The sequence below is a fragment of the Glossina fuscipes genome, unplaced genomic scaffold, assembly GCF_014805625.2.
Source record: "Glossina fuscipes isolate IAEA_lab_2018 unplaced genomic scaffold, Yale_Gfus_2 287, whole genome shotgun sequence".
NCBI lineage: Eukaryota > Metazoa > Arthropoda > Insecta > Diptera > Glossinidae > Glossina > Glossina fuscipes.
In genome coordinates this window covers 166,548-238,636 of record NW_023998630.1, presented here as the reverse complement: position 1 = coordinate 238,636, position 72,089 = coordinate 166,548, and the positions used below count along the sequence as shown (strand labels likewise).

Below are 72,089 nucleotides of genomic sequence, written 5' to 3'. Positions count from 1 at the left end.
TTCAAGAAACTATTCTTGCTTCTGAATTCAAAGATTTTTTCACAAGGTTGACCTAGAAAACATGCAAACTAACGACTAGCTATCTTAGCTTTTTTTCTTGCTTGCAAAAACGAATCGGTAATAAAGTCTTCTTCACTTCACAAGAAAACAGAGCGGTTACCGTAACGCCTTCGATAACTAAGGTTTACTTAATTTATTTTACTGCAGGATGCCCGACTTTTACTTAATGGTTTTATTGCTGTTGTGCTTTAGACTGTTAAGAATGAATGCAAGCCTCATAAAGATATTAAGCCAGGAAAACAACTCTTTCTTTAAGTGGCGTTGTGTTTTTTGCATTGATGCAAAATTTAAAAACGGAAAACATTTGCGGCTTAGTATGAATTTTATCGGAACGCCGTAACTTCACAACAACTTTCTGCTGCAAATTCTTTAATATGTTTTAAATTTGTACGCTCCGGCCCTTGTAAGCATGTCTGGTGCCTGTCGTATTACATGTCGGTTGGTGGTTATGGGTTCGAATTCGTAATGAAATATATCGTATTTTGATTAAGGAAATGATTCTTTGGGAGATATGTTGACGCCTCGTCTGATGAGCAAAAGTTGCAGAAAAAAATCTCACGTATGATCGACTTCTTAGCCAATGTTCATGTTTTAACTATCAATGATTTGTCGTATTCCACTGATTTATACCACTATACTAACTTGACGATCCAAGGATAACATTATACGAACATGGAGGCCATGCTGTCGTAGACAGCAAGGCTTTCATTTTGTAAGAGAAGAAAACTCTTCACTTTGTCCTCGTAAGACAGCATGAGGGTTAAAAAAGTGTAACATACGGTCAAAGTTAAAGACAACGAGTTGTTACTGTAGAATATAATGATTTCTATTCTGTCTACATTTTTCTCCGTGTATTACTGTTATATTATATATAATATTTATATCTATGAACAGCGTCGCCGGTAATGAAAGGAAAACGTTCATTTTAAAGTGCATATTTGTTAACAAGAATTTTAAAGGGAATGATGCCGTCCACGTGATTTTTTGAATATTTAAAATTTTTGTAGCAACCGAACACGCATCTCGTCTTTTATCGAGCATTTTTCTACACAGCTGTCAAAATAATTGATATTGATTGAGAGACATCGTTGATAAAGGTAACCGCAGGAAGATATATGCAATAAAAACTAATGCAATAGCATCGACCATTCAAAAATCGAACTAAACAAGAATGGCTGAAAGAAAAACATATATGGTATGATTTTCCAAATGACGACGATCGTGTCACTGTTGAGAAAGTTGCTGCCCAGGAAGCACTAAGCTAGAAAAGGCAGTCACACCCGATATTCGACAGACGTTGTGTCTTTTCGATCAGTCTTCTGCCTGCCCCCATTTTGAAAATATCGACAATTATTCAATTCTTATGTAGTCTTAAAAGCCGATCTTGTACAACGAAAACATCATCAGTGGAATATTTGATATTTTAGCTGATAAGTTGAGAACATGGATGCCACATGAGCGGCATATTACAAGCATTTGCACGGTTTACAAGATAATACCGCTGAATTTATATTAGGCGTGGCCTACTAACTTTTTTCCGCTGAAATTGGTTGTTTCATAAACGTAGGACCCGGCCAATTTTTACGGAATTCGCATTAAGTTATTAAACAGTTAGAAAGTTGCTTTACGAGATTTCGGGCAAAAATTTTTAGCTCCAAAATGATGAAATTCGTATACGCCCGCCCGTCTCCAGCAAAAGAAGCCCAGAAACTGGTCTTCAACTTGCTCTGCGAATATTCACCGATGGTGGCATATTCTTTAAACCTGTGCTTCTTTTTTATTGGAACTGGTTTCATTCGATGCAGTTCAATTTAGTAGATCAGCAACTTTGCACAGTTGAAGATGTGTGCAAATGATTTCAGCTCGGACGCCTCAGGGCGTCCGCGTGCTACTCGATATGAAACTTTACAGAAATTATACGGGTGCCTGCCCATCTGACGTCTGTCCATGTAATTGAAATTGAAAATTTGTTAATTTCTTGTTGTTCAATTCGACATAAAAATTAAACGAACCAAATTTGAACCATATGGTTCTATTTCTTGGACCCCACCGCTTATAAGAATAGTAAGCCAGTTTACCAGCTATTCTAAAGTTTTCATACCAATTTCGAATGGCGAAATAGTGCTATTTAGCCACTTAGTCGACAAATTTTGAAAACTACATTTTATTTCCATATAACGACTTTTCGGAATATGGCCTTATATGGGGAGTGATTGAAAAAGTAAACCGATCCGAACGATTTTCAATCGCGTTCGTCTTTGGGCGAAAACACGTCACTTTCACACCATTTCATCGAAATGTCTCAAAAATTGCGACCAGCAGCTTGAACACAATTTTACATTGACAGACATCAGACGGTTTTCTATCACCGAAACTAGCATACAACAAAATTTTGAGGAAGTAAAAGCATGTTATGTAACGTTTTGGGCATCCTTAAATTGAAAGCTTTCATGAAAAATATGCTTTTGCACGAAAATAATGTGTATTATATAATGTGTATTATTTAATAAAATGTGTGAATAACGAGTGAAGTGGTGTAGGACATCTAATACTCGGCCAATAGCAAAAAAGGAATGGTCCGGAAAGCTCCTTAAATTAAGTATGTCTCGCAAGAATGTCTGCGAGGTGTTGCATCTTTCAATGCGATTATTATTATTCTATAATGTTATTTCTCCTTCCATCCCAAGAATAAAATGTCAAAAATACGTTATTTTTCAAGCTGTTACAATGGTCATTTTTCCCATAACATGTTTGAAACACAATAGAAAAGGTTTGAATGAACGCTTTCTTGAAATTTCACTAGAAATTTGAACTTTTAATTACAGTAAATTCAATGAATTATGTTAAGCATTTTCAAGCGAAAAACAACTACAATTGGAATTTATCGGAATTTCATTACGCGACTATAGCACTGGTGTTAAATATTTTTATTATGAACACAAAATTTTGAAAAATTAAGCTAGAAAAATAACTATTAAATATTAGCATTTAAAAGGAAAAAACCTCTCGTTATTTTATATTTGATTTTAAAGATTTTTATTTTATTATCACATGATACGCGTATCTAGTACCTCTAAACATATTTCGATTCTCAGTATATATATTAAAATTTCCACGTATAAATAGATGTATATATATATAATAGTAAATAAATAAATTTTATTTCCAATTTATTTTTCATTTGAAATGTGAAATGAATTTTATTGTATGTTATCCATTCGTACGTTTACCGCCCGTTTGCCGGTCCATTCAAGTATTAAATATCTATGTTAAAAATTTTTGTGAGGATATTCACCGGAAACCGGACATAAACGAATTACCACATATGCTTCTCTACCTATTTTAAATATGTACGCTTGCATTATAGTGCTCATGAATGCATAACGTGAACATTTTACGGAAACTAGTAAATTATATATTCATGAATTTGATATGTTTGCATACAAAAACATAAGGGACAGAAATTTTGCTCAAAAAAAAAAAATAAATAAATAAAAAGTTATGTAATATATTTGTTTTTTCAAGAATCGCTTAAATGTTCTCTTTTATATGTAGTCGTAAAAGTTAATAACAGGTTTCAATTACTACCAACAGCCAAAGCCGTTCACATTTGAAAAGGTTATAAAACCACGTCTAAAACCTTTCTTTTTATTAAGCAAAATTGTTCATGTAGAAGAAATATTGTAGAAAAACATTATTCAGAGTATTTTGAAGCTTATAACAAAGTTAAGAACATTGTCCCCTCTATAATGAAATGTACAAACAAAATCAAAGTAGCTTTGGTTATGTTGAAGAGGCCATAAACAGCCGTTTCTCAAAAAAGGCCCGTGACGGTGTGTTGTAATCGAGTATTCAATGAATTTTCGGAACAATAATGTCGAATATTTGCTTAGAAAGAAGCAAGCACCAGTTACTTCAAACCTACAATCTAATAAACAGAACAATGAACAGGAAGAGAAAAACCAAAATCAAAAAAGACGAAGACAGTACAATGTGCGGTCAAGCTCAGGCCATCAGATATTCTGGATCCGATCTGATTAAATATTATGCGAACTATTACTAATGCAAACTTCGTTTCTGACGTGCTCGCTTTCAAGTCGAACTATTCTTTCATTTGCTGTCTCCTCTATCTATAATCCTTAACGAGCATTAGCTTGCCTGTATATTTATATATTAGAAAAGCAATATGCCCGTGAAATAAAACAAAATGCATCTAATGCATCTAAATGCAACGCACTTAATAACAGACAATAAGGTGCTGTTCCACCAACATCATGTGTCCGCTCAGTCTAACATTGCTCGACTTACTTGCTCATGCATAACATTCGCCTTTACAAGCGGTCTTCTGTTTCTGAACTTGAAAAAATAACCTAAGCTAAAACTTTTGATGACAATAGAGATGTAAATTGAGCGGTTGATGCCCATTTTGCGTGGCTTAACTGCGCTCAACATATACATGCACCCAAGTTATTGAAAATCGCCGGAAAAAGCGGAAAGGACCTAAAAGGACACTATATTGAAAAATAAAAGTACTTTCTTCCAACATAGTCAACCTCAGTTCACAGAATGGGGCCAATGACACCTTGTGATTTTATGTAACAATGGTCTGCTTTGTGTGGTCATCTCATTCCAAAGTTGAACATTTCAATATTTAGAAAAATTATGGTAGACTGGTTCTGTACAAATGTACGTACATAATAGGAATAATGCGCTCTAAGGATGAATTATAAAGAAATGTAAAAAGATGTATTCTTTTGTTTAATTTTGAAGATATAACTTTAAAAATTTTAAACAATATTTATGAAAATAGTCAAAAATTGTTGCATATAATTTTAGTACATTTCTATCCTTGCCTTTTTTTTGAGATAGTTTTCCCTTTATTTTCCTTACCTTTTACTTGCTATTATGTGTACTAATTAGTCTCTGTTATTTGTGCGTTTGTTTGTGTCGTTTGTGAATTGTGTTCACCGTATAAAATGAAAACATAAGTCTGAAGCATAAAAATATGCAACAATAGAGCTCTCGCACACCAACAATTACGAAGGGTTACAAATTAGTAGTCCCCACGGAAGATGCTGACAATTACATACGCTTCTTGCCTGTCAGAACATTGTAAATGTATAGATGTTTATGTGCATGCATGAAAGTACTTAGATATGTGTTACCAGTTTTTGTTGTGGTTCTTTACAAAAACAAGTTTAAAACCAAAGGTTAAAATGGTTCGGACTTTTTATAAGGGAGTAGTAAGCAAAAGCGTGTTGAAATTTTCTTGCCAATTATCCTGTGCACACGTAAGTTCCAATTTACAAAGAATCAGTGCATACGTTGTGAATACAAACTTGTAAATTATTTATACATATACGAAAAATTCTCTACAAAATTTTGAAACTTTAAAAATCTTAAAAGTTCTAGCATTATAAATATTGTACGCCTCAGAAATTGTCACTTTTACAAATTTTACTATCGGTATTATAATATTAAATCTTTTCCGATTTTGTTTTAAATAAAAGAAAATTGCTTCGCACAAAGAGAAATAACTAAGGAAGTAATGTAAGCGCATATTGACTGACTAATATCGATTTTCATATTACAAAAGTTTAGTCGAATTTTTTTTATAATTTGAAATTTGCCGCTCATTTCAAACATTTACACTAATCTTCAGATTTGTAACAAAATTTGAAATATTTCTATCCAACGTTTATTATACTTAATAAGCTATTTAATGTAATAGTTAAAGTATTTTTATTTTTGTGGCGATGATGATTTTGGGCAAATGATAATCTCTTGCGAATTTATTATCATCTCAAATATCAAAAATAACCCAACCAAAATTTTCATTGAAAAACATACGCTGAACAAAATGAATGTACGCACGAACGGAAGGAGGAACTTAGAAACGAACCGCTAGACGGATGGACCAGGGGAATTGAGGAACGATGGAAGGAGGGAGTAACGAACTAACGGGCAAATGAACGATTGGACAGGCCGAGGTGGAGAGGGGCGGGCCGATAAGCGAATTGGCCCATCGATGGATGGACAGACAATCCTGCATACAGGTCGATAAAACGATGGAATAGTGGACGTTTGTCCACTCGTGGCTGCATAAGGACGCACGAACCAAAGGTGCACTTATCGCGTCGACAACGCAATCAATTTACGGGCAAAGGTATGATATCAATAAATCGACATAGAATTGATGCTTACTTTTCGCCGTATGTCTTGCTACTAAAATATGCATTTAAATATCTTTTATATAAAAAGTGTAACAATGAATGTAAAAATGCGAATGTAACTACTAAGGCGAAACTTTATAAAGGTTCTAACTTCTAACTAAAGACAAATTCTTTTTATAGAGTAAAGGAAATCGGTTCAATAATATGTTTGTACGTTTAAAATAAATAAATACATGATGCGTAAGTTATGTGAGAGTAAACGTTTTTTCATAATAACAAGTGTTTAGGGATACGGTAAATATCATATATTTGTTTTTTTCATATTTTTCTATTTAGAGGCCATTGGGTTACGAGGTTATTGCAGTTTGCTCTTTCACTTGAAATTTTCTCGATAGAAAACCAGAATCATTATAAACAATTTGTAACCTAATTTAGAATTTCGGACAAAATTAAATTGCTTCTTATTTGTGAGATAGATTTAAAAAGAAATTTATAAAATATAAAAGATATGTAAGAAAATTCTTTGAAGGCCATTAAGAGTAGAATTTAATAAATTCAGTAGAATTCGAAAACTCTTCACAAGAAGAAATTAAAAATGAATTTTTAAAACAGACTATGAAATATAAAAATGAAATAATATATAAGGCAAATGTGCCATGTTCGAAGCTTACAAGCAAGTATATAAAAAAGTCACATTAGGCTTCCCATGATTCTATTTTATCCACTACGTTAGCTGGATATCAAGTGTGGTCGACACTTCATCACTTTTGGGTATTTTTTACTTTAATAATAAATATTAACAGTCGATGCAGCTCATTGCTATGACAACAGTTTTGTCCCACATGTTTCCGGTAACGATACATTATGTTTGCATGATTGTATATTCATGCAAAATCCGGGAGAACTTGAGAGTAACCCAAGTTTCTTATGCAAATCGACTCAGACTTAGTTTCTAAAACGATTTAAACAAGTCTATATATGTTGATGTCCGTCACCTTTTTGTGCGCTCTCTACAGACAATAAGTTTATTATTATATCGTTAAAATATAAAAAAATAAAAACATTAGGATGCTAAACGAATGTGAAACATTTCGATGAGCGCAGAGATGAAGCTCTGTATGGCAAGATGACCCAACTTTTACTATTTTATGATGAAAATGACATATAAATTTATTATGCTTAGTTTTAGTTTAGATCGCTTGGGTCCATCCTTTGTATTTCTTTTCATACTACATATGGGTTCTCATGAAAAGTAAACTTTTACAAGTGACAAAAATATCTAACAATTAAAATAAGAGAAGAACAGCAAATTTTCACGCAAGCAACTGAACTTCATTAGATTTGGATTGTGCCGATTCCGGTGAGAATTTGGCTTATAAGATGTTTCACTAAAATGACCCTTTGTGTGGCGACAAGGCAAGGTTTTTGTTATTTTATGACGAAAATAGGTAAAGAATTCTATCAGGTAAAGTGGTGTAGGGAATAGGCCTTACCCTTCTATAATGACTTGACTTTTTTGTAACACAATCTCTCATTCCATTTTCTTCGTATGGCAGATTAGTAACGGAGACATGGATATTGAAAATTGGTGTTGTAATATTTTGGATTAATATCTAAATTTATATAGACGAAGCGACGGCACCAGCACACCCGTGCGATCAGTGAACAAACAAGAGAGCAGAGTAAAGCAAGAGTTCATTATTTTAGCGTTGCCCTCACTTTCGTCTTTACGAGGTTACCATCTTACTTATGAAAATAATTGAAAGTCTTAACAGAGGAGATGCTAATTTAAGAGTGTATAGGCAAATAAACGTATTCAGAAGTTATTTCGAAAAAGTGAAAATCGAACATTCGAAATTGTTCTTACCTAGTATCAAAACATAGCATTTCGCGAATAAACAAGACATCTAATAATATAAGAGAGAGAGACAGAGAGAGATAGAGAGAGAGAGAGAGAGAGAGAGAGAGAGACGTTATTTATAATTTTTAAAGTTTAAAATAGTATATATTATTTCAGGCGACGAAATTTTAAGAAAAGTGAATTAAAATAAGATGACTAGTCGTGACACAGGGCAGAGAAAAATAATAGAGGGCAATAGCAAATTCATTTTTCGTTTAAAATTTTTTCTCTTTTCTTCTTCCCATCTTTATTTCTTCAATTATGACATCGTTTTCTTAATTCAATGTCATAGGCAGGTATTCGACGGCAAGTATAATTCTATAGCATGTATTTATGAATTGATTGAAAATAAAAGCAAGAAGAAAATATAAAAAGTAGATCTTAAAAATTTCTATCAATAATGAAACACATTACCTAAATAAATTAAACCTAATATATTAGAAAGAAATGGCATTCTCAAATATAGACTGCAACTTGTGTAAACATTATTATTGAGGAAAATGATAAATTCCCAAAAAGTTTTATGTAAAAAATTACAAATGCAATAATGCCATTCGCCGTAAATTTAATATTAAGGTGTTACGTTATTTGTTTTATTTATCTTACTCAACAAAATATTGTCCAAAAATTCTTTATATTTCTCTTTGGCTAGAAGATAAAATCAATACTTGACAATATATATACATATAAAGTCATTTAAGCATTTTAATATTACCTGTAAATTGCTATTTCCATTTAATTTAATCTCTTCAGATAAGATAACGGCAGCAACAAGAACAAATTTAACTGGCTTACCGTTAGCAAAATAGCAGCTGTGTCCTCTCAGAGAAACGAAGCACGTATTTTAAACATCGATAGGTATACTTTTATTAAATTGTTTATATAAAATTTCTAGTTTTTAAGTAATACATTCTATTCTGTCTATCCCCATATCCCTTTTTTTTTTTAAATTTTTATTCCAGAAAGGAGATTCTAAAGAACTGTTTCAATATTATGAACGTTTAATATTTACTTTATCTATCTATCAATATTTCAATATTGTGTTTTGAATTGTTCGATTTTTATTGGCAACTATTTTAAACGGAGGATAACTTTCAACTTTTAGATGTTGATTAAAATTTACTAGTGATTTAATAAATTTTTCGAAAAGTTGCCATCTCTTAATATAAGATTGTTATATAAAGTAATAAAAAGTGTAGACACAATCGTGCGATATCCTATATTTCAATATATTGCTATCAAAGGTTATAAAATTGCAAGATAGCAAATTAAACGCTTTTATTATTCTTATTCTTCCTTGCTTTTGATTCTTTAATACCATCATCGCATCTCTTTAAAATTTCGATTCTTCTTAGTAAAAATCTGAAACGAATTTACTTAATTACACGCCACCAAACTTTTTTACTCATGGAGTTCTAGCTCAAAATTGTCTGATAGTTGCAATTATACGTTAAGTTCTGATAAAGACGAACAAATTGTTTTCGATTTGCGAATTATGGCAATTGCATTTTGATTTCATGCCATATTTCATGCCATATTAATAATGATTTGCCATATTAATAGTGATTTGATTAATTCCTTGAAAGCAACTCAAAATTAACCACATTTTTGTAGGGTCGGAAGTGTAACGCGTGTTGCGAGTTGTCATAATATTTTTGAAATGATCCCACTGGAAATGGTTAATTAATGTTTGTGCAAGGACACTTCTTCTATCTCAAATATGAAATTAATCCCGTTAATCTAAAGCTATAAAAGCTGTAAGCAAAAATCGAATTCAAAAACTCTTAGTTGCCATTTCGCTAATCTAGCGGACCAAACCTTCTACCTTCCTAAATTCAGTGAGTACGGAGTTTTCCTGTCTGGTCTTCACTGAAACCTGGCTGAAGCCAGTTCTACATTCGTCGGAACTTTTCCATAATTCGTTTCAAGTTTTCAGAAACGATCGTTTGTATCGCAATGGTGGTGGTGTTTTAATTGCTATTTCTACGGCACTCCCCACCTATTCGTTTGAATTTCCAACTACTCCCGATGTTGAATTTATTGCCATTCGAGTGAAATTTCCTAACTAACACTTATATGTGACCTGCTCCGATATTCCCCCAAATTCGGATATCTCTGTATATAAGAAACAGGCCGCCCTCATTTGTGAAGTGGCCAAGCAATCTAAATCTACCGATATAGTCCTTGCGTTGGGTGACTTCAACTTGCCTCAAGTCAATTGGTTTTACAGTGATAGTTCTGGCTGTTTGATTCCTTCCTCAACGTCTGATAAAGCCGTTGTGTTCTTCAATGAATTATTTGATAATAATTTAGTTCAATACAATGGTACCCCTAATTGTAATGGGAGATTTCTTGATCTCTGCTTTGCAAATTTTCCTGAGGTTTGCGTTAATCGTTGTCTTCCGTTTAGTTTACCTGAGGATCCATATCATCCAGCATTGGGTGTTTCCTTTCATTACAAGTATGTTGGTTCGTTGAACCTCTATAACGTTCCAAATTCAAATTTTTCATATCAACGTTATGATTTCCATAAAATCAATGTTTCCATACTAAAATCACATCTTTCTCATTTTGTGCTCGATTTCTCTGAGGGAAGAATTGATAGCTTACTGTCGTCGTTCTACAATGTATTAAATCAAGCTATTTCTGCATCCGTTCCGATCAAGCAGTCCCGTCCTCGAAGTAAGGATCCCCCGTGGTTTAATAAGACAATTAAATACTACAAGAATAGGAAAACCAAGTTGTTCAAAAAATTTTCGAAAAGTGGTTCTTCTTTCGACTATTTCGCTTACTCTGTTGCAAGGCATAAATTTAATTCCCTCAACCACCAATACTACTGCAGATACCTTCAGTTTGTTAAATCCTTACGTTTCAATTTGCATATTGAGTCCTCGTTAAGCAAAGCTAGGTCCGCTCTTGGTTTTATAAAGAGGTGGTCCAAAGAGCTCGATGATCCTTATATTACTAAAAGGCTTTACACGTGTTTGGTTAGACCTATTCTTGAGTATGCCTCTGTTGTGTGGTCTCCTTCATATAGATGCTACGTTGGTTCAATTGAATCTATACAAAAGCAATTCTTGCTGTTTGCACTTAGGAATTTGGGTTGGGACCCGATTTCCCCTCTTCCACCCTATGAAAATAGGTTGCTTCTGTTATCCTTACCGTCACTCGAGAAACGTAGATTTGTTCTTGGGGTTTCTTTCCTAATCAAATTAATAAATGGTGCAATTGATTCGCCCGCATTACTTCGTGAGATTTGCTTTAATGTCCCTAACCGCTTCTCTAGGTACTTTATGTTGATAAAGCTTAGTCAATGCAAATATAACTTTGAACTGTTTAACCCGCTCAGAGTTGTTTGCAAGAACCTAAATGATGTCTATCATCTATTCTCATTAACGGACTCTTTAAAGTCCATTAAAGCAATATTGCTCAACAAGCGCGATTTACCTATGTCGTTCTTAAACTGATTTAACCTTAGATTTTGTCATTATGAGTCGAAAATTAATTTGTTGTTAACAATTATCGGTTGCCAAGCTTATGCATGTTTGCGATGGCTTAGGGGTTCACTTGCAATTTGGTCCTGTATCGGTTGTGGGCGTGGCTCTATGCTAATTGTGTACATGCTTTTTTTTTTTTTTCTTTTTCTCCTTATTTGTTTTATTGTACTTATACTAAGTTTTATTATTAAATAATTTTAAGATTTACTTAAGAGTCAATTGAACTCGACTGCCATTTTGTTTTAGTTAAATAAATAAATAATAGTTAAATAAATAAATAAATAAAATAGACCGGCGATGTTCATTTTTCTCACGGTACATCATTTTTAATTCCAATTAAAGACATGCACATGCACACACATAAAAGTAAATAAAATTACGCACAATTTGTTAATCTAATAAGACAGCAAAAAACAAAAGGAAAAAATCATAGCAATAAAGTCCTGTAAAACATTCAGACGCTAGATACATATATTGTTACTTGTCCCGATAGCAGTGGTTGTATATAGAGCCGATGCATTTACGTATAAAAATATAATGCAAGAATGTGCACATATAGACGAACATATATAATACTAAAGAAGAAAAACAAAGGACGTTAATGTTTGTATAATGTGTGCGTACTGATAAATAATAATAAATACAAAAAACAATATTCAAACAATATTCATATTTAATTTATGTATTTATATGGGTGCGTTCTCAATATCAAAAATATATTCTTGTAAAGCCAATATGTTTTATCAAAATTAGTGAATTCTTTGGAGATGCTACAAAGCCCAAAGTAACCGTTGAAATAAACGCCATTTAATGTATCGGGCGCACGCTGAAATATTCCAACTATATACATAAACTATTGGTTACCACATACAAGAGAGATACGTACATACGCTTGACTTTTTAATGTAACGTAATATACTAGAAGAGCAGATCTAATAAATTAATGGTAAGATTGTTATACCAAGAATTCTGAGCGATAGATACACGACTAAAAAATTTTGTAATTAACGTTAACCTTATTATTCTATATTCTCGATAACATTAAATTTACGTTGACAAGGGTGAAGAGGAAGACATTAATATTTAATAACAGCGCTAGGTAATATTGCAGATTATGATAATACAAAGAGCTGCAAATCCAAACTGAAGGGAAAGTTATTTCAAAATATTAACAATTTTTCTATACGAAAATTGGACGAAAAAACAAATTGGGCCCTGTGGTGGTTGCAAGCAAAGACACTTCAAAATTCCTAGTGAAGGGATTATCGCGAATATCGAGCCCATCAGTCTGTTGAATTCACTCTTTCCCACAACTGTGACTGGAAGAAAAAATTTTATAGGTAATGCTATACAAACGCTTTGTTTTTTTTTATATTCATCACCGAAGAATGACGTGAAATTTTTTTTGTCAAATCGTTTTCGATACGAATTTAAGTACGCGCGCTTATCCATCTATGTAATACTTGTGGCAACTGCTCTCCTGACCGCAAAGTTAAGACATCGCCTTTAAGTTTAACAGAAACCTTGCAAGTTCTTAAAGGCAGGATTTATGTACGTAGGAAATTTAGCCTCCGATGGCTCAGTAGATGTGCAGGCTGCCTTTAAGAGAATTTACTGTTATTCTGGGTCACCTGTGAATTCTTTGTACAAAAGAGAGAATTGTGGTTATATAAAAAAAGATTTGATTTTAAAAGTAAAGATGTTTAAGTTAACCCATTTCACGCATCATTACATTTGCGTCGTTTCGCAGAATAATCCGCAAGCAATGGCTTCTTACTAGCGGCGAAATGTTCTACACAGTATAATCGTTCTTATCATGTTCTCAGTAACCGTGGAAAATTATGTACGTTAAATAAACAATGAAAATTGTAATTCTTTGAACGGAGAAGCGTAAGAGATATTTGAACCACATTGTGCACACATTTGCAATATTTTCGAGTCGAAATTCTAGTAAGATTCAAATGCAAACTACTGACCTTCAAATAGCAGATGAAATCGTTGAGATTGAATTACCGTAAAGAATTCTCTTCCCCGTTGGGCGGAAATTCCAAGTTGTGTTCCAATTGCAATTCTGCATTTGGGAGTGGAATTAGAATTGTACTTTAAATTGAAGTTACGATTGATTTTAATAAGAACAGGATTATAATCATTGCAGAGATGACGCAGTGTTCTTGTTGAAAGAATAGTAGCCAAATTGTTTCTAACACGGACTTGTTTTCATAAGTGAAACGAATACGAATCCTATGTTTGCTCTAGACAGATTTCCATCCGCTCGCGACAAGTATGCTAACTAGAAGTCTGGACTCAACCAGAATTCAAAGTTGTACGTTAAATAGATGCCAAATACCATACTGGATTTCTGGGGCTATTTGCTTGTAGCGGTCGTGTATTCTGCGTATATAATGTGACATTTCGTGGACGAACAAACAAACAGCCAGATCGAAGGCTTCTTTCACATAACCGCAAAGTGCAAGAATTTGCAGAGCCTGGTTTTCACGGTTTTCCGCACCACCCTTGGGGTACCGTGATATGCGCGTTGCCAATTGTTTTAAATGGCTGGCTGCCCACTAGGCCTGCGCCATTATAGAGTTAATTCAAGCCTCTGAATTTCGTAACATCTGAGAGTAAGCGTATAAAAATTGCCAACATCTGAGAGTAAGCGTATATGATTGTTTACTATTGTTTATTATTGTTCGCATGCGAGTAGTGGTGTAAAAACCAAACACTCTCTTCTATGTTAACGTTAACATTTTTGTTTACAGATATGACGCACGCATTTGACAAAACGATTTGCTTTATTCACCGAAAGGAAGCAAAAATCTCTATATATCTGTGGCCGTATATTGAGCAGAATTTTTTTATATAAACATGAAGACGTGAATGGTATAATTTGTCCTAACTCTTAACTGACACTAGTAAAGAACAAAGATCAAGTTTAGTATGTCTGATAAATTTATATGAATGTGCCGAGTTGCATATTTTGTTTGCATTTCTATCTTCACGTTACTTTTCTCTAATTAATACAAAGCATATTTGAATGTTTTAAACATGTAAACTGAAGGCAGAGATCAGTCGCAGTGACTGCACAATAGAGCAGATATACCAAAATACGGCGATCAGAACGAAAATGATGTTCGTCACGATTTTATGAACTTCCCGTTTCTGGCTCGAAGATCCGAAATAAATCAAACAAAATGTTCAGCTAGTCGGATATATTATCTAAGTTTTAAACGATATCGTATAGCTTTAGTGACGATAGCAAATGAACTTAAGTTTTTAAAAATGTACTGAGTAAGTGTAGTAATGAAACCTCACCACTACCGAACTAACAGAAAAACAAAACTTTCATGGCAACGTCAATCACCTGTTGACTGGGGAGACTTGTACGCAGAAAGAGAAATGAAAAAATCACATCTCATCTCTTATTTTATGATTTCTCTTATTTCGCTCTGCTTACTATATTATGGCCAGTGGTATGAAATATCTGGTAGAAGTGAAATTTCACCACTTATTTTAACAAGAGAGGGGGTAAACTACAAACTGATTTTAACTATAGTTTACCATAACTTTAAAAGACATACTAGACATGAAAAACCAAACTTTTACTTCTTTTAGTTGATAAATTGCAGCAAAGACAGGCAAACGTTAGTGAAGAAAAAATTAAAGAAAATAACGGCAAAAATATTATAAGAAGTATTATAAAATTAAATTAAATTCAAATACAAGAAAAATTAAAAAAAAAAAAACAGAATTGTTTAGAGCGAAATAGAAAAGAAAATAAATAAAAATTACGCACCATAAATGAAAATAAAAAAAATCCATAATAATAATAATAAATAAACAAACAAAAATAAATTGAACAACGAACTGTTTTGAGTTGTTAAACATGATATTAAGTATTTAATTAAGAAAACAGGCATTTTCTCTAATTAAAGAAAGAAAAGAAAAAAGCATTCCAAAAGTCCAAAATTTATAAATAAGCGAAGTTTAAAATGTTTCAAAAATGGTTAAAAATCAAATAACCAAGAAAACATTGCAGATGCCTTGGATAATCACCAGCTAGTGTTGAACATATATTGTGCATTCTTCTATCTACAGAATATATATTTACTTTTTTTATGAACATCATTGCGTATGAATAATATGTGAACAAATGAATATGACTGAGGTCTTTGTTAATTAAAAGCGTAACCTTCTCTAAAGGGGAAAAGCTTTGCTTTTTACTTATATACGCATACGACAGTTTATACACACGCATATACACACACATATACTGAACAACAATAAATGAAGATCTAAGTGGAAATGTGAGCTTCAAAACGACAACTGGAAGTCTTTTTATGTGTTTTCAAATAGTTTTTTTTAAGAAAAATTGTATAACAATTTATTGTTGTTGTAGAAGAAATGCAAAACTTTAATATGCCGGAAAATACTTTGTAATTAAAAATATAAATACGCACATATATATGTTGCTAGAATCTCTTAAAGGTAGGACCTATGATTATTCCATTTATTCCACGTACTCTAAAAAATGTTGAGCCACAAGAAATCTAAGAAAAGACGCAAATTTTTTTCTTATTCATTCACTTCGAAATCATAAACAACCACCTATCAAGGCGGTATATCAGAGTTCAATTGCTTGCAATAGACCATAATCTATTGCGACTGTTGTGCGGTAAACGCTATTTCCTCAAGCTTCGACCGCGCTCTATTTCTGTCTCTTCACTTAATTCCCCTTATCAAAAAGGTTCATTCAGATTATATTCGATGTCAAACGCTGGTCATGGTAAACCAACATGAACATGAACATGAAAGAACATGACGCGTTAGAGCGAAGACCACCTTATGGTCCAGAATTCCTTCTTTTCTTATGCCATTTTTTTCTCAAACCCCGCATATATTTCTTCTCTGAATATATGTTCAAAATTCCCCCAAATGTCACCATAAAAATCATCTTTCATCCAATCCGAATGTTTTGTATACATTGGAGTGAAAAAGGAAATGCTGACAACGTGTACTGGAATTTGTCTTCAGAATATTGCATTAAGTAAACACTTCATCGCCAACCCAACGAATAATTACAAGCTTGATTGCACAGTTCTTTGCAGCTCTCAAAATAATCGTAAAGGAATTTTATGTTTATGTTTTCTCTTGAATTGCTTTTTTAATACCTTCACATTTGGCAACAAAAAAAGTGGAAAACAAATTTTTAATAAAAACTAGGTAGATTTGATGTGCATAGTGTAGTATAAAAAGTATTTACGCACCGAGAGCCAAAACAATTGGAAAAAAAGTCATTTTTGGAAATTAGTCATAGATGTTAAAGGAACTTGTTAGTAGCATCTCTAGGCCAACAGTTTACATATAGTTATAAAATCTATTTTACATGCGTATAGTATACAGTACACATATGCAAACCCCAAAGGTACATTGACCATGTGGGTTTTAAGTAGACAAATGAGTAAAGCTTTATGCGCATCGTTTCCTAAAAAGATATTTGGAATATGGAAGACACTACCGTATGAATTTTTGGGCGCTCTAAATAACAGTATTTAAATATTATATTAAAAGATAAGTCTAAACGGAGTTGCCGCAATGCATTTTTTTGTCTTCAAATGTGGTATTCCTTTTTTTGTCGATTTCTGAACGGCCAACAGCAAATGAATAAAAATTAAAATATCAAACTGAGACGCTTACTGCCACGAGCATTCAAAGACAACTACTGCGTGTAAAGTTAGCAAAAACCAAAGTTGCTACGCCAGGAATCCAGAAAACACCAGTCGAGTTTTGAATGTTAACGTGCTTCGAAGACTTTGTATTCATTTCGTATTGATCATTAGTTATGGCAAATATTTTCCCATCGGAATGCTACAATGGGCTTAGCAATCTGGTTGCCTGTCTTTCTTGCCCTCAGTTTCTATTCCCTAACATTCTAAATATTGAATGAAAATCTGAATACTAACAAGCAACTGTACATTTTTGTATCTTTCACTTTATTTGTAGTACTCTCGCAGCTTCTAGCGAAAATACATTACGTGATCGAAAAAAAAGTTAAAAAATTAATTTAATTAAATCACTTTAAAAAATTTCCATTCAAATTGAAAAAGGACTAATAAAAGCATGAAGAGCATTTGATTATGGATTAACACAACGTAATTTAATGCACGTAAGTAATGTTAGATTCAAAGATTATTTAATTAACTTTATATTGAAATTATCTTATTCAGGTGTATTGCTTACTCTTTTTTTATTTTGTTCTTATAAATCCTTTTCCAAATGGTTGTTAATGAAATTTAGGTAAAGTTATTAATGAATTCTCAAGAGGCAATGCAGTTTGAAACATTATATATCTTCTACAGCAGATGTACATTTGGTATCTTTTCGCGAATAAAAGCGTTCTCCTGCAGGAACATATTTCTAAAAACCACTTTTCTAGTACATTCACGTAGAGACAAACACCTACAGACAAGGAAAAAAAGAACTTTTCATAAAAGTTAAACACAAACTAACATAAAACTTCTGCATTGGTATGGCGTTTATATATTTCATGTTATACTAAAACGCTTGAAAAAATGCGGTAGACTTTTTTTTTCAATAATAAACTCGAAAGGTAGTATGGCAGGGTATTTTATCGCTTACTACTTTACCCGTAGCCTGCATTAAGACTAACAAAATGAACGGCAAGATGATAGCATAAATTTTTTTACTCATTTTTTTAGTAAGAAATTGTATTTGTTCCATCATTTGTCGGGGAGTTTTACTTTGATTAAAAAAAAAAAGGAAAACACGGAACAATTTCTACTTTTTAAATAATTAATGAGAAAGAACAACAATTTCGAAAGTTATTAATTATTCAGATATGGCTGGTAATAGGCAGTAAAACACAAAGCAAAAGAAAGTAAGTAAGAAAGAAATCTACCTGCTATGAACTGGAATTGTATGGCTTACTTTGAATAAATATTATAGAGTAAGAAATAAATCGATATATGTTTTGAATTTTTATGTTAAGACGAAACCAATGACGGTAGACCGAGCAAGCAGGAAACTTTTTGACATTAAGCAGTTGCAGCTCTAGTTATTACCAGATAAGGCCAGGTATACCGTACCGTTATGTGAAGAAGGAACACTTTATACGACAAGACGTCTGGTCACCTAAAAATATTTCGTTACTTATTAGCAATTTTATATATGTGCTAGAAATGGTAGACCTTTACGTCATAAATTTATTATTGAAGATGAATTTGGTTGGCTAGCTAATGCCGTTATGCCAATCTTACTCTGTATTGAATATTATATATCCAAAAGCTTTCCCATCACTTTGACCAACCTAATCTGACCGATATAGTGCGGTCTTAATACATACTTTGCGACTTAAATCGAGCGAACATCATTGATCAACAAATAATAATTTCCATAAAACTGTGCTCTATTGGTCATGTTTCCGAATCAAATATGATAAAAAAGTATTAAATACTTTGCCGAATGCCGACAAGTGTTAATAAGCCAACACTGGTAATTGTCTGTTACAGTTGTGCAGATGAACAGACGAAGATGTTCAGGTGCATTTCAAATTGAAATTGCCCAAGCATTTATGCAGTTTATGGGGTTTTTGAAGCTTGTTTCTGCGATATTGGAAAATAAATTAAACTTTGATACGTTATAATATTAAGTATGCGATATAAATTGTGCCGATTTTTTTACAAGTATTATAGCATCGCCTATAGAGTATGCGCTCATATTATTATAGATTTATCTGGAGTAGTTTATGAGTAATGAAAAAAAAAAACAAATTTTTCATTCCTTTTGGAAAACAGAGGTGTTCTCAGTTTCTGTGGTACAGTGAGCGTGCCGTTCGATCGATTTAGCCCATTTTGAATACCAACAGGCATGCAAGAACTTCTAATATTTCTGCCAAATATGAAGTCGATGCAAATAACAAACGCTACGGAGAAACACAGACGACCGGACATGGCTAAATCATTTCAAAATTTCACGCTGACGAAGAATGTATGTACTTTATAGGGTCTCTAAAGCTTCTTTTGAGTGCTACATATCATATGAAAAAGAACAAAATAAGTTTACTCCCCATGATAACAGCAAAATAGCGAGTTAATTATTAATTAATATATTAATACTATTTATGGGTACGTTAAAAACTGATTTATAGTTCACTTATCAAACTAAATTTGACGAGGGTAACTTATTTAAGCCAGTTAAGCGAATAGACAAATGGAGGAAATCAATTTTATTCCTTACGATGATCAGAAATGTCATCAACATTGTGGTTCCGAAAAAAATGTAAATAAACCTCACTGCTGATCGAAATTTGGATTTGGATTTGGGCATTGTTTGGGCCTTGTCACTACTTGCGGAATAAAAATACATACATAGTTGTAAAGGAGACAAAACTCTTAGAACTTATTATGAAAACAACAAATTCAACGCATGCATGTGGGAGGCAGCTCATACTTGCTTATATGACTTCGTAAATACGAATTATGACCCTCCCGGTGAAAAGAAAGACATGTGATGTTTCCAGAGAACCTTTGCGCGTGCAAAAATAACTGTTGACTGCAATTTGTTTGGGCTGGAAATGTCATTTATCAACATGAAAATGTCAATGCAGGAGAACACTGGGAAAGTATGACAACTGACTTTTTGTGGCAAAAATTTAGTATTTCTGGATTGAATTTTTACAGAAATACGGAGACGCCATTTGATTAAACCAACATTTAAAATAAAAACAAAGAAAAATTCGTCTGGATATCTTTTACGTTTAGCTTTTATTACAAATTAAAAAACATTTATTTGATGACCCTATATGACTGCGTAAGAGTATCTTAGATTCTCGTTATTGGACGCTAGTAGTTTAAAATGGATGCGTGTCCACAGAAACAGTTGTATACGTGAACACAAAATTCACGAAAACCAACTATCTTTCGCCAATCATTTTTTGAATAAACATATTTGCATTTGAACCGAAGTATCCTCCAGTGGCTTAGTTTTTTGCTTCAATATTTACGGCAAATTGTTCATATCGGCCAACCTCCTAATTGTTTAGATATGCACTTCGGTCCGATGGAAGATATCTACATAAGATATCGGAAAAGCAATTAACACGACATTTTTGCTATTGGCTAGATAAAGGAGAAACAATATATTCTTTATTTATTTGTTTATTATTTTTCTTTTTGTGAAAAAACGCTTGCTTCTTAGAGGTCGGTAAAATGTATTTCAACTGGAGCATTATCCTTTGGTGACATGTTCCCCATCTTTCTCATTTTTTAACGCTATGTATTAAGGCGCCATTCTTTAAAGAAGGGAATATCTGCTCGGACAGACAAAAGATAGTAGAGATAAAAGTAGAAAATAAATTCTGCAGCGTTTTCGTCGACTTCTTCACCTGAAATCTATAGAGAACGTGGCGAAAACATCACTTTTTTTATGTCTTTTGACATATAGCGTCCAATTTTCGGGTCACTAAATGAGTATAATGCTATGGTTATTCGGTTTTACATTCAACGATAACGACTTGCTCCATAGTTTTTGTACCGCGGATATTTTATTGTTTTCCATAATTCTATATTGCGAATATTTTAGCGCGGTAACTTTAAGGGTAACGAAGTAACTGCGACTCTTGAAAAACCAGGTAGGATAAGGGTCGCATCTTATAAGGGATCGATTTAATTACTTTTACATACTAATTTACGACCAAATTGATCGTGAAAAACGAAATGTTATCAGAACTGCTAACAAATGAACCCACACCTAGTGCTGTTGACATTGCAAAATAACTAGAAAAATATAAGCAAATTAGTAACCGACCCGAAATCGTTCGAAAAATCAATGAAAGTGTCAATGATTTTCGTAAAAAAAATCATTCATGAGCAAAATTAATATATCAAATATGATGAAATAAATTTTCGGATAACGGAATTTTTAGTGGCGAGTCTAATGCAACGTTTTCGAATGATATATAAAAAGTATGGAGGAAACCTAATACAACGAAGGCAATTCAAAATTCATTAGCAGCTGTAAAACACGGCGGAGGGTGTGTAATGGTTCAGGGATGCATGTCTGCGGCTGGAGTAGGAAACCAGGCGTATGGAAGCATTGCCAAGATGCTAAAGGTGATCCAGTACATTAAAGTACATTAAACCACTTGTGAAATAGAGTGTACATGCAATTTTTTATGATATTTTTTGAGATTGAAGTATATTTTTTATTTATAAATTTATCTTAAAAAAAAAATTTATTTTTTAATTGTTTTCTATAATAGTTTTTGTTTTTTAAGAAATATATTTTTTGTTGATTTCATAAATGCAGGCTTTAATAAGAGAAATCTTAATTTTTTCTACTGTATGTAGACTTTAGTGGCCTACTATATATATTTACAGACGAATTTGTATTTTTACACGTACGTGGGAGTTCTTTTAACATTTGTATGTTTGTTTAGTTGTTTAAACTCGCTGTGTTTGTTATTTTTTTAATGTGAATTTAATTCTTTTCACTTTGATTCTTTAAAATAACGGCAGCTAGTGCGTCATTAAGCAAAAAAAGGGTAAAATAGAAATTTTTAATAACTTGAAAGTTCACCGTTTTTTATATTTCCAAATATGGGAACTTATATACCTTTAATGCTTCCTGCTCATGATATAGGTTTGAAAGCACGGTCTAAACTTTCAGTGCAGAGATCCAAACCATTTCTTTTTAAATCTTATTTAGTTCATAACATGTCAACTATTGCCAATAAACCAAACAATCAAATTGCAATATACTACGACAATTATACAAAAAAATGTACTTATGCACAAATCACGAAAATTTATTTTCTATCATTTCTTTGGTCCACAGTAACTTATTTATCAAGCCTCGGATAACTCGATCGTGATGCTTTTTCGTTACAGTAGCTTAGATTGTATTATTAATTCCGCCCACTCGTTTAGGCATCAAATAAGAGTTGGTTACAGTCATATCGTAAAGATTCATAAGATATAAATTATGTACCCGTCTACATGAGATATGTGCGGTTTTTGATTGCAAGATACGACGAAGACCGTACACTAATTAAGAAAAGAAAAGAAAATGAAAAGAAAGAAGAAAATTATGTAATTGCACAATGCTATGAAACATCGTTTCCAAATCAATTTTCTTTGAATAATTGCACAAACTAGACATGAAACCCATTAACAATGCCACACCACGCACTCTAAGCTGTTTTGCTGACTGTGATTACAAGTCGTCCTTGAACAGTGAACTTATGAAAATATTCGAGATTAAGATACTTTTTCCAGAAAGACAGACAGGCAAACAGGCTTGCTTAAAAAATGTGGACTTATGGACTGACATGGCGAAGTCTTGAACTTAGCCTGAAAGGAAACAATTTGAAAAAAGACTTTTCTAGACAAGATTTCTAGCCCCTTATGACCATTGCAGCTAGTTGGCAGCGAAACAAAATCTATTGATTCAATTGTTTAATTTCATTAAATGTACCTGTTTCCGCTATTTGATATCTTTGATTCGCACACGTTATAGGCTTTTGATAAATCCGTAACATCATAGCTTATATACTGGATACAATATGTTGAGCAAACCGGTCCTATTATGGTTGTTATAAGAGAACTAAGGTGAATATAACAACATCAAATAAAGTTATGCTATGTATACTTTTTGATTGTAAGCCCTTTTGACGTTGTCGACACGGCTTAGTCGATAGGCGGGATTAATTCATATTTTAGCTATAAAATCAAATAAAATTTTGGAATTTGGATTTAATCAAGAATATGATCAACTACATTTTTCGATATTTGTTATCGTAAGGTTTTATACAAAAAAAAAACAGCGCGATATGACGAACGCAAATGCTTTTGAGAACTATGCACTTTGTTTAACAAACTGGCACACAAGACTGTCCTTCAGTAATGCGTACAAAAAATGTACAAAACAGGACGATTTCTTTATATATTTTTAACATCTTTAAGTCATCTTCAACGGTTAAAAATATCTCAACTAAAATCAAATGTACCGCATTATCCCTCATCGACAACAAGGAAATTAACTTAATATATATATATATATATTTAAATATAAATTAAATGTTTTAAATCTTTTTTATATATATGTTTAACGATTTAATTTCTCTTCTTCCTTCTCTCTGTTCTTATCTATTTCTACGCGCGTTTAGGAATTCAACCTTTTGTACAACATAATTCCTTTACCACAAGCATACTGTTGGAAAAAATGTAATTAAAATTTTTACTATCAAGCCGTTTAGAACAAAACCACCTGACGAAGCTAAACAGTATCCAAAAAGTCATGTATTTAATTTCTCTAATTAAAGCGTTTTTAATAGTTTTAATATGCCTGAGTTTGGTCGGTAAGTAGAAAAATATTACGTTAACATCACTTTTTAAGAGAAAATTTAATCTGAGCTTATTAAAGAAATCATAAAATACATAATCAACAGCTTTATAAAGTAACGATATTTACGAGATATTTCTTTATGCTGAAGGCAAATAAAATATTATAGAGGACCACGGCCCACTATTGGATACACTACACCACTTCGCGTGAACACATTTATTTATAACGACTTTTTAAAGTAAGTAAGTTGGTTGAAAACGTAGTCCGATCTGAACCATCTTCAACAGCGTTCGTCCTTGAATCCAAGTCAGTGATGTACCAAATTCGACGAAACAGCTGTACTTGGAAGAAAAGACGAACACACGGACAGACAAGGTCAGTGTATTAAATGTGTATCTATCCCAAGTTCTTCTGGGTGTTGTATACGTCCGCACAAGCTTAATAAATCCAAAAAATGTAATAAAAAAGGGCAGAGAATTGTAAAGCGAATTGTAAAATTGATGATATGGACGTATTGAAGGTTCTTCCTTTAATAAATATTTGAACCGATTCTCACATCAATATATGTAGGTTGCAGGTTATAGACGCCGTATAGCACAAAATATCGAGAGGCAGATTTCATTTTCAACTTTTTTTAAAGGTTGTTTCGGCGTATTAGCTATTGTGCATAAAAGCATTTCAAAATATGTGAACAAACTTGAAGGGATAAAGGAGAAAAGACGGCTTTCTTAACATACTGTGGAAGGGTTTAGAGAAGTGCAAATATTACATCGCGTTTACCAATTTCCTAAAAAATCTTTCTATAATGTCTACATAATAGACTGCTGCGTAACTCGGTTTTCGATTATTGACGCCTTGTGTAGAGGTAGTTACACACTAAATGAAAGTGAAATAGCCTTCGCCGTAAACGCTACTGCGGTTTTAAAGTCAGGCCGTGGTGAAGTCCTTATCCTCTCCATTGCAACTTAAATTGATCTAAGTAGCTATTGTTGTATACTTTGGCAAGACTTCCGCGTATTAGCCGATTTCATAATTACGCTAGTCCGTACGGCTGCGTACATGCTCGACGTTATTCTCCATATCACTACCTGCATATTACAATTACGTTCCTTGGGGTCACATTGATTTAAAATGTCAGTTCACCGTAGAATATATGAAACTAATTTGGTTTATATCAGTTGGTATGTCGGTTTATATCCGCTTATATAGATTTTGCAAATACAATGCCAAAACGAACATACCTGTGCGTACGCGCATTTTTTAGAAAACAATGCAAAAGCTATTTTAGCTTAGTCGATTCCATAAAAGTCATAAAAACGCTTTTTGTTCGTAATAAAGTTCAAGTTAGATGTCAGCGTCAAAGCATAAACTATTCATTTATTTGTAGTAAAGAGGTAATTAATTTAATTGTTATTATCATACTTTTTTCATTGTTGAATATAACAAAGGAAAAAAGTATGCGAAAGTGCGATGTGGAAACCGTATCAATTTTAATTAAATATTAAAATTAATTATTGAGAAAATTACGGATTGAAAAGAATGCATTTTACAATGAACTTTTAACCATCCCTCACCATTTATGCTTAAAATATGTGCTAATCGAATACACGGCTTAATATGTTCTTAAAAGTTTTCTAATTTATTCTCTTATTGCATTACTAAGACTTTATAAAATTCTATTCTGAAATTCTAATAGACGTCCTTTTTCTGTGCCTTTGCCCTTTCGTGTAAGCTCTGTTTCTCATATTCTCAAACAAAAAGCATATACATCCAGAGTAAAGGAAGAACGTGCGGTAAATGGCTTCTGAAGCTCCGCTGCGAATACTTTGGTCTTCAAAATCTTCTTCTTTCTGGTTGATCTTTTTTCCTTAGGTTCAACCAATTTTTACTTGCTTTTGAAAAGAACAGTCTTTAATATTCACGTCTTATACTAAATTACATTATATTTGGAAGATAGAAAGGAAAGGCATCGCAATCTGCCAAAAAGCGTAAACATTTCCATTAAACCAATCGTGTTATTTCTTAAAAAACATTTATAATTCTGAAACAATAGTTTCAATGTATGTACAAATTAGGGCATAGATGTATAAATATGAAACCGGAATTTTGTATAGGAAAAGAATGCAGGCTTATTGTATGAAAATATTTTATTCAAAGTATTGACAACTCTCCGCAAACAAAGATTAATCGGGACGACTTGAGGCTGGTGAATTAGCGGCATGGATTAGCAGCTACCAATTGAGTACTTCGAACGTCTCGTGAATCGGTTTTAAAATATAAATGGATGGATAGATTGATTTTCTCCTTCCGTTTCTACCAGAATGCAGAATGTCATTTTCATGTTGTAGGAAATTGATCTCGCGATGGACGCGGATGGCAGGCTTCAGCCTGCCCGTATATTTTTGCATCCTGGAGTTGTCAAAATAAATCCAATTTTCATCCCGAGTAAGCGTACAATGCAAAATAGCTTACGTTTCTATCGTTCAAGGAAAAATGATTGTCTTTTTATGACAGAAAACTTAGCCATTTTAATGCTATTACAAACTATGCTATTATATGAAACTTGTATCAGTTTGAGTTGACAACTTTGTCAAGCTTGTGTCAAATGTCAATAAGAGAAAAAGGCGCGATTTGACCGTAGCTACACTGGCCAGCTTTCAGGTCTCAAATTTATATGCGTGTTATACGGTTTCGATCTCAACGTGTGGGTTGCTTGTAACTTAACTCGTTTCGTGATTTTTATGTTTTTCTTCAACTCCTTTTGTTATTAAATTCGTATCATGGATTTGTAATTTTTACGATAGCAAAGACTCGTTTGAATATTACAATTCAATTCTCTTGACTCGACACGCTTTGTCTTTCACAAATGTTCTGCTTATACGCTCTTTCATAACCAAGTTACCGGCTCCCAACCTCATTGTGACATTTTTTCATTGCATTAACTTCTCTTTCCGCGAAATGTTTTGAGAATTTTTGTTAATCTTGAAGCAAGTAAAGCGTCATGAATGTGTATTTCTTTTACCATTATTTAGAGTTAGGTTTCTTGGTAAGTCGACTAGTTCTCATCCGTTCGCAAAGTATCAAAAATAGGATTTAAACGATAGTCTCAAACTTGTTCTTAACAGTTTTGAGTTTGCTCTTATGAAAATTAATGCTTGAAGTTCGAATATCGACTGAATTGACGGCAAGTTTGATACATAAACATATCGGAACATGTGATAAAAATTTTAAATTGGAAAATTGTTCACTTATAAGCTGTTAGGAAAGTTTATAAACATAAGGTCTGTGGAATCAAACATATTCTGTATGTGCGCACTTTCCTTCTACGCTGCAAATATAGGAATATATCTTAAAAATGAAACATAAATTAAACATAACTTTTTCTTTGATTGCAAAAGTACTTTGTGTACGATTGAAAAAAACTATTTAAAAACATGATTTTAGGCCATAATATATTAAGACGAAATGTGTAAAACTATTTGCTTCTCTCTTACATTATATATCATATGTGCAGACAGGTATTCTTATTAATTGACAAGTAAATGGACACTGTACAATTCATAACGCTTGTGTAAAATTCTTGAGAATTTTAACTGGAGAATAGCGATAGGCGCTAAAAAAATTCGAAGTGAGCCGAATATAATTTGTTCTTCTTGCTAGTTGCAGTAAATTAAAAAAATAAACTTTATTAAAGCGGACAAAGAATCTATTTAGCCAATTTTAATTAAAGCTTAACACGCAATGCAGCAAAGACCGCATACCTAATGGCGAGTTAAAGAAGTTGCAAAACGTAAAACGAAAATAAAGTTTCATAAGCATAATTACTCATTCATTGCTTCAGTTCTAAAGAGAAGATAGCACGCTTTCATTGAAATTCGATTTCTATGCAAGTTTCCAAGTTAACAAAACAATAAAAGAAACATTCTAAAAAAATGGACTTTTAACCCGCAAAAACGATAGCGACTTAGCGCATCCTTAATGCAATGAACGTTACGTTAAAATCTTAATATTAAATTTGCAAACGTCTGAGTAAAGTCACCCGTGGTGCCTATAGAATAGAAGACAGTTATTGCGTTCCCCGTCAACGTAACTCTTAAATTGGGGCGAGCATCCGTGGGGATAATAACATCATGAGGATTCCTTCGAAATTTCGATTATATTAAAAATGTCTGTTTATTTCAACATTAAAAGAAAAACATTTTTGTGGGATTTTTAGACTTTTTTGTAAACCTGGTCCACCAAATTGCAATGACTTCATTAGTGATGTGTAGATTTGTGCATTTTAAAATGGCCAACAATAGACGGATAAACTGATGTATGTAATCCATCAGTTCCTTTTTAATGTTGTTTTTTTTTTCTACACTTTTAAATCGATATTATAACTCTACACTCATCGCTAAATGACATCATTAGTGTAGCAGCATGCTCGCCATGTTAGCAAATTTACTCTTCAATCCCATCGTTATGTGTTGAAAACATGCATACAAGTCGCGTCCTTCGAAATAGAAATAATTATAAAATTTCTCAATAAACTTCAAATTGATTAAATGCACACTGGAAATGCGGAAACGAACAACAACTTACGAATTACGATAATCTCAATCGACTACAATATGCTGGAGTCTTTTCTTGTTATAATGCCATCAAAAACAGCTAAACTCGCTGTTATCACACCGTGAAATGAGCAGTTGAGCATTTTAGAAAAGAAAAAAAGAAAAAAACAACAACACATCTTCAATTGCAGTCTGCGATGCTAGTTTTATATTACTCCTACAAGAATCATTTTTTTTGAAATTCATTGCAATCGCAACGGAAGCGGCAACTACCTGTTACTGCGTTCAAAGTAGAATATAAAAGTATTTTTTATTTACGCCTGACTACATATATGTCAATTGCAGCCATGTTTTTAGCAATTAGATAGAAATTTATTTCTATGAAACTTCTTAAAACATTACAAACAAAGCTAACATGAAAAAATCTAGCTATTTGTGTTTCTGCATTATCATTATCAACAGCAACATTATCATCACTGGACTCACTGGATCACTGACTGGGTTTTAGTAGATACTATTATACCATTAACTATATTTTACTACTTTTGGAGGAGGTTTTATTTCCTCCACCCACCGCGTTGTATTTTTGCTCCTCAAAAGTAAAAAAAAAAAAAAAAAATATTGCTGTTTTATTGAAATTCTCAGCGTATCAGATAAAATAGCTCAACAACGCTAACCGTAAAAGCATTGTTTGCCAGTCTCGGTATGCGCAACTGGGATAGACAGAGTACCATAACACGCCCGACTGGCCATGTAATAATAAAAATGTTAGATATCCCATAACCATGAAAAAGTTTTTACGTTTGCATTAGCAAATTCTCTATCTTATTGCTTTCACATTTTCTATTGCGTTTCTGCCTTTTTCTCCATTCTTTTTAGAATTTTGAAAGCTTCCCAGTTTTATTATGATTATTTCGTCTTATTTTTAGTTCTTGGGATTCTTTTTCTTTTTTGCTGATTAATATTTGCTTATTTTCTTTATGCATTTCTAATCATAAGACTATTTACAATGTGCACTCATAGGCACGAGTGTTGATTAAACTGAAAATCAAGTATGAGCAAGAAGATTAAGAACGTTCGTTCATAAGTACATTCTTAGGCCAAGCAAGAAATATGCTGAAAGTTCTTGGAAGATTTATGCAGCCTCACCAACAATTTAGTATTTTTACGCATATTAAACAATATTTTTAAATTCGGCTATCCATAAACTAATAAGCGAATTTTATGGTGTTTTCTTCCAGTTTGCTATGATTAATAATATTAAAGAGTAAAATAGAATTTTAACAAAAATAAACGTATTAGAGATAATATAAGAGGTTGCCGGATTGTAACAATAACATCGATTATAAGGGTTATCATTCTCATTATTCTCGTTGGCGCGAGTTGAGGAAAGTAATGACAACCTAGCGGTAAACGAAACTTTTCTATCTCCAAGAAATAACCCATTAAAAGATTTTTTAAAACGGATTAATATCATACTGTGATCAAGAAATATGAAGAGGCTATTTCAATTATTTGGTCTAGTGATTTTTTTTTCTAAGGTCGCAGTGCAATAACTGGGACCTGTCAAAGTCTTCAGTATCTGGTGAAATGCGACTTTCTTTAAAAAAGCATTTATCGATTCGGTTCGATCTCTTCAATTGCACTATAACGGAGCAACTTTGAGGAGTAGTGTTGAAGAATGAGTTTAATGAGCAGACAGAAGTCACACGAAACTAAACCAGACTATATATGAGTTGCATTTTTTGAGAAAAGGTCTGCAAGAATCAATGCGGTGAGAGAGAAGCGGCCAAGAGTATATCATTCCATAGTGCGGTATAATCGCTCTAGGAAAGCGTCGTATAACACTTGCGTAATAACCTCTATTAAGTATTGTCTAGCTGGCATTTTCTGATGGTAACTCACATATAATTTAGATCGTTTGCTAGGTCACTAAATGTATACGAAGCATAAAAATGTGGCAAAATGCCTCACATAAAATGAATCGTTCTATATCCGGGTATAGATTTCAGTTAGCGAATCTGGATCCCTCCTTGGATTCATAAAAAGACGATTTTAAGAATTTAGTAATTCCTGCGCTACTAAGGCCTTTTATATGTCTTTAATTAAACCAATGGTTATTCCTAGTTATAGACGCCTTGTTAGCCGGCTTGAATCTGTTTTACGTCACCTTATATTATTTGCTTTGCGTGGTTTAGGGTAAGATGCTGCCTTGTTTCTTCGACAGTTTGAAAACAGCTTAAAATTCATTGTTTTACCTGAGCTAGAAAAAAGACGTGAAATTTTGGATTTTATTTTGACTAATAAAGGCTAACATTCATTCGTCTCTTTTGCCTCAAGACATTTTATGCTTTTGAAGCTACCTCAATGCCGAACTAACCGCCCGTTAGTTCCGTTTCGGTTAACATACAAAATGTTGATCGAGTTCTACCACTTAGTTGATTTCTGGGCTAAGTGCATTAGTATGCTAAAAGCGTTATATTACGTAACTAACTGCCTAATTTATCGTACTTCGCTCCAAAATAAAGGGTAAACACTGTCATAACAATCTTTCCAGACTTATTCCATGCGGAATGTCCAGCTATGTAAGTTGGTTTCGCTTTCTTTTATTGATATGAATATGTACGAAAAGGTGTGTGATTATGTATTTAAATACGTTATAAAACCAATTTTTATGGTATTTGCAAAAGTAACGTAGAGTGATTGTTCACGCATATGCCGGTTATAAATTGTTCTGGCTTTTACAGCATTTATTATAATTAACTATAAGAATACACATCATACACATTAGGAATACGCATATACGTCTATATCCCAAAAAAAAAAAAATAAATAAATAAAATATGGAATCATTTAGTCCTCTTATCGAATTAATCTCTTTGTCTTACTCTGTGTGAAAATAAATATTTAAAAATGCGAGGATATTTATGGTCTGGGATAGGTAGACTTAAGTGCAATTCGCTAATACTTTAACCCTAAAAATAGTCTACGCAAAATTTTGTCCACTTCTTTGTAACTTCCTTTATATAGAAACAAGGATAGGTATATTAGGCATATCAGTAAGTGTAAGAATGTTTGTTGCTGTTAGAGATTATAGGTAATTTGCAATTCAGCTATTTTTTAGTTTACAACCAACTATTCGCGTAGAAAGAAAATCCGCAGCGGACTGTTAATAAATAAGTATTCAAATTTGTTAAATAAATAAATAATTATTCTCGGTCGAAATAAATAATGTATTGATGTAGCTAGCTGTTTTTTATGCCCTATGCATTTATCACCGCTCTTCCCCCAAAATTTTAGTTCGGCGCACAGCGTTTTGTATGAAATTCATTCTTTTCATAATCGTCAAAGTAGATTTTACAAATGAATAGATCGATCTGTAGATTTGTCAAGAATTAGCAATTTTGTCAACGTTACATGCCCACAGCATGTTAACAACATAATGTTGCACTCGTACTACATTCGTTTTATGTTAAACTTCGATACAATATTATATCTCTTAAATAGTGATCAGACATTTCAATTTTTAAACACAAAACGCTTTAGTTTCAAAATATATTTATACAAAACGTTTTGCTGTAAGCTGAATGTAATTTCTTTCCTGTTTTTCTTCATAAAACGCATTAACTTTTATTCATTTATATCCACTATCGCGGGTTAAATACACCTTATTTGTTTATATTTTGCTTAAAATCCTTTTTGTTGCTCTAAATGGAAAATATACATAGTTCGTCTATTCTAACCAATGCGATGTAAGAGGAACATAAAGCAAGTTTTTAATGCGAAGCCGTCTCTTGTTGGTCTAATCTGAAATCTAAAAGGACCAGTGCCAGAGTAGGAACTGGTCTTCTGACAGTTCTTTGCTAACGGAACTATTAAGGAGAACAGTGTTAGTGCAGAGTTAAAATATAACCAGAGAGCAGAAATGTTTTACGTTATTCTTGAATTTAATTAAAAACAACTAACTAACTATCAGCCACTAGTCGAAATTTGAGAGCTGTCTGAAATACTTCTGACTTGTTTTGGTATTAAAAATTACCCATTACTTACCTCTTATAGCCACATAAAATAGATTGTTTAAACCTTTGTACGGCAGTTTAAAACCAAACGTATTTATCTGTAAAAATGGGTATCCAACGTTCGCCGTATAATGATTTTTTAGTTGTTACATTAGTATTGAAAAAAAAAAAAAAAAAATACGGATGTAAGCTTTTAACCGCTTTTAGTTGTTTATTTTTATATGTGACGTTAATCTCTCAAGGCCCTTTCAAATATGCCCGACTTGTTTTAGGGGATTTATGCAAAATAAAGCAGAGAATAGTAATGGAAAAAGCTTCAACGTACAGGGAAGATGTTCTTTTTTTTCATTTTACTCGTTCACATATATTACAACCTTCAACAGTTTTTATGTTAAGCTAGTGTTAAGCCGTAAAGCAAAGAGAAACACACATTGTAAACTAAGTGGACATTAATAAGTTTTTTTGTTACGTGAAAAATTCTGATAATGTGAAGTAAAATATAATTCAATTTTTTTTCTATTTTTTGAATCTATTATATATATATGTATTTTCTGTATGTGACCCGCTCTCTTTGAAAGTTGAGCAAATCCATTTTTAAGAAAATGTTTGCTATGAATTTTTTCATTAAAAAAATTCTTTACGATTTTATCAATATATTAGGTGTAATTGGTAAAATTCAAATTTGGTTAAAAGATACTTGCTAAAAAATTGAGTAGTCGATATAAGCATCATCCATGATCCTTTGCCCTTTATCCTTTGTGTTGCGGGAAATCCCACGATAGAAATTTCGTGATTCCGAGGTGAAACATTTTCGGGTATTTTCAACTATGCAGAGCTACTGATCTGGCAAATCTTTCTGCATCGATATGAATTAGTGCCAATCAGAAATAGACATTTTTGGAGAATAATCCACATTCAGAAGAAGCTTCCAAACCCAGTTGAAGATCACTTCGTGTGTCGCGTGTGCTGGAAACGGGCGAGCACATGCGAATTTCGTTACTTTCAAGACAAATATTTCTTGTGCTAAATCTCTCAAACCACTTTCTAACTGTTTCATAACTTACGGCATTTTCACTCTAAAGCAACTTAGTCATATTCTTAGCTTCAGCTGCACTTTTGGCCCGTTTAAACAGGTTAAAAAAAGAAAAAATGCATTGCCATACGTGAAATACGTCTTTTTACACTCTGATGTGCATTGAACGATCACTCATAAACAGACGAAACTTATACCTAATAACTGCTAACGTCTATGTTAACCCTCCCCAAAATTTTGGAAAAATTGAGGTCAGCCACGTTTTGTGAAGCATCCAAATTCAGCAGAAGAAATTTATTTATACTGTTCATACATGAGAGTTTTTATATATAAAAGTTTTTAGGGACGACGAAATGGTAAAACTGCAATAAAATTAGAGTTTTCTGAGAGCTTCTAACATATATGAAAAACCTGGAGCGGCCTTTTGTCTCTGCACGATACTTGATAGCAATAATAATATAGGTTGTTGGCTTACTGGCGATAATATAATATTTCCAAGATTTTTTTTTTTAGTGTGCTTCCTGCAATTTCTCAATATTTATAGTTAGTATATTATTCTTTTATTGTCTGTTTCGTGGTAGGTCATAACGCGCGGTAAGAAAGGGACCTCAAAAAGGGTCAGGTATTTTCACTTTGGTAAAATATCGTGCTTGTATTTGTGTCCAGCTTCTTCTTGTCCCGCTTTTTATAACACCGATCGGTTCGCAAGCTGCATTTGAATCGATTTAAGCTTTTTTGTTCCTTTCTCTGCTTGTGTGTCCATTCCTATGCCGATGTATCTGTAATATTTGTCTATGCATTTTATAGTTTTTTGGCGTAAAAATGAGCACCACCACAAATGAAGTAGATCTGATAACTTTTACGACTACAATTTATAAAGCGTCTGTCTTATCTTAAAAAAGCCGCTATACGAAAAATATGTGAAATTTTCAAAGCAAATAAACACCAGAAGTCAACGAATTATAGGTACACTAAATAAATTGAAAATTTAAGCCGCAAAGACAAATTTTTTAAACTCTACCGTTTTTTGGAGCAAAGATTCCAACTGTACTCAATTTTTTAACTTCGCGAAGAAAACAACTACAGATAGTTAGTTTTTGAACAAGAAAGAATACGGAAACCCTTGCTTGTGAGGGGTCTCAAAAAGACTAAGTTTTCCCATGGTAGCAAGGTACGGTTTTCGGCATTTTACAACGAAGAAATGCGAAGAATAGTGTTAGGCGAATCGATATAGAGCACGTAACATTCCGTCTTTCTTGTTTATGACATTGTTACTTGTTGCTGTGACGCCAACAAACCCTTACAATAATAAAATATTCTGTTACACAGACCAAACCGACGACAATTTATTTTTAGTAAAAATTTTCAATTCTTACTTCTTCTTCTTTTAATCAACAAGTCAATAACCGAAAGTTCGCTGAGATGTGCAAAGTTGTGAATTTTTGCTTAACAAATTTATTAGTTAATTTCAAGTCTGCCAATGTTCTGCGAGCTTACCAACTTTTTTACGTTGTAAATATAACTTACTAGAGTTACCATCAATCTTAAAAATACTATTAATCTCTACAACTGCAACGATTTAGATATAAATTGACCTATTCTCTCTAATGCGTAAAAGTTTTTTGTGGCACTATTGCTTATATTTCTTCTAAGTTAAAGCGTATTGCTGTGGATTACGTATTGTGCGCTATGTTTACAGTTTTCACAGACGGATGCGTATTTCTGAACACGTGAAGCGTTTCCTAGAATGTTTTAAGAATTTTATTTTATATTCTAAGTTCCTACTTTTCTTTAGACGGATACATTTCCAGTTTGTCATTTCAAGTTTGTTTTGAGTTTTGTTTCAGTCATTTTGCTAAAAATTGGCAGCATCTATTGGACAGCCTTGTTTGACTGTAGTTGGTTTACGTGATTTAACCATTTACGCACTATAGCATTTTTTAAATCCGATTTTAAATCCAACTATTGGGAAGAATTGTTTGTTGGCTTTTTTTAGGTAATGGTTTTTTTTTTTTTTTTGTTGGGAGGAAGTGGAGAGGAAAATGCGCATGCTTGGAACTGGTCAGATCATTGTATGTTCTACACTATTGCCAAGATACGCAAATGAGAATTGGTCAACAAAAAGGCTATTCGATGCTGAAAATTATACCACACTCAACTAAACTCGATTATAATCTCGATTCTTATATATTTTTTAAGTAATTTATTAAGCATTTATTTACTTGCAGAAAAAAAAAACTTATTTTTTAATTTTTTTTAATTTTTAATTTCGTTATCTTTCAGTAATAAAATTTTATATAAACGAAATTATTTCGAGAAACCATTTTACGTTTAAGAAAGATATATAATATAAACCAAACCTCCGAAAAAGCCTGGTAAATGTTTACTGCTGATTTAAGCGAAAAAGTTGTCTTACATTGTGCTTGTATTAGAACTTTTTTTTCACTCTATATGTACGTTCGTATATATACATTTGTGTAAATATGTAAGCACACATACACGCCGTTATATACATATATATATATATATATATATATTTCATTTCTCTAGCTTAAACTTTGCTTGGAACATTTGAATGGTAGCAATTTATTTTACAGCTTGATAAGCATTTATATTTAACAAGCAATCTCTCAGCTATTTACTCTCTCTTTTCCTATCTCTTTCTTGCTATATCTATTGCTCCGTCTCTCTATCTTCCTATATTTTAATTGAAACTAAACACTACATTAGTTATACAGAGAGGAAGACATAAATGATGTAGTAACACATTTAACCTAATGCCTAAAACTATGTAGGGAATCGACTTACTGTGATGGTATTAGGTTTGTATGTGGCTTTTGTTTAACTAACACGCAAACACTTTAAAATAAATGGTTTTGTAACAATGATAAATGGTAGTTTGCAGGTGTATAGAAATGGTAGGAGTTACTGCGAATAGAAGCATAAATACAATTTCAAGCTTTTTCTGGTAGAAAAAGTTAATTTATAAAATTTTTTCGCTTTTTTTACCAAACTTTTCAGTGGAACTGTATTTTCAGTTTTCCTGTCGATTCATTTATCAAAATTGTAAAAGAAAGTTAGCAACAAAATGTTGGTTTAAGGCAAAATTATTTTGGTAGAAAAGAATTCATATGAAAATCTTGAAATTTTTGCAACGAAATTCGAATCATTTGTTTAAAATATTGGCTAAGTGATTGGCTTAAGGGCAAAACCTCTATCTTGTGAATATTTTTTATATCCATCACTTCGAAGGATTGAACTCTCTTATTTTAGATAGAAAATAATGATCTGGAGGAGCGCCATCAACGAGGTTTTACAATATAATGGTGTTTTTACTAGAGCTTGTTGTATCACTATTTGGTTTTCAAAAGCTTACAAACAAATATTTTCAGCAGCCCAACAATCATAAACATGCAAACAAATTTATTTAATTTATTTCAATAAATACGAGAAAAAGATTCCTAACTATGTGCTCTCAAGCTAGCTTGGAAATGCAAAGAAAAAAGCTAAGATTCAATATTAAAGACATAAACATACGCAAAGCGCCAATGTTAACTAAATGAAATAAAAGCACATTGTAACATAGCGGAATGTCAATGTCTACAATAAAAGCAACCCTATCACGTAAATCTTCAAACTTACGCGGAATTCTAGCTGAACCCTGGTTTGACCAAAATGAAGCATATTTAAATACGACGCGTATCCGTGCATACGCGATGAAAAATGTACCAAGGATTGTAGAAGTAGATCACACGTAATCGTAAGGTATTGTCAAAATGGATATCAACTTTGGGACAAATGGGCATGGAATATAGCTTAGGGTGTAAGATTCAATAAAACATAATTCCGACTTAAAGAGGTTAAGGAGTCTACCATTACCAATAATTTGATTGAAAAATGAGAATGAAGTGCAACGCCATGATTCTGATCATACGAGAGAGCTAGCTAAGGAAAGAAGCCCAAGTTACGTAGCCGCGAATAAAAATGAAGTAACGACCAACATGAAGCCTCAACTTAGACGTAGCGAGTTAATACATCAGAACACAAAATGGCGTTTATTAAGTCCTGCCCATATTTGACGTAACCACTAGAGGTGTTGCTGGGAAGTTTACAAATATTGAAAAGTGTATTGCTGGCACACAAAGGCTGAGAGTGATTGAAGATTTATTCTGATTACAACCGGTATAAGTGGCACCTGTAAAATTGCAACTGAAGCAAAAATTCTCAAGCCTAAATGGGTTCTCGTGTGAGAGTGCTATGTAGTCGCTACTCTATAATATTCAGTACGAGGAGGGATATTCATTGCTGCCGCTTATATAGGACGGAATCAATGACATTAAAGAGAAAAATATTTAAAACTGATGTGTGCTAGGCGTTGCACAGAAATGCTTATACACTTTTAGCTGCAGATAACGCATCGGACTCAATCGATAGAAAATCAAGAAGTCTACGATCGTTCAATTTCTTGAAATGAACCAGATTACATTGCTTTGAGCAATACGGCTTCCGAAAGTTCGTGAAGACGTTGCATACTACAAGATATTCATTCATCGCTCCAAATGAGTACACAGTGACCATATATGATAAAAATGCGAAATGAATAACTATAGTTAAAAACGCAGAAAAGAAACGGGTAAACATACCGTTAAAAAGCACCACTGTGTTAGGGATAATGTGACATGTTTTTATTTAATTATTTATTTTAACTCTACTCATACGTGAAACTCAACTAAACAAATAACAGTCGAGTTCAATTGGCAGTTAAAGCAAAACTTATATTAATTAATAATAAAATTTAGTATAAGTGCAATAAAACAAATTAGAAGGAAAAAAAAAGAAAAAAAGCATGTAAAGATCGCAAACATGCATAAGCCTGGCAACCGATAATACTTAACAACAATCCATTTTCGAATCGTAACGACTTTTAAGGACAAAAGCTAGTTTAACTACGACGTAGGTAAATCGCGCGTATGAAGCAATGTTGCTTTAATGGGCTTTAAAGAGTCCGATAACGAGAATAAGTGATAGACGTCATTTAGGTTCTTGCAAACAACTCTAAGCTGGTTAAACAGCCCATAATTATATTTACATTGACTAAGCTTAATCAAGATAAAGTGCCTACAGAAGCGGTTAGGAACATTACAGATTATCTCACCAAGTAAAGCAGGCGAGTCAATAGTACCATTTATTACTTTGATTAAGAAGGACACCCCAAGAACAAATCTAGTTTTCTCAAGAGGCGGTAAGGATAATAGAAGCAACCAGTTTTCATACTGGGGAAGAGAAGCAATTCCTAAGGGCAAACAGCAAGAATTGCTTTTGAACAGATTCAATTGAATCTACATGCACCTATATGAAGAAGACCACACAACAGAGGCATACTCAAGTATTGGTCTAATCAAACACATGTACAGCCTTTGAGAAAGAAAGCTTCTTACATATATTTAGATTTAGATTCATAAGATTCATTCATTATTCAAGTCAATTTGAAGCTGATTTGGTTGCGATTCTACGGAGAAAGAAGAAAACAGTTTCACATCATGAGCTTACATTAAGATCTGGCTGGAATTAGTCACCAATGGGGGATCATTAATGTATAAATTAAATAAAATGGGTCTTAAGTGGCTGCCTTGAGGCACGTCAGACGTCACGGGTAATTCATCCGAGTTGATGAAGTTAAACAAAACACTAAATGATCTACCATGCAGATAAGAGCTTATCCATTCCACTATATAGAAAGGGAAGCCAGAGGCTTGGAGTTTAAAGATAAGTAATTTATGGTTAATCAAATCAAATGCCTTGCTTAAATCAGTATATATTATATCAGTGCGAGATTGGTGAACGTAGATCTTCCTTTTCGAAAGCTATGTTGGAGCGGAGAAATATACGATTTGATGGCAAAGGCCAAATGTTGAGTCACAATTTGCTCGAACAGTTTGCGCAAGACACTCAACTTAGCATTGCCTCTGTAGTTCTCTACAAGTTGTCTACTTCCACTTTTGTGAATAGGAATAAGGAAACAAGCCTTCCAACACAAACGGAAAGCACCTAAATTCAAGGACAGATTAAAAATCTTTGAGATCACACCACATAACTCGACAGCGCAAGATTTAAGTACACATGATGGAATTCCATCAGGTCCAGGCGCACAACTGTATTTTAGAGAACTCAACCCTTTAAAAACGTCGTCTTCCGAAATTACCAAGTTAGGAATTGAGACGGAGTTATTTATAGGATATGGGTAGTTTGCTGATAAAACGAAATTAGCAATCGAAAAGTTTCGTCGGAAATACTCAGCAAACAGATTTGAGATTTCAAAATCATCCGAGGAATCAGAGCCATTAAAAGAAACATGCGAGGGATATGTGGAAATTTTTCTTTTAGAGTTAACAAATTTAAAAAAGTATTTCGGATTAGTAAACAGAGAGGATTTAATGAACTGAAGGTATCTGCAGTAATAATGGTGGTTGAAGGAGTTAAATCTATGCCTCGCTACCGAGTAAGCGAAACAGTCGAGCGCAGAGCCACTTTTCAAATATTTTTTGAATAGCGAGTTTTTTTTATACTTGCAACATTTAATTGCCTTATTAAACCAAGGGGGAACACCTGCTTCGAGGTCGGCACTGCTTGATCGGAACAGATGCAGCAATAGCTAGATTTAATGTATTGTAGAACGATGACAATAAGCTTTCAATACTTCCGGTTGAGAAATCAAGCCTCATATATAAAAGACGATGTTTTAGCAATACAGTATTGATTTTTTGAAAATCATAACATTTATTTAAAAAAGTTTGATTTGGCACATTAAGGCAATTCAACGAACCATCATTCTTATGATGAAAGGAAATGCACATTGATGGATGATTTGAACCAAATTATGATCAAAGAATTCATTAAAGAACACAACATCCCTATCAGACGTTGAAGTAGGAATCAAACAGCCAGAATTATCACTGTTACACCAAGTGACTTGAGGCAAGTTGAAGTCACCCAATGCAACGACCAAATCGGTGGGTCTAGACCGCTTGGCCACTTCACAAATGAGGGCAGCGTGTTTCTTGTAAATGGAGATATCAGAATTTGGGGGCATGTTATAAATAGCTGTTTATGAGGCATTTTCGCACTAACGGCGATAAATTCAACGTCAGGGGACTGACGCAGATATGAAGAAGAACTGGTGGTAAAAGGGTGCATTCAACCAAATTTCAAGTTGTCGATATATTTATGAAGCTTTAGACGTTAACACTTGAAGTACACTTAGAGAAAATTTTAATATTCGTCGATTGAGAGCAGATGTTGCAATCAACGCACGCTTTGTCTCTCCATTCACAATTTTTCTCATTCCGAAAACGTTGTGTTGCGTTCTTACGTTAAATAAAATTAAATAAAAGCAAATAACATAAAAACATTGAAAACTCTTCAAAATATTATTATTTTCTTAGTCGATAATAACATTTCGCATCTTAAGTGAACTATCGTATTTAATGCTTATGTAATCGTCAATTGCAATTTTCCCACAAGTTCATTCCGCTGCTGTTAGACAAATTGTTGCTATAACAACGAATTATCAAGCATTACTTTAGTTGTGTTTGCAATTCACTTATCAGTTTATTGGAATTGGTTGCGCACGTTACCGACGTTTGCACGCTTTCAACCATCTTTTTTGGACAAGCTACCCGCATATCTTTTGTTAAGCCTTACAAAATAATTGATAATTTTCTCTAAAGCAAACCTCAAGGCTTTTAGTCAAAATTAAGTGCATTTTCGAAAAGGGTAAGAAGCTAAATAAAAGCATAAATAAAATATACAGTTTGTCAAATGACTTGCTAAACATGAAAAAGAAAAGTCCTCAACGACAGAATGCCTATGACGTTTTGAAAGAATAAATGGTATGCATTACACAGATATAAATTTTTGTTAATTAAGAAAGCAAAACTTAATTACAATGCTGCAATGAGGTCAAACGTTGACATTGATTAAGCAGGTAGCCTCCAATATGTACAATATTCTGCTTTATACATACGCTATGTAGAAGCATATTCGAACCAACTTTTGTTTTACATGTTTAATAGGCTTTTACTTTTATTTATTTGGTTTCTGTTGGACGGTTTTTGAGAAAATAAAATTTATTTATTTACTTTTTAATTTATTTTTAATTGTTTTTTCTGTTTTTTTTTTTTTTTTTGGTGGTTAAATAAAATTTTGTCATATTTTTAATTTGAAAAAATATAACAGAGTTGGCCAATAACTATCCGCGTACGTCTGACGTTTTCCTTTCACATATTTGGTAATCGATTTATTTAAAGTAAAACAGGAGAGGAAAGCAAAATATTTGAACCAATGCAACCTAGCCTTTGCTTCTATTTGAACTTTATTTAGAATAGCTATTCCTTTCAAATCATCTTTTAATGGCCACAGTCAGCCCTAAAACCTTTTATGATTTGCTTCTTGCCCAACACCGACATATAGCATGCATACTTAAATAAATTTCCGCCGCATTCGTATCTACACACGTACGTAAACTTAAAATGCAAAACCCGCCGTATTGTGCAGTCTATGACCACTCAGTCGTTATGATATTTTTGTGTGATGTTTCAATTTGATATATGACATAAAAATTTATTCACATGGCACAAAAAACTCGCAAGTTTATGTTTTAAAATACTCTTCAGTTACTGATGGCGTTACACTTTAAAAATAATTTTCATAAAATTTTTTCTCAACTCAATGCAATTACCAATGCAAGTGTGAAGAAAATTAAGCGTCGTCATGGCCAAACTGTTTGCATGCCGAGCAAACTGCATCGCTTCATGTTCATTACATTTCTAGCAGATCTAACGTTTTCAGTGCTTAAAAAGAAAATCGCCGAAGGCAAGGATGCCGATTGAACATTATACGTTTAACAAAAACTAATCTCGTAAAACGATAGACTTCTTTAGTAACCCAACATTAAACTCAAAATTTGAGGGCAAGAATACAAAAGCCCACTAAGAGCGTAATCTTTTTAAACGAAAGGACTAAAAAGATACATTAACACTATTTATTAAGGCTTTGCTGATGAAACTTTTCTAATAAAGGCTTTGATCGAAAAATTTTCGGCATCGGTCGAAAGCTTCTTTTTGTATAGAAACATTAATACTGGGATCAAAACATCTGAAATATTTCGAACGTATTCACAAATAAGGACAGGTTTTCTTTATAAAGCAGTCTAAATGCAGAGTTCTTTAACTTTGCTTTACACACAAAACAGAGGAAATTGTATTGAGATTCGATAATAAATTGACAGCAAATAATGAAAGATTTGTTTAAGTAAATAAACAAATGTGCGTCGTGATCCCGCTGACTTGAAAACAGGAAATGGCTGGTAAGGAAGTCAGAAGATTACAACAAAGCGAATATATTCGTTTTTTTTTTTTCAATTTTTCTCCAGGCACTGTACGATGACCTATTGAATATAGGTGCAAACCTTTATCATCATGTCATTTGTAGTTTATGAGCAGATATATTGCTTGCTTTTAGAAGCAACGATCGTAAAACTGTTAATTAAGGTCGTAAGTTCCAATTTCACTCTGCCAGTCTCAACAATTAGCATAGTCTACGAGGGCGATCACCACAAAGAAATTGCCTGACCGTCTAGTATCTGTCTTCCCCTAGATGAATTTATAGAAAATGCTTCAAAGTGCGGTTTCTTCACACGACGTCTGTATTATTAAAAAGAACTCTAATATTTTCCAATCGCGATATATTTAACAAATGGCTTTGAGGTCCCTAAATGGTTAATTCATTGCAAAGGTGCAAAGCTAAGCGAAGTTAAGGAAGTTAAGTTTTGAAAGAAACTGGTTGTCAGATTTCTGATGCGGGTTTTTGTTCTCTCAAATTCGGTCAACGAAGTCCGCCATAGAAATTGATAAGGAACACTGCAAAAACATCATGGCGTAACAAATACGTTTAACTTATAAATTCTGTCTGTTGTGTTGCATTGTACAGATTTATAGCGGAATCTCAGCACAATAAACAGTGTATTTAAAATTGATGTTTCGATTAATCATATTATGAAGTCTTCTGTGATTTTGGGTTTTGTTAAATTTGTTAAATTCCTTCCTCGGAATCGCGAAAAATGTTGCAGGACGCATGCTTCAAATCCCATGTGTAAAAAGCTTATGAAGCATTCAAAGCGACCTAAGAACCAGTAGTTACTATGACTGCATCTTCCAATGAGCAATCAAAAGGCCTATAAAATGACTCTACTAACAGCAAAAAAGAGCAAACATATGGATTAAGTCCATTTCATTAGCATTCTGACAGATAGTTTCAACATGAGAAACCAAATCGGACGAAATCGATCTATTTTTTTGACTACTATGCAAATATATTTAGTCAAAAAGACAGATCGTCATGATTATTGTGTTGTAATCGCGCTCTTAGATTTCTTTCTGTTTCTGAAACTAGAATTATCACTTCGTAGATTTTACGTCAAGCGAAAGCGTTCAAGAATATACGCTCCAGGAAGCAAAACTCGTAAACTTCCGATCCGATCAAGTCCAGGCGGAGACTTGTTGTAAAAAAAAACCTTTCTCAAAAAGCCATAAGGAACAATATATGTTCCTATTTTGCTGTTGTCAAGTTAAAGTTCTTCGTATATTCAAAATAAATTTAGTCACGAGAACGCTTCAAACCCGCAAGCTAATTTGAACTATAGTCAAACCGAAAAGATAAAAACTCATTTAATGTCTTCAACCATTTTTGTGTTTTAAATGACAAACGCCCTCAAAGGCGGAAAAAAGTAAAATATTTTCAATTTACATCAGACGGACAATAAGACAACAGAAATGAAAATAGAAAAAATATCTCTCGAAAACGTAACAAACAATTTTATAGAGCAACTTTTCATCTACAGAGTGGATAGTAGAAATTGATTGCAAATATAAACGAGTACCAGCACAATGTAACTTCTTAAAAAAAAAAAGTAAATACAAATATTGAGCGATTGAAAACAGAAACCGGCAAGAACGCTAACGACAACAGCTACAACATCATCAGACTCAAATGACAGCCGCACTACGTTTTTTTTTTCAGCTTTTTTTCGTGCCATTCGTTCAGCAAACAAATAGAAACAATGATAGTTTTAAGCTCAATGCAAGTCAATGTAATGTATGATGTGTGATAAGAATAGAAAACAAGACTTTTTTTTAATGAAGCAGCTATTTATAGCTTATATATTTCCCACAGATTTTCTATAAATAATATAACGGGAAACTCGCATGAAAATCGCATTTAAAAAGGCAAAAAATACGCCGCCAGCTATCTTTAAGCCGCGTAACGTGAAAGTTATGTCAAATGTTGAACGCAAGTATTGAGAATGGATCATTGCATTCTTAAACATTATTAAACATTCTTAAAGATTTTAAATAAATAAAACTCTGGCAAATCCAGACATGACACCTTCTGATTACCACCTGTTCAGACCAGTGCAGCATGGCGTGGCTAGCACAGGTGTTCACCAAGTTAAAGAAGTGGTAAAATGGATCAGGTGGATCGCTGCTAAACCAATATAACGTATATAAGGTCTTGGATACGATGAGCAAGAAACGAGTGCAATTTAATTACCCCAAACATACCGAGTCTTTTTCGAACTCAAAATGAATTATTAACAGAAAAGTACAGATTATTAACAGAGAAGTTCAGATTATTAACGGAGAAGTTCTGATTATTCACAAACAACACTGCACATCCATGCATTTGACGAAAAACTTCTAGACTTTTAATAGGAAACTATGAACAGATGAATAATGCTGTTCTTCTTCGTCACAAAAGGGTTAACGCTTGACGAAGGGTTAACGCTTGACGTTTCAACATGTAAAGAACAAAAAATCAACTAACGGTTTTTGAAGCCGATACCTGAATATACATGACCGGAACAATGCTTACCACACTTGTCCACATCTAAAAAGAGATGGAAGGACAGATACCCCTAGCTCGATCGAGTATTTGATACCGATTAAAAATATATACAGCTCAAAGGTTCTCTCAGGCTACCTTCCGGCTGCTACGCACTTTGCGACAAAAACATGAAGTTTAAAATAGTGGCCGATTTTTCAGTTTTGTATGGGTAATATAATGTCACCCATAGACTAGATGTGGAAATTCTGGTACTGTGTGCGCGTAGTTTGACCGATTCAGCCCATATTCAATATCAAGTTTGCGTGCAAAAACTTTTCCGGGCAGGAAAATGCTTAGACATTATATAGACGGATGTAAGGACTTAAATCAATTCAGAATTTAGTGCTGATCAAGAATGCACCTATTTTATGGGACCGTTCTGGGAATGTCTGCAGTTACCAAAAAATCATCATTTTTGTAAAGTTCCAATCAAAAATTTTTAATTTAGAGTCTGGGAATTTTCTAAGAACCCTAACTCTAATAGCGAAAATTACTTCAATACTCATTACCAAGAGTTCGTCCACCATTATCAACAACCCATATACAGATGCATTGAAGCGATTTCCACTTCAAGCAATTACTTGAACAATATTGCCAAATGAGAATGTGGAAGCAACTGATTTCTATTGGCTGCTATTTGCTGTTAATTTAATAGTGGAAACATTTTGCTAATCTCATCCATAGTGCTGTATTATCTACGAAAATCCAGTGGGGAGTATATTTACTTTATTAAAACGTTGCAGCATTCACAAGGAAGATGGAAATGTTAGGCACACTTTGAAGTACATATGTTCTTTATTAATATTCATTAGATCGATCTGGGCATGCCTATATGTCCGTCTGATGTTTATAAAGAGGCGTATAATATGCAAGAGGATTTTGCTTTGTAAGATCAAGTATTGAGCTAACGCACAGAAGAAATTTAAAAGGAAACAGCAACTATTAAACATGTTGGGCAATTTGGGCTGTAATGACATCTTGCGGTCTATGTTAGAGAGTTACCCTATATCCTCAGCATCCATCATTCGACTGCTGAGAAACACTTCAAACATATCCGAATCCAAATGTGTTATTTTAAATGTGCGAGAACTTTCCCGCCCATTTAATAACACTAATAAAACTAACACACTTAGGTATAAAAATATCAGCGTTGAATTTTCAGATTGAATGAACTTGTAAGGTTCTTTCTTGAAAATTTTTTTATAGTTTTAATGGCGCCTTACATATTCGGCAAAGACAAACGATTGACTTCACATTTCAAGTGTAGCTTCATAAACACTTCACTTTAACAGATTTTCTAGCCGATATTTGACAGATACCTTCGGATTCCAAAGAATTTTTACTGAAACTAACGATATTTCCTTCAAAAATATAAATGTTTAGTTGAAGAGTGTCCGCATGAAGCTACGGTCGAAAATTGAAGTCTATCGGCTAAAAATTGTGGTACATAAAATAAATAAACAAATTCCAAATTTGACATACATTTTGCATACGTACGGCAGTTATACGGCAAAGTCAATACATAGACTGACTAATTTTCATTTTTTTAGTATTCGCTAATGCTCTACGCGATGTGCGTGTTCAAGTTCCAGCAGCTGTACGAAGAGGAGAAAAGGCTATATTGAAATGCCTTTACGACTTAGAAGGCGATAATCTGTACTCGGTTAAATGGTACAAAGGAAGACGAGAATTCTATAGTTATACACCTAAGGAAACGCCAGCAATGAAAGTTTTTCAATTTTCTGGTGTTAAAGTCGAGGTAAGTAGCGATTAAAAAAATGAATAAAAGTGTCAAAAAATAAATTAAACCAAATTTAAAGCAAATAAAAGAAGGAAATGGTTTAGGCAGGTCTTCTCGTTTTTACTGCTTGCACGCATTAAAATGTTAATATTTTCCTGCCTTTTTATACTCAGTTTTTTGCTTTCTTTTTGTAAATAATTCTTTTATTACCTCCTTTCTTATTGGAATCTCTTCTTTTTTTACTTTATTCTGGCCGAGGATTATTAAAAATTGTTTAATGCTTACATTTCCATATTTTTTTTTTGTCGTATGTTTTCCTTTGGTATATGCATTAAAATTGAATTTGTAATAGAGTTGAGTTTGTTTTAAATTAGCCAACCGTCTTCTTTATGTTTTCTTTCTTCATGGATTAAGCGAAACGAAATAGGGAAGAGACAAGAGACGTTAAAATTAATTTCTATAAACCATGAAAGTTTAATGAATTTATTGCTTAGCACACAAAGAATAGAAGAAAAGCGACAGGAGATACATGTTTATGAATATGGTCACGGAATGAGTACAGAAATAATTTCAAGATAGATAAAATGAATAAAGGATAAATCTTGGCGTACGTATAAAGGATTGAATGATTGTGGGAGTTATTAATCAGTTATATACGTAGTTTTCTTTGCAAATTTATACAGTATAATGTGAGCAAGTTACATGTAGAATTAACTAATACTTTCGCATTACAGGTTCAGCTATAGTCAAGAAAAGTAATTTCATGATATGCTTCAACATATTGAGAAAAAGAAACCTGCGTATCTGCACTATATTAAGTCCGTGCACAATTTCGTAGATCAATATCGAAAATAATCAGTCTAAGTTCTTCTTCAGCTCATGTAAGGGGCAGCTTACAAAATACGGCAGATTGAATAATGGAAGCCCAAGAAACTATTTGCTTCTTGTGTAATTGAATAGCCTTCCAATTCTTTAGCAAATTCCGTACATAGCAAGAGAACTGGATGACGACAAACAATACTTATATTACAAGGGCAAGATAATGCACAGGGCTTATGTAGGATTTTCTTTAGCCTCGGCGTTATGGGCCGCACCTTACGCCGTCGTTTGATTTGTATGAGCTGAGAGAGTGTGTAAGGAGAAGTTGACGGAAGATGGAGGTTTTCAGAAACCTCGCAGATAGTATCTTTTCTATCACTATAAGAACTTCTTTGAAATTTGCAAATAATGGCAGACTAAACACTTAGTTGATTTAATAGACTTTTTTTCGCCAAATGCTTTAAATTTGAAGCTTGTTTTAATTTGGTTGCAAACGCTCAATTTTTGCTGTTTTGATATACATATACGTTACAAAGGAATTAAACCTTGAATGCCTTTTTTCAAATATGCTTGAAAAATTTAGTTTACAATTAGCATAACATTTCAGTGCTTTTTAGCGTTACTATGTAACGTTTACTATGCAAAAAACTACGATTTCATCATATAAAAAGATGCCAAAGCTAATAATGATAAAACGTAATAGTAATAAAGTCGCTTTGATTTGCTACTCTGCTTTAGTGACAAATGAAAGCTTTGTTGGACAGCTGTGGAAGTTCTGAGACTGTTAAATCGATGTATTTCCGCTAGTTTGCATTGTGTATACATGTTTTTCTTTTTTTTTTTTTTTTTGAAATTGGTATAAATGTAAACATATGTTTATATGCAAATTAATTTGTTCACGTATAAGCAAAGAAGTATTAAAATTAATCACTGAATGTTTTCATGTACAATCTAACCATCTGTATATTTTCATGCGAAAACATTTGATACATTCCCCGAAAGTATACTCATTGTGAGTTTAGGAAGAAATATTTTAATATCCACATTATTTAGCGCATTTTTAAGAAAAACCACGTTTACACAAACGCTTAGTGTGCATCGAAGGTCCACAAAAGCATATATTATTGACCATCGTAAGATTCCAGGTCAATTCAGCCATGTCTGGCTTTTTGCCCATCCGTACATGCGCCTGTCCATCTACTCGTTTTATTCTTTTTCTGGTTAATGACTAAAAATCTGTCAGATTTAAAGATGGTCATGAATGCCATGCCCAAAATTATCAAAATTTTCAGAAGATGTTGGATTAAATCTAGTTGCACACATTTTGAATGGTCTAAAACTGCAGAAAAAAAATGAACGCAATCTTCTAATATCTTTAGAGATCAAGAGATAAGAGTAAAACATATTTGTTAATTCATATCTTCAATTAACAAAGGACGTGGGATCTACACCCGCATAAGTCGGAATTGAAAAGAAAACAATGAAAGTATCTCAAAAAGACAAAGTTGACAATTTTTGTTTTTTATCATTATTGTTATCGTAAGTATAGAGCCATTGTCCAGTGTACATAGCTACAAGATATGTAATTATCACGTATGCGAGATCAAATGATTTTGTAGAGTTAGAGTAATAATCTTCACGAGGCTGTGTAGTCCGTGAGTTTAACATTTTAAAGAGAGTGTATAACACTTAAAGCCTCTCCATGTTATAAAATGATTAAACGGAAGAAACTTCAATGCTATAGTTAACGACCGACGTGAGAGCAATAAGTATAAAGTTAAATATAACTTAAAAAAGCAACGCCGATTCAGCAGAAATATTGTCAACATGGAGACGAAAGTTGCATAGACTTTTCTATGCACTTATATTAAAATGACAAACGCGCATTAATCTGCAATATGATGATATTAACTCTTGCAAAATACTGTTTAAGTTTCGTTCTAAGGCGAATGCAGCTTACTTTCATGCCCTTCTTAGAGGGGTAAGTTAGACTATTTTTTACGGATGTTAAAACTTATAAAAAACAAATTATTATTTGGTTGAGATAATCATCATATACGGAAAAGAAAAAAGCAATATAACTTTAAACATATCGATAGATAAGGTGAGGAAGATCAAACTTATCCAATTTTTTTTTAGATTCAATATACGTCGTGTTCTGGCTTCTGTTTTTTCGTATAGACGAAATAAGTTCACGAATTAAGGATCAAAGATTCCGGGAATTCTTTAAATAACAAAAATGAAGAACGAAAACTGCAACTTGATATTAGTACCAATTTCAGATGTGGGGAATACTTTTTCATTACTTTGCTCGCAAATATTCATAAATTTGAACACTTTTAATCCATAACATTCGATATGCAGCAACTTCATACGAAATATTTACGCTACCCAAAAGAAGGAAAAAGAAAAAAGAAGGTCCAGTGATACGGACTGTATCTTAGAAAAGCGGATTTTATAACATTACTATTGAAATGCGATGTTCCAAATTACACGTCCATACAATTCCTTCCTCGTTTCCAGCCGGTAAGAAACAATACTTAAAAGAAAGGAAAATTATAGCGCACTTTCTTTTCAAAAATGAAACAATGGGTTGCTAGTGTTCAACTCTCCTGTACTTATTCCCGACAATATTTAATTGCATCTGTTTCGAAGTTCGATCATTTAATTATTCTCTCAAGTTACCAAATTCGAAGTTAGCTCATTTAGTTACTCTCTCAAGTTACCAAATTCGAAGTTGAACTACATTCAAACGAGTTGAGTCATCATACGTACAGTTTGCAGCATTTGTTCTCTGACAACAACGTTGAGTAAAACATATGGAATACATTTTGAGCAACATTTGATAGGAATTTTGTAACGATAAGAATTCTCTGGTCAGTTGATCGTTACATCTCAGAATCAATGGGCATTTGCATAAAGGCAAGAACCATAGTAGTGTTGCGCTGTTTGAGGACGTAGTAAAATACTAAAACAATGAGGCATTTGTGGGTTCTTACCATAGTGAAAGAGGTCTAGGTTCATTAATATGCACGTTTTTAAGGGAAGATCGTTTGAGTAGTGGATAACTAATACTCTTCCACAATGCACGAATACTACGAACCTGTGCATATCCGCAGCTAAAATCCGAGGTTGTGCACGGAAATTCCTTTACACTAGATTTACGGATTACGCGTTTTCTCCCCGTTTTAATTAGATTGAAATGAATTTTTTTGGTTCGTTGTTGCATAACTTGCGAGTCCCTGAAAATATTTTCGAAAACCTTTGATCCAGACGTTCATTAAAATCAATGTCATGTGGAATCCAAAAATGATAGCGGTAGGGTAAATATGTTCACTGTGAACTTTATAAGGTTAAAAAAAAATTTAGGGTATTAGAAGTCAACAGACAAAATAATTTACAATGCTACATCTAAGCAGCGTAGCGAATCTCGGCAATATTCTCTGAATATACCTGCAAACAAAGGAAACAAAATTCATCGCGGCTTTATGCAAAAAAACGACAACAACTAAAACTCGGTTATGAACATTAATATAAGATCCATTTTTCTGTTTTTGATATTCACTCACAACCGTTCACAACAACCGTCATTTATTCTCTATACCTATGAACATATGTTGTTACAAATTTAACAAATCTAATAATATATTTTCTAATCTTCTATTTAAGTAAAGCAACACCAAAGATGTTGGCTATGATTAAAGTCAATTTAAGTCAAACATATTATATTACGAAATACAGCAAAATAGTAGTTAAACTCAAAATAAAATTTTTACTTTCATCATTTCCTTTTCACCTCAAATATATCCACATCTAATTCCCAGTTAAAAAAAATGCATTTTTCTTTTAAGAAATTTATCTACACATATGCAAATTTTCTTCCAAAAGAGAAAGAATATATTTATGTATTCAGATATGTACATGCATATATATATAGTTTATATATGTATATATATATATATTGTACATATTTATACATATATGTACACATACGTATAAAACAAGAAAGAGTACTAAGCCATGAATAACGTAAACCGGCATACACGCTATATATTATGGTTTCTTAAGATATAACCAAACACATGTCCTCACATTTGCATGTTTACGTAAAATGTGGTTAGCATACGAGCGCATGCAAGTAAGCAGGCGAGTAAGAATTTCACACTTTACATTCGAAAGGTAAGCCTGAAGCATGCATTAAGCATTTGAATGTGTTAGCAACTAGTAAAAGTAGAATATCTACTTAGGCTTATGCTAGATATAAAAAACGTAGGCTTCCCAAGCGTGCACACACGTCGCTACATATATGTAAGCGTTTTAAACTGATGATGTCACTCATATTATTTTCTTTTAAAAACCCTTTGCTCTTTTTGCCTGTAGAAGAAGAAGGTAAGATATTTCTGAACAGTTAACATAATCTATTTAAATAAGTAAGTGCATAAGGATGTGTGAGGATATGACAACAAGACTTTTTTAAATTTTCTCTGTGTGCTTGTCTTGATGAGTAAGCTTAACCAGCATTAAATCGAGCTCGAATAAAAATGGTTTTCTTTATCTTGTAAACATTTACAAAGTTCTTTTAGCATATATATAAAGTAAAAAAAATTAAATTAGAAGTTATTTTATACGTTCAAGTCTTTACTTGAGAGAAATCAAATATAATTTGAAAAAAAAGTCTTGTAAAAATAGCGTCAAGAAAGTAGTTTTGATTTTTGGTTTTTTCTTAATCATTCATTTTCTTATCATGTTAATCACTTTAAACATATGTATGCATGTACACATATTTTTACACCCTACAATAAATGGTATATTAAGTTTAAGCAAATGTTACGCTTGAAAAGACTTGCTTTTATTATAAAAGGTTTAGATCCTTTTTTCTGAAACAATTAAGGCGCCTCTCGCCGCTCATTTTTCTGATGACTGTCCGTTGAGGTTTTTGTTAGCGAAACTTGATGCGATGTGCCGCGATCTATGCGATCTATAATATTAGTCCACAAAATTGATAAACAATAGTGTCGGACGAGATAAGTTTTTGAGCGCCCTTACCTATAAATGGTCTTATAAAGAACTTTTATATAATAAGAAAGTCTACCCTTTAGTATACTACGACAGAAGTAGGTCCAGAATAGTGATTGAGCATTTAACTCACTATGCCAAATCTGCACAGTACCGGTTTTTCGGGTCAATTCCATATAAGAGTTCTGAGAAAGAAAGAGGCGGCTGGTTGCCCGTTCTAATTTGGGAAGCTTCAACTATTATTGACTCTTCTTCACCTCAGTCAAAGCTAATGGAAAGTGTAGGAATGGAAATTTTCTGAAATTCATTGCAAGAGCAAATTTTTATTTTTTTCCTGGAAGTACCACTAAGGGGATGTCTGATATTTGTATAACACGGTGACGGTCGGGAAGTAGTGAGGAAAGAGAAAGAGAAAGGGAATCGGCCGCACCTTAGTAGATGTGTGCACAATCGGTAAGTGTTCTGCCTTTATCGACTGAATTCGGTTCCTCATAAGGGCGAAATAGAATAAGTCTGCGTGTATTTTCCCAGAAATATCGATCACAATACACTCAAATAAGGTTTAAGATTAAGTTACTAAAAACAAATAGAATCCTTCGATATTTCTAGCGGTCTAAACAGCCGGCACCAAAGCTAGGTTTCCCCGAGAGCTGATTTATGGGAAATATCCTTTCTGATTTCACTCTGTGCCTTTTTACAATTTGCTTTCCAAATGAGCCTTCCTATTCGATTTTCTCTCTCGATACAATGCTCACAAATAAGCTGTAATATATCCAAGTCAGGTTATATCTATCATAGTTATAATCGTATAAGTTCCGTTTCACATCAAATAGATCTTTAAGATCGTTACCGTCTCTTTAATAATCTAAAGGGAATATGGACAGACTAGATCGGCTTGCTTTCAAGCACTATAGCAAGATAAATCAATTTTATTCTTTACCTAATGCTTTAATTGATGGAAATGACGCTTTTTACTTTTTTTAACTTTCTAGTATTATTTATACGTATTTATGCATATGTATGCATTCAGGACCAAGTGATTCGCCGTGATGAGTGCTCATCGATTTTATCTAATAAGCAATTCAGTTTCGACCTGCCACAACGTAGTTAAGACGCCGCAAACCCGTAAGAAACGCGAGTTCTTATGTGTTGGTAAAGCCTTTGGCACCTTATGACCCAGTTTGTCGTTATCGTTGAGTTACTCCACTTTAACATCACAGAATAATTGATAAAGATTATTAAAAGTAAATACGTGATCTTCTTATTGACATTCTTTTTCAAACTATTTTACCATATGCATGTGTTGTTTAGAGCTCATATTCTCTCATAATAATAAACTACAAAAGGCAAAAGGCGGTACTAAGAGTGCCTATGGACTTTCTCAGACGCTTTGCAGCGACGAGGCGTTGCGTTGTCCAAACTACATCGTTACATTTCGATTTTATAAATTCGCTTAATCCTTACGTTGGTAGCTAACGTGACGCAACGTGACTTGTCGTCGTTGATGCCCTTTTTTATTTTAGATTTCTTTATATTATTCGTCTTAGCACTTTGTTCACGATTTAATTATTTCCGTTTTCAGGTTTAGTTTTTTATTTTTATCTTAACTTTATATTATTAAGATCAGGCTATTTAATTGTAGACGTCTACTAGTTATCATTCATATTTACGATTTTACGATTATATTAGTATAGTCACTCGATCTTTTATAAAATATAAAAAAGTAAATACTAACAAAACATAAAAATAAATAAATAAATGAATAATAATATATTATATACACATACAAAAATAAGTAAATGAATGAATAACAATATATTATATACACATACATTAACACAACACAATTAACAGAAAATTTATATTCATTTTATTCAAACGAGGGGGTGGTAGATAGGTGATCAAAATTGAATTGAACTATTTTCGTAATTTTTTTTTTTTTTAATTCAGTTTTTTTATTTTTTCTGCGTTTATAGCGTTCTTCCTCCAACGAAAGCCAACTAGTGTTAGATACCGTTAATGCTGCTACAACGGGGAAATATAGTTGTGAAGTCTCTGCGGATGCTCCCTCATTTCATACATTAATTTCGGCTGGTGATTTGGAAGTTGTTGGTGAGTTAAAAATCATAAAAAACGTTTTCAAAAAAAGAAAAACGAAAAAAAAAGGAAAAAGTAAAATACTTCTATCAAACATTGTACAAAGTGATATTTATGTTTATACTCTTTAAACTCCCAAACCGCAATGACACAATGGCCATTAGCAAGCCACCATAAAAAGCTGCAGAGAGGCTTTGCATTAAAAGCGAGGGATATATTAATTCTTTTCCTTTATCTTTTATGTTCTCTTCCGTATCCTCTTTAGTACATCAGTTCTTACTGAGAATTTCTAATATTATCTAAATAACGTCTTCAGGTATTTTTAATGAAATTGCGCATAGCCTAAGTGCAGGTGTAAAAAGACATTTAGATGACCAAGGCGCCTTAAAAGCTGACACCGGTTTTATAGCTTATACGTTTTATGTGCGTGCTATTAGAGTTCTTAAATATATTTTATAATATTTTTTATCTCAAGTTTGTGCAAAAGAGAATAATAACCGTTTGAAAATGCAAAAAGTAAATTTTCAAATATTTTAAATTTTCTTTCAAGTCTCATTGAAATCATATTTTGTCTTTGTTTGCAATAATTGTTTGAGATAATAACAAAAAGAAACCCAATTGCAACTGCGAAATATACAAACTTCCCGAGAAAACTATGTATATGAAAAATTATGACAAATATTAAAAAAATATTTTAAGGAATTCGTATTGGTTAAGCCACCTATTTAATCCTCACAATTTGATTTAAAATGTAGAAATGTTTTCTGGTAAAATTATATCCAAAAACTGCCAAAAGCAAAAATCTAGGCTGATTACACAGTACTTTAAGTTTTCGAATACTTAGGAAAATCTATGTAGCTATCTTTCTTTTGATTGTCTTTGGATAACCAAAACAATTGGATATTGATAACAATTGCGCTTTATTTTTTCAATTTTCAATGTATACACAGAATAATGGCATGTGACTTACAGATCAGGTGGTATAATATGCTGTAAAGTATTTTCGTTTATTTAAATAACTCACAGTCTATCCATGAATGATGCCATTTGTTTTTATTTTGTGCAAATTTTTTAAAAGTTCATGAGAATATTTATCTTGCAATAAATATGGGAGCTTTTAATGGGAAGGGTTTCAGCATTTCAATGTTAGACTTGCTGACGGTGTTGTATAGGTGAACACAATAAGACCTCGGATAGGCTTGGCGATAATTTCGTATAATATTTTACATTTTAAGATAAATGTTGATTTTGACGGCAAATCGTTTGCTACCTGCTAGACTTGTGATGGACGCACTTTTTTTCTATGCCATTCACCCTAGAATCGTTTTCTGAATCAGCCTAAGCTTGTCCGTCCGTCTTTTTGCCTTGTGTTCAGCCTACAGCACGCAATTTTTTATAACGGTTCTCAACCTACCGTTACGTACCCTACATTACCCTGCAGTTATTCCCTACATCAACCTACAGTTATGCCTTATTTTGAAAAGTTGTTGTATGGGGAAAAAGCATTTTTGGGACAAAAAAGCGTTTGTAGCAAATTTGATGAAAATTTGTGAAAAATTGTACTGGACAGACGGGAAGACAAGCTTAGATTGATTCAGATAAAGGGTGAATCTATCTCAACTCTTTCTTCTGGATATTGTCTGCGAAAAATTTAATATAATTTTGAATCTCTCGTGGTATAAGGTACACAAACACTACTCTGCTTATATTCGGAGCCATATGAAATAAACAGGAAACAAAAAACGTCTTGTATGATAACCCATGTGAGAAAAAAAAAATTGCATAAAGTATATTAAAAATATGTTTATACAGAGATACTATGCTAAATAAAAATAAATCCAACTTTTTCTAATAATAAAAAATTTTCTTTATTGAAATCTTCTTCAACGTGAAAGAAACGATGAAATAAAAACTAGTAATATTTGCTACGTAATCTTTGGTCTTTTATATGTGCTCCATAGCGCATATTCACATCGTTTGAAGATTGAAAACTTTGTCAAAAACATATGGATGCTTTATATATATGTATGTATATATATATCAGTCCGCAGAATGATTGAGTTGCGCTGCTTATTTTTCTACTTATTAAGCAATATCTGCAAGTTCCTTGCAAGAGCATGCGCATGCATTTTTAAATATTATCCTATGTATCGTACATGTATATAAATTTCATATACAACTTTCCGTGAACACAGTGGTTAACTGTTCCGCTCGGCAATGCTTTTTTGAACATGTCATTACTCAGCTTTGCACGAATTCTATTTATTTACCCCCATTTACCATCTATTCCTACGCATAATAATTAGGATCATAATAATTGTGTTCGTACCAAAGTAACCCGTATCGGCCTCTTGGTTTAATGCTATTCTACGTGAAGAACGCAGTTCTTAAATGTTTTCATCTCAGTATTGCTGTTGTCTGTATTTAAGCTGTTTCTTATTTTATTCGTTTATCGTTATCTTACTACGATTACTCTGTTATATTTGCATCTTTATGCACCTCTTAAAAACTCTATAAAGAAGTTCACAGGCTTCTTCTTTTATGCTTTCCTTTGCATTATAAAAGCAACCAACAGGTAAGACTTAGCACTTTTCTCTTACTAGAGATCTAAATACGTAATTTTCAGGTAAAAATAAAAAATTCAAGAAAGAATAAATTGCTCTTTGCCGATTAAATATTCTGTTAATATCCATTAAATATATTTTGCTTTCAGTAGTACCCGGCAAAGAGCCCATCATAACAGGTATTAAGTCACGTTACCACGTCGGCGATATAATACGCGGCAATTGTACATCAGCTCATTCCAGACCGGCTGCAAACATAACATGGACAATAAATGGTTATGAGGTAAGTTTTGAAGAAAGCCTTCACAGTTTTGAGATGTTATTGTTTAAAAATGTGCGCACATCAGTGTGTTTTTTAAAAAATTACCCAGCATCTGCTCATAATATCATGTGTAACTAGAAAATGTTATTAATGTTTACTAACTTGAATTGGGCAAAAGTGAAACTTTAAGTATATCTCAAGAAAAAACAGGAGTTTGGGTCGAATCTTTCAATACCACCGCCACATTTTATTATAAGATATAATGCGAACACGTTCGCCTTGTATCGCTCATGTACCGACTAACGTAGATATTTCAATTTCGAAGTACTTTTTAAGTAAACGGCCCAGTTAAACAGCAATTTTGTTTCTCGGAAAGTGTACACAAGCCTATGGGTGGGACTATGCCGTTTTTTGAAATTAAGGGGCGTATGTAATTAATATTATTTGTTATAAAGGTTAAAAATTGGATCTATGTGTAGGCTTTTTATACCTAACACTCTTTGAATAACATCAGTATATATGCCTTTTAGAAAATGAATGTCGACCACTGTCGAACACTATTGAAAATGATACTAATCGGACGACATTTCCGAGCACTTCCCATATAACGCCTACAGCGTTTTTGTTTTTAGTTCTTTTAGACAAAATATTCGGATCTTAATCTCGATTTCAACGAACGATTCCACTTTTTACTCCGGTCAAGAATAAATAAAGCTATAGTCGATGTAAATTTCCTTTCCTTTATAAACGTTTGAAAACCTAATGCGTTGGAAATATATCCAATAAAAAAAACAATTTAAAAAAATGACTGCAAAAGATCTAAAGTAGGAAGTTCTATTTGCCTTACGGCACTTGTCAAATATGCGCTGCCTTCCGCCAAATAGAATCGATGGAAGCAATTATTCTACTGATGGCAACTATTAAAGCTTTCGAAAAGTCCGTCGTTGATTAAGAACAAAGATACGCGGGTCGTATAGAAATCAAACCAAGTCTTCCCATCGAATAAAGCGGGCATCTGGTTTAGTATGTGAAAGTAAGTAAGAAACTTATATTTTAGCCCGATATTTACATCTCAAAAAAATGCAGCCGTTACTGTATTTTAAAGCTTTAATTTTATTGTTAAGCTTGATGTGTAGCAGTTGCCAACTTTTAATTGTTGAAATTAATTTCTAACACTTAAAAAATGCCATTCACAAAACCAGGGATACAGAAAAACAAATTAAAAGAGAGAATTAGATCGATCTACAATATGAGATCGCAAATACTGAACTCAAGTACACAGGTATATAGTAAGTATAACCTTTTCATGGGTTAAGTATAAAAACTACCAACAATAATACCTCAACAGCAACATCACTTGAGGCTTATACAGAAAAAGAAGTAAAAAAAGAACATTTTGAAAAGAAAGACACTTCAAAAGACATGGTAAAAGTTTTTTTTTTTTGCGAAAAATGAAAATTCAGCAAGTATTATAAAGTAAATAAAAAGAATGGAGAAGAAGGAAAAAAGTTTTTAAAAAAGCCAGAGACTATTGCATACCCGTCTAGTTTGAAAGTTAAATGTTATTACAGCCTTACATGTTCTTTTCGCTCTCGCCCGAAAGCTATATAAACGTCAAAGAATGGATACATTTTGTTTGTAATATTTTTTTCACGAGCGTATACTATTGTCAGCGAAATAAAAAATAGCAATAACAAGAACAATGTCTTGGTAACCTCCCACCCCCAAACCAAACTAATAGTTTCATTGTCATTTATAAAGGTGTCAAATTAAAAGTCACATTACTTCCATTACCGGCTACCACACGAGCACACGTTGTATACGCAAGGATTATGTGCGGGGCTTCCTTTTATATGTTGGCATGTTGTAACCGCAAAATGTGTATTTTTATACCTTAGCATATGTTGTTTGTATTGCATGAAAAACACACGCCAGGCAGAGTACATGAGAGACCATGAGAAAGTTTTCAATCTGTATGGAACTTGCATTTACTTGAATTTCCGGTCTTTACCACTTGCTGTTCATACTTAGCGTGGTAACGGTAGCCTAGCGATCGTAACTGGTATTATTATTACGACAGTGTTGGTGTGAAAGTTTATAGGTTAATGCAATATGCCGAAACAAATATATATATATATATATATATATATATATATATATATATATATATATAAATAATTTCTTTTCCTTACAAGGCTTAACGAAGCTTTGTATTGTATGCTTGTTCTCCTTCTACGTTCATTTACTTTTTCCTTGAACATTTGTAAGTAAAAAAATTTCTCGATACACAATTATGCTTTTGTTTGTGTGAGTATTAAGAGGTTATGGTTGGTTTTATGCGACAATTGTAAAGTTTTGTTTTTAACATAGAGTTTTCTCTTCTCCGTCCCTTTGTTATTTTGTTGTTCACTAATATCTGGTACAACAAATTTTCAAAAAATTCAACAGAAAAGTATTCTCTCTTCTTATTTTCTCTAAATACTGATTCTGTTATTTACGATTTAGAACTTTTCTCTTGGTTTGGGAAGAGGAAATTTCCCAGATGGTTTTATTTCCTAAAAAGGTTTATTTATGTTTTTTCTGATTTCATATGCATTTCTAGAATAATTGATGACTTTTGTGCTTCAAGATTTAAATTACTTTTCAAAATGAAAAAAATCCAGTCTTTTTTTAATTTAATAAGAAATGTAATTAAAACTTTTTTATATCGATCAGTCAAGTTATAAGATCATTTAAGCAATCAAGACTAGTAATCAAGCTTGGGGAAGCAAAATTAATAATTGCATTTTAACGGGCTGGACTTATTAGGTGTCGTAAATGTCGTAGTGGTCGAGGTAATTTGATTAGCAAGCGCATAGCTTTCGCTTTATACTGGACAGGCAAAATAAAGACTTTATTATTTAAAATTAATTTGAAGATTTTAGGTTGATCGGTCAACAGATCATACATAACGTAGGCGTCTTACTAAATTAGAGACTAATTACAAAAAAGTATTTATATGGTTTTAAAGGAACTTATTTTCAGAAACTAAAGTTTCAGTTCCATAACCTCTAATCGTCTGTGGGCATACACACTCGACAAACATCTTTCTCTGAATATCACGATTCAAGCTCTCTTGTCCTAAACAAATCCTCCGCTTATAAGCCTTATTAAAAGAAGCCATGAACAACACATTTCATTTCGTATTTCTGCTAACCCTTTTAATTTTTGGAATTCTCACAAATTTTTGTTGATCTTTCCACCAATCTGCTAATAAGGCGACCACCAAAGCCGATTCATTGAAATGACTTTGTGATCTTACACTTATAAAAATTAGAGAAGACAAACAACCAACCAGTTTTTCGTGTCTGCCTTCGTTGAAGCCTCATTTACAATAGTTTTTTGAAACGTGCCCAAATGACATTAAGACTACTTTTAATCTAAAGAGCAGGCGTAAACTTAACAGGATAGCCTAAATTAAGAGTTTACTCTTAGCAGAACGCCTTATTTTGAAATGTGGCTAAACGAGAAAAATTTGCAGTTTCTAAAATTTTTCAACAAAATTCACTGTGTAACAGCTACAAATAAAATTTATGGAAAAAATTTTGATCGGATGTTCGAATTTTTGTATTTCCCAGAAAAAGTAAGTCTCTATATGCCCAAATGATGCAATTTTTAGTAACGTACTTTATGGTGAAAAATGGTCCATAGTAATCATTTGCCATCAAAATTAATTGCAGCAAATTCGGAAACGTACGTCTTCTTTTGGAGGCCATTTAATATAAGGAAAGACAGGCAACAAACTCTGCTTTACGTTGACTTAATGCATCATCTCTTATCACGAAAATAAATGAGAATTAGCATCAGGCGAAATGGTTTTGCGCGTTTGCTGGTCGGTGCTTTCCGACGATAATGTTTTTACTTTCTGATACCCAACACCTATTGGGTTACAAGGGCATATTCAGTATGCACGGATGTGTACAATAGCTGGAAGAACTTGGGATAGACCTATCTACTATTAAATTAATCAATTCTGGAAGCATTTCCAAACTTGTGTGTCTTGTATTCTTGTGTCCAACCTACAGCTCGTAATTTTTGAGACATTTCGATGAAATTCGGTACACCCAACGATTTGGGACCGCTTTTTCTTCCCAGGTTATTCCTTATTTTAAAAATGAAAAGCCGTATAAAGTGGTTTAAGTTATGTAATAGTATGTAATAGCTCTCTGTAATACTTTTAATTGTTTTTGAACCTAAGAGTGGACGATATAGCTATATATTCTTAATTAGTGAGGGACTCTGAGTGGACATAGTGGGTGCATCTGATCATAATTGAAGAATAACTATATTGTCGTTCCTTTCAATAAATCCCGTAACACATATACATTTTAATCAGGGACTGCGATTCTGGGTTTAGCTACAGCTGTAGTTTTATTCATTTGTCTTTACTTCGGTTTCTCTCTCTGTTTTGTCCATTTATTCGTTAAACGGCCAACAAATCTTGAAATATTTGGTCTTAACTTTTACAATTGGGGCAATAAATCTGAAATGAGTCTGGCTCGCTCCTAAATGTTCAAAGGAAAAAAATAAACAATTAACCTGAATCGGAAATTCCAAACTTGAAGTAATTAGTAAATATGCACTTAAATTTTATGTGGCACGTTGTTCACTAGAAATATATTTTTGTTAAACGCAGTATACATCGATAAGAGGTACGTATCAGAAAATCTAGGCTAAACCGAATGTAATCTCGTTTTAGTAAACACTCTTAAAATGAAACCTACTAAAATTGTTTTCAGATAGTTCCAAAGTTAAACAGAAAAAAAATTAACTTTATATATATATATCCATAACAAAAGAGAAGAAGGAAACTTTTCGTGTGTTAATTACACTTTCTCACTATATTCTGCTCTTAAAATGAAATATTTAAGCACGGTAACTTTTTCTGCTTTAAGTTTTCTCCTTCCTGTTGTTCTTGTTAATGTACTCAATTACTGTAATTAGTTAACTGACTGCAATGTTTGGAGAAGAAAAACAATGAGAAAGAATAATTGTGTGTACCTATCAAAAAAGACCACAATTACTCATTATTCTTATATACTTATTTCCAGTATTAAATTTTAATTCAGGGTTAAATAGCTTAAAGTGATCAAAAAGACGCCGGACAGTGTTTCCAAGATCGCTTAGTGCATAATGATATAGTTCAAGTAAGTTATTGGTAAATATAGACTGAATGGCAAGTACATGGGCATGGATCAAAAATTTTTATTGTCTCGAATTTTTAGACACGAAAATTGATAGTAGCTCCCCTTATTTAAAGCTACGCGAGTCAGATTTATTCTCCATACCAACGATCACATATACCCAAAACGTAGTAGTGATTATTATTTTTTGGAAAATCAATTTCCGTTAGCTATAGGAAAGAAAAACTGAAGCAACTGAAAAATAAAAACTTGTTTGACAATTAAATGAAGTTTGCTAGATTTGGAGCACGTTAGTTGACGTATTGTTTATTCTGCTGAGCAATTCTTACGAAAATGAATGAATGACGGTATTAGTTGTAGGATGCGTTGTGGGCGGCCTTTCCCGCCTATAAGGTTGATATGTGAGTGACATTGCTTTGCATATTATATGACTTGTGTTACATAAGACTTAAAAGAACACACACATTGCATTCTACATTCGCGGCCCGACGTTGTTACTCAAACATATGTATACGTTTGCCTTCGAAGAAAAAGCATATAAGCAGATTATATTCCGCACGGGTCGAACCTCGCATACCGACCACATTCATCTATAATCTTCTTTTTTATTCATATCGCTGATATTATTAAGAAACAATTAATCGCAATGTTTACCGTTTTCATTTTAGAATTAACTGATTTTTAGGCAGATAATATATCTTCAGTTGAGGAATGTAAAAAATAGTTTTAAATATTCTGTCTTGTTTGCCTTCTGATAAATAAACATAAAACCTCAAAAAAGTGAAAAAAAAGAAAATTTAATCACTTGTAACTTTGTGTGGCTATGGACGATTTTTTCCATTTTTGCAGGTAAAGAGTAGATTATTTCATAAACTAAACGTGGAAAATTTCATCCTTCTAACTTTTAAAACTTCTGAGTGACGTGAAAATAACCAAAAATTTGTGTTCAGAAAAACAAAGTTGCGTTCAGGTTACGCTCCACTGTGGACTTCTTCTCTGACCAATTTGGCCCATTGTCAATACCAACCTGCGTGCAAAAACTTCCAAAGTTTTTGGCAAATTTGAAGTCAATAGCTTCGTTTTTGTGGCCAGAAAAATATTTAAAACAGACATTACACAGACGAACAGACGGACATGATTAAACCTTTATGGGGACTTTAATATTTCCTTCTGGGCGTTGCAAACGTTTGGCCAAATTAACATACCCGTCAAACTTCCGTGATAGGTATAAAAATAACTCACAGATTTTCACAGATGTTCGTTCATTAAAAATTTTTGGAGGTTAGAACACAATTTTTATATATTTGAGCGATAGATAATGTTACAATATATAATATTATCTCTTATTTGTTGCTTTTTTCTGCTTTTAAGACCAATCCATCTTACGTGCGTCAACATAAACCCATTAAGGATTTGCGTGATTTAGAAACTGTAATATCCGGTATACACTTCGTTGTAACGCCACAGCATTTTATACGCGGCAAACTAAAAGTAAGTATATAGTTTCGACAATTTAAGTCTACTAAAAGTTAAAAAATAAAAGGGCTTAAATAAATGAAAATCGTAAAGTAGGCAACCATTAATAAATATATAACATATAATGACAAAATGAAAGAATATAGAGAGTTTTAAAAAAATGTGAACGCAATGCTGCATTTATACCATATATGAATTGCATCATATGGTCACACAAAAGAGAAAACGAAGTAAAACATACTTTAAATTGCTTGACTTGAAAAAAGACCAAAGTTTAAAATCTTCTTTTTCGAAGATTTTCTAGTTAATTGTTTTTGTGGCTTTCTTTTTCATAGTCCGCCTTAAAGTAAAGGAGAGTATCAGAAACTAAGCCAAGAACAGCTGATGTTATTGTATGATTTATTAGATAAGCATATTTCACACTAGTCTTCTCAGTGAGATATTGCAGAAGCGAAATCATGGTAGAAAAACAAAAATTTAAGAGCTATTTTTATTCCTTATTATACACATAAGATACGTTGCACCGCCCATATCCACGATGTTTACTGGAAGTCCACGGAAAAGTCAATCGAAGAAGACCGCCAAGTGGCTCGACCCAATGAAGTAAATTTAATTAATTCCTTTTCGGATGATTATTTCGATTTAGAAGATGAGGACGATAATGAAAATGACGATGTACGAGATCGATCGGCCCATATAACCCACATAAAGGGTAAGTTGTTTAAATTTACAAAAAAAAAAAATTAAAGACATAAACACCGAATTAAAGAAATAAAATCCTAATTTTTACTTGGTATGCTTTATTTACTTAATTAACTTCATATTATGTATATTTTCGCATATTTTTTGAGCATTTCTTTTTATCTTTATTTAAAACTATGCATACATTACTATTTTTATTTCATATTTAGGTGATATGTCTTCTTTAAATGCCAATGGCTCAACGGCCGCACACTTCGCTACATGCTTGCGCCTGTGGCCGCATTTAACAACACTACCATTTCTATGGTACGCTTTGCAAGAAATTCTACAATTGTTGCGACAATTGTTTGGACAACAACAAATAACAAATGCAAAAATAGACAATGGGTTAAATAGAAAAGTAAATAAACACAGCAAACATAACATTCACTACCAGCAACAAAAACAGCAAGTAGAACAACATATAAGTAGAACAACAGCAAAAGCAACAGCAGCCAACAGTCAAGCCACACTTTCGTATTTATTGAAATGGTTGCAAAGAAAACAAAAACATTCACAAGCAAATAACAACAAAAAGGAGAACTGACAGTAAACGTTATGGATTTTAGGCTAATAAAGCAAAAATATAACATCAAAAACAAAAACAACAGCAATACACAACAAAACCAATTGAAATATTATTTAGCAAAGACTAAAAAGAATTCTTTTTTTTAACATTCTTTATGCTTAAGGGCAATAGTAAATTATGCTACAATCCTTAGAGACGAGAGTTCAAGAAGAAAAAAATTAAGAAAAAAAAAAAACAAAAATGTTATATTCATTCAAGTCTTTTCGGATATTCTTTACATCCAGTGCACAGCGAATAAAAGGAATTTCTATGAAATATTATTATAGATGTGAAAAAAGATAACACTGACAACTTTTAGACGAGGGTTGAAATAGAAATTCTTGACACTTTACTCTAGAAATTTATTGTAACAGCTTAGCATTTCACAATGAATTATAAAAGGTGTGCAAACACATGCATATTAATTTATGTATGCAACTATGTATGCACGATATGCTTGTAATTTACAACCATTGCAAACTGACAAAATATAATATTTTGTTTTAAGGAATAAAAGTAGATGAGCAAAACGATATCAATCTCTTTCTCTCTCTCTTTCTCAATCTCTTTCTCTCTCTCTCTCTCTCTCCCGCTCTTTCTCTCTTCACCAGTCTGTGTCTACGAAATGGAAATACATATTCCGCCTGATATCATCTTCTTTTTGCTTCTGCGTTCTCCTCCGAAAATTTGAGTATCAGAATATATGATATGAATATTTAATAAGTTTGTTTGTTAGCAACAAACATAACAATGTTTACATGTATATGCAAAACGAAATATTATTATCTTAGAATTTTTCTTAGTAAAAATAAACAATAAAAATAAGAAAAGAAATTTTTATTTCAACTTTATTTAGAAATGCTTAAGTAAATTACACGAGAATAGCATTAAATTAAAACAATACGTTAGAAACGAGAGCATTTACTTCGACTGAAATCTTTTATTTATGTTTCGAACTACAATGTTTCATCTACTTAAAGAGTTGTTGTTTTTTATTTTGAGTTTTGTAAATTATTAAATATTGTTAGCAAACATTTAAAGTTAAATCGTTTATTAAAGGCGTTGCTTATTTTACGTGGGTTGTAGGTTGAAATATACTACATTAAATTTAATTACATTTAAAGAAAAAAAAAAAAAGAAATGAAAGTAAGTAAAACTAAAATTTAACTAAAGCAAAAATATGAAAATGAAAACAAAAATATAACAAAAATATAATTTAGAAAGTAATCTATAATATAAATAAATAATAAATTATTTTCAAATGAAAGTTCATCAACAAAAATTTTTTTTATAATAAACTACATAAAGCCGCTTAAATTATATTATTTTAGTTTTGCTAATATTTGAAGTTTTTTTTTTCCTATTTCATCTAGTGTACATATAAAAAATAAATATATATATGAATATATATACTTAAGAGAGCTATAGTGTCTTTTCGGATATCGAGAGTTACATATAATCAAATGTATAATGTTCAATTTGAAAGTGAGATAAGTCTATTTAGGTATAAAAAAAACTTTAGTTTTATATAAGCACTAAGTGTAATAAGTTTACATTATCTAGTACCACAAAATACAACATATATGGTGATCAATGCTTACTAATATTTTCAAGTTTATTGAAATGCAAACCTTTCAATATCTCACGGTAACAAAAAGTGCAATTCCCACAATCTCTACGCGGATTGATTTTTAGGTTCGATTTTTTCATAGTCTTATATAAGCGAGTATCTTTATAAAATTTCACATTGTAAGTGGTCGACAACAATGAAACCTATACGTTCGATTGACGTATCACGCAACGTATTATTTTATTATCGGCTTCAAATTGGAGAAATTGATCGGTAATTGGCTAAAAATAAGCGGACGCAAGCACTAATCTTACTTATTTTTACTGAACTTGATAGCAAATATTACATAAAATGTAATCTTGAAGTCAGGAAAAAAACCTGCGTAAATCGATTTCGCTATTCCCGCTGAATAAGAACGCATATACTTAATGGAACCTCGGAAATGTATTTCGTAGGAATTACATCCAGCATTTGGAAAATGATGTAAGAAAAAAGTAAAAAGGAACATTCGGGCTGAACGGAATTTTTAAAAATTTTAAGAAAGCGTGAATGTGCGTTCTTTAGCTTTTTTTCTTATATGACCAGTAATCAACGATGGTCAGAAAGAAGAGGAAAGAAAAAGAGAGAAACTAGTAAAGCTAGTAAACTAGTGGCGGCGGTGAACAGAGGTTTAAGATTGTTTATTGTGTTTAAAAACCATCCACTCATTATCCAAGGAACATAAGATTTCCGGTTAGAAAAATAAGAGAAGTCTCCCTTAGAAAATATGTGCGAGCTTTCCGATATAATGAGGAGGTGCATTCTAAAAAGAATAAATTATTAAATTACCTAGGGAAATCCTTTTAATAAGCGAAAACGATGTGGTTCGATTCCGGCCCATTCTTGAATAGCCTACGCCACTTCGTTTGTTGCGCTTATTCATATAATGACTTTCCAAGAAAAGCCTATTTGTAAGGGTTGGTCGAAAAAGTGTTCCGATCCAAACAGTTTCCAATAGCGCTCGCCCTTGCGCCAACACATATCGCTATATCAAATGTCAGCACAATAAACAAGTCAGACAATATATTCAGTCGTGACCGAATTTTTGTACCCATCACCGTTATGCTAAAAAAAAATGAAAAGAATTACATTTTCATACTCCATAATATGAAGTGGGCGAGGCTGATATTTTATTTTCAAAATTACAGTTTTTGTCTTATCAAGCATTGTAGGCGTGTCGTTGGAAAACTTCTAGTCAATTCAAATTTCAATTCTTTTGCAGATCTATAGGCGATAAATTCATTTTTGCGAACGGGAGAATGTTTACCACAAATGCAGATAGATAGATGGACAGATTAACAGACGGACATGTTTAGGTGCACTCCAAATTTGAAATTCGCCAAGAATTTTAATACTTGTTTCTGCGCTTTATAAAGGTATTGAAAGAAACACCTAATTTTGATACACTATAATATTGTTTAGGCGCGGTCGAAATTATTGCATATTTACATTATATGCATAATTTATGAGTAGTGATCAAAAAACATTTTTTTATTCCTTTTGCAAGAGAGAGGTGTTCTCACTTTACGTTGCATTGTACAGGTGTACTTCGACCGATTTCACCCAGTTTCAATAGCGACCTGCACGCAAGGACTTCTAATGCTGCTGCCAATGTCGAACTCGATAACTTCATTCATTAAACAGACTGTCAGGCGGATAGACGGGCATGCTTATCGATGTAGAATTTGATGCTGATCAAGAATATATATATGTGGGATCTCTGATGCCTCCTTCTGGGTGTTGCAAACATTTTGACAGAAGCGAATTAAAAGCATAAACTTAACGTTAAGTACGTTCCAATATAAGAAAGATTTCATTAAGAAAGAACAATACTTCACTTATGCGGCCTTCAATGAGCGTTCTAGTAATATGTTCCAAGTTCAATTACGTATGATATCGAAGAGACGAAGAAATTTCTGTTGTTAATTTTCACAAAAAGGTTTCACAAAAACAAAAGATAAGTAACTGAACGTTAAATAACTAGTGATTGCAAAACAATATAGGAGAGAATGTTTGTATCGATTACAATAGATTATTCAAAATTTATATAGAATGTTAGTCATCATTTTCACGATATTTTTTTCCTTTTTTTTATATAGTGTATGTAGGATATTTACGATATTAAATGGTTTTTATAATAGAATTACTTGTCAGCCATAATCACTCTATAACTTCCATTTATACGTTAAAAAACTATTAATATTGATGTATTTTATTACATTTTTATCTGTTATTTAATGCCTGTAAATCTCTCTTTCATTTTTCTCAATTAACACTGTGTAACATATTTTTTTAAATTGCATTTTTAATATAATTATAAAACTCAGATTAACAATATTTTCTGCACCCACCAACTAAGGATAGATAAGTCTTATTATTGCGGTTGTAACAACCAGAATTCCGTATCAGATATCCATTAAATATATGTGACGTTAATCAACCTCTAACTTCGAATAGGTTTAGATCGTTCCGTCCGTCCGCTGTTGAAAGTCGCGCTTTTGCAAAATTCGATGCAAAAAAATTAAAACTTCGCACATATGCCCTGAATTGTCGGCTGCAAGTCTTGTATAAAATAAATAATAATAAGACCTGATCTGCTCAAAACTGGTGTAAAACCCTTTACTTCCAATATAGAGCAGATGAAATGTAACAGAGAAATATTGTCCACGGTCACATGAAAGTTCATTACGAGTTAACGAAATTTCAATTTTTATTTACCGGCTTGAGCTGCTGAGGGTGTGCGAAATTCGCCTAGGGATGAATATGTAAACTTCTTATTTGTTTTTACATATTTTCATTTACAATGAGTAAAATATTTACTGTTTCATTATTCAAAAATAAAAAAAAAAGTTAAAAAAAAACATGCCATTTAATTAATTAATGTCCGCATATAAATAAATGGTGTTTACTTATAAAAAAATGTACTTTATCCCATCAACATATACAAAAATTACATATTTTACCTATATAAGTATGTGTAAATAAATATTTCAATTATTGTACTTAAAAATAACCACACACACACACACCATATATGTATGTATATACATACATATACATATATACATATATATATATACATAACATGTATATTTATAAATAAAATTCTACCGTACATCAACCAAAATCTGTATTATTGCGTATCACAAGATAAACACATACGCAGTTGTAAAAATTGTCCCACAAAAAGGTACTTAATAGATATTAATATAATGGAAAATATAAGCAGAAGAAATTAAATAAATGGTAAAAAAAAGCACATTCAAATCAAGTTTCCTTAACACAACTGCTAAATGCTATGAAAAGTTCTTGGTGAGTGCATTATAACAAATTCCTGGACTTAATGAAATATTCCTTTATATTTGTAAGCATAGATTACGCTATCAAAGACGTAGGAAGAGTTGTGTTAAAATTATACAAATTTGTATATATACGATTTTAGAAATATCTATATTTAGCTGCATGTGTACATACAGATATATATATGTATTATGTACGAAAAGAGATCAACACACTCTATGTAATCTCACATCTTTTACAAATTTACATAGTTTTACTATATAAATTTTTACGGTAAAAAACCAAAATTCTTAAACGTCATGGCATATGCACATGACATTACATATAGATGTCTGCAGGTAATGGTCTTCAATCACGTCAAAAATCCATTAATATACTTCAGACTTTTCAACATGACTGACTTTGTATTTAAGGTAAACATTACACAGAACTGTAGCAGTGAACAGAACTGTGCACTGTTTTCTGCAATGAAAGTCATAGTAAAAAGGACAAGTGTATATATACACATATTAATATATAAATATAATAGGTTGGAAGGAATGTTCTGTCGTATTTTAAATAGGCAGGTAATTTTTCTTTTAAATAAAAAAATATGTGGCTAGTGAGTCATTCGGCTTTTTTTTTTTTTGGTTTTTTACCTGTTGTATAATATAAAAAGAAGTCTTTTTTTACCGTTCATCATTTACTTGTGATATTTAATGTGAAAAACATATCAGTAGATAAAGCGCATTTACAACACTGCATTTTGTATGAATTGCATGAATTTCATCGATTGCATGTAAAAATTTATGTGCGGTATTTGGAAAGGGTATTGTAAATGTTCGCACTTGTCAAAGAGGGTTTAGGAAATTTCGTTCCGGGAATCTGAGCCTTCAAGAAAGGGATCGATCTGGACGACCATCGAAGATTAACAAGTCGAGAATTTGCGAAAGAGTTAGGCATTCATTATACAACTATTGGAGATCACATTAAATCTCTTGGGTTTGTGTTAAAGCAAAATGTTTGGGCTCCACATGAATTAAAGGAAAAGAATTTGTCTGATCGTGTAAGAATGTGTTCATCGCATCTGATTAGACACAATGTGGAGCCGTTCTTAGACAAGCTGAATACTGGAGATAAAAAGTGGATTCTTTACGAGAATATTAAGAGAAAACAATCTTACTGCAAACCAGGAA

General features: G+C 32.6%; 1 protein-coding gene across 3 annotated transcripts; it reads left to right on the top strand.

The window, feature by feature from the left end:
* Window positions 1-15,589: 15,589 nt before the first annotated feature.
* Window positions 15,590-66,567, top strand: LOC119642934. Of its 3 annotated transcripts, none has more exons than XM_038042251.1 (9): window positions 15,590-16,118; window positions 17,634-17,796; window positions 23,815-24,006; window positions 47,089-47,297; window positions 55,091-55,226; window positions 57,925-58,058; window positions 64,592-64,711; window positions 65,210-65,408; window positions 65,608-66,567. In XM_038042251.1, exons 3-9 carry the CDS (start codon window positions 23,946-23,948, stop codon window positions 65,982-65,984), a joined length of 1,236 nt encoding a protein of 411 aa, XP_037898179.1. In that variant the 5' UTR covers window positions 15,590-16,118; window positions 17,634-17,796; window positions 23,815-23,945; the 3' UTR covers window positions 65,985-66,567. The 3 variants fall into 3 exon arrangements, with proteins under 3 accessions (XP_037898179.1, XP_037898180.1, XP_037898181.1); XM_038042252.1 differs by having other exon boundaries at window positions 15,591-16,118; window positions 57,928-58,058; XM_038042253.1 differs by lacking the exons at window positions 15,590-16,118; window positions 17,634-17,796; window positions 23,815-24,006 and adding an exon at window positions 46,592-46,671.
* Window positions 66,568-72,089: the final 5,522 nt, after the last annotated feature.

Bases quoted from the DNA above. Each gene is read 5' to 3' on its own strand.
- LOC119642934 (XM_038042251.1), top strand. From the start codon at position 23,946: ATGTATTTAATTTCTCTAATTAAAGCGTTTTTAATAGTTTTAATATGC. The intron at 24,007-47,088 runs GTAAGTAGAAAA...TCATTTTTTTAG, and splicing joins AATATGCCTGAGTTTGGTCG to TATTCGCTAATGCTCTACGC. The intron at 55,227-57,924 runs GTGAGTTAAAAA...TTTTGCTTTCAG, and splicing joins TGGTGATTTGGAAGTTGTTG to TAGTACCCGGCAAAGAGCCC.